The sequence below is a fragment of the Peromyscus maniculatus genome, chromosome 10 (assembly GCF_049852395.1).
Source record: "Peromyscus maniculatus bairdii isolate BWxNUB_F1_BW_parent chromosome 10, HU_Pman_BW_mat_3.1, whole genome shotgun sequence".
In the NCBI taxonomy this organism is placed as follows: domain Eukaryota; kingdom Metazoa; phylum Chordata; class Mammalia; order Rodentia; family Cricetidae; genus Peromyscus; species Peromyscus maniculatus.
The window spans coordinates 65,712,327-65,784,415 of NC_134861.1; the positions used below are offsets into that span (position 1 = coordinate 65,712,327).

At 37.1% G+C, this 72,089-nt stretch overlaps 1 pseudogene; it reads left to right on the top strand.

Moving 5' to 3' along the window:
- Positions 1-10,692: 10,692 nt before the first annotated feature.
- Positions 10,693-12,472, top strand: LOC102906719 (inosine triphosphate pyrophosphatase pseudogene; annotated as a pseudogene).
- The last annotated feature ends 59,617 nt before the right edge of the window (positions 12,473-72,089 follow it).

Consider the following 72,089-nt stretch of genomic DNA (forward strand, 5'->3'; position numbering starts at 1 on the left):
AATTGTAGCTTTCCTTTCCCACAGATTGTGGGAATGCAGAGGTTATTATTGTATCTTTGACATTTAAAATACTGGAACCTTGAGTGATATATATTGAAATAAAATATGAGTGTTATTTTGGGGCTTAGATCTAAATTTATTGTTTTAAAACCACCAAAACACACAGAATAATATATAAATATAAAACAAAAATTTGAAATCACTCCCAACATTTTGATGAATGCAGTATTGATGGTACGAAATTTGCTATAGGAGTGATTTAATTCTGGGTATGGCTAATGCATCCCACGTAGTTGTCTGGAATACATGCCCAAACTGTAAACCCAAAATATCCAGCTCCCAATTCAGGTGGTTGCAGTGTTACTTTGGTAAATTGTAATGTGACGTTTGATCTGAGAGTTGGCTCTGGAAATGAGGTTGTCCACCCTGAGCCTGATTTCAGATCAAAGCATGTTTATGTCGTGTCCCCATGCACTGAGTCAGTCTGGAAGCCTGTCTCTATAATGGGAAGAGAGGAAAACAACCCACTTCCAAGGATATTTGAACATTGTGTCATTGGAAATAGAAGATAAACTAATTCCAACAGAAGTTACTGTTGTCTATCTCATGATATAAAAAAAAAAAAAAATACCTGCAGTAGGAAAGGAAAGCCAGCCACTTAGCCATGGAGAGAAGGCTCATTTTCAAACTGCCAGTGACTGACTGAACAGCACATTTCTCATAGATTTCTTCGAGGTTCTTGTAAGTGCTGTATTTGATGATGGTTTTCTATTCTTCTCCTGCTTCTCTCTATACCCCACTCACTATTATTTTACATTGCTGCCATATATGCAATAAATCATTCACTGAAAATTTAAAAAATACATGGCTATTGTAAGATCACTCTCCAGACCATAGAGAACATCAGTGCACCTTGTTTCAGTGGGAATGAAATTCACAATTACCAAATGCATTTTAGAAATGAGCATTTAGATAATGTACCTGTAAACTGTCATTGTATCTAGTTACCTTTTAAAAAAAAACATTTCTTTCTCACACAATTGATTTTTCTAAATGATCATAGCATAGATTTTTATGCCCCCTGTACTTTGAACCAAATTTTTCATACATCATTGCTAAGGACACATAAATTACTGGCCAAAAATAATTCAATAAGGATAACTGTAATTAAATTCTGTAGGTAAATAAAATAAATTCACAAAGATCTTCTTGTTTAAAGTTTTTCTTTTTTGACAAAATAGGTTAGTGTATTAAGTACAGACCCACCTGCTATTTTAACAATTTCTACTGGGATAATGCAGTTTGGTTTCATATATTATAAGTAAATATACAAGAGTGATAGAGAAATGACATATATGAAAGGTGGTAAAATAAGTTTCACGCTACCAGGATCAAGTCCATTGGTCTCCTTGTGTTAATTTAAATCTTTAGGAGTGACCAACTTAATCTCAATATTCTCTTGCCTTTACTATACATTAGACTGGCTTCTTCATTTTCCTAAACACTTGATTTGTGTTATTTTAGAGTATTTACTTCCTAAGACATGGGTGTAATACCAAATTTTCACTGTCCTGTAGTTGGAAGCTTTTCTGTTTTTTGTCCTGCTGGCAGGTGGGACAAATCTTTCCCATTTGCATCCCCCAAGTAAACACACAGAGGCTTGTATTAATTAAAAATGTTTGGCCATTAGCTCAGACTTCCTACTGACTAGCTCTTACACTTAAATTCAGGCTAATTTTGTTCATCTAAATGTCACCACATTTTCTGTGACTTTACCTGCATACCATTACATGCTGTTCCCGGGACAATGGGCTGGCATCTCCTTATTTAGCCTTCCTCTTACCCAAATTCTCTGTCTGCTTTCCCTGCCTATACTTCCTGCTTGGCTATTGGCCAATCAGTACTTTATTAAACCAGGGTTCAAAAGCATTATCCTACAGCATTTCCCCTTTTTTGTTAAATTAAAAGGAAAGTTTTGACTTTAACATAGTAAAATTGTGTATAACAGAACAGTTATCAAGCAAGAATTACAGTTGTAATATCTAGTTTATTTATATATGGCATATTTAAAGAAAATATTTTATTTCTCCTATATTTATGAGTCCAAGGTTTCATATCTACCTTATCTCTTATCATAACCAAGGAAAACTATAATTATAACTATCTAGCCTTCAACTATATCAAAGACCTCAGAAGAATACAATATTACTTAAGTAAAGGAAATGCATTGTAAGCACCTTCCAAACATCTAAAATGACAGAGACAGCTGTCTGCCTGGACAGTCACCCAAAGTTCTTCTGCAATGCTGGGGCATCCATTTTCAGCCCATAGACCTAGAGTCTCTTAGTCATTTCTCTCTGTGTCCTGTAGAATGTCTAGCAGTTTCTTCTGCGAAGAAGGAACCTAAAGAACCATTTTGTCTTGCAAAGTTCAGTGGTCACCTTCCTATGGGTTGGGTCCTGTGTGTTCAGTTTATATTACATTTTGTCAAGCAGTTCAGGCAAGAACAGTTTTTTGCCCAAATGGCTATTTTTACCAAGAAGAAGATAAACGCCATGTAGAGTGTCTTCAATGCCCATCTTTCCTTTTGAAGTAAATGGGTGCTGCCAGGAGCAGACATATATCAATGTCCAGAAAAGTCTAAGTTTTTAAAACATCTTACACTTGATCTTAGCCAAAAGGCCAAGAAGCGATTTTTTAAAACATTTTAAATGCCATATTCTGTAGGTCTTTAAAATGTTTGAAGATTACCAACCTAATTTATTAATATCTATGTATAACTAGAAAAGTAAATATCACTATAAGTTTGACTATCATAGAAGACTCATTATTAATCTCTATTTCTTAATTGTCCATTACAATTTAAATGAGCTACACAAACATAATACCTTAAACAAGAGTAGAAATATATACACAGTATAACAAAAGTTTGTATGAATAAACTAAAATCTATACCAATGTAAAACATTTTAAACAAGTTGCTGTTTAAAAGTAGATTCAATAATCTACCATTTTATCCTATCATATCTATATCCTATATTTCTATATCACATCACCCTTTTTTCTTTTAGAAAGATATTGACTATAACTAATAACAATTTGTAACAAACAACCTTAACAAAGATATACATCCATAATCTTTTTTTTTTTTTTTTTTTTTTTTGGTAATGTGGGTGTAGTTTTCTAGGCTACGTTCTGATGATAAAGGGTGTTATATTCTTATGGCAATCCTGAGAAAATTAAGAAAAATGATCAAGTCCTGACTGAAATAGCCTGTGAGGCTGCATTGTCTGAGACAGTTGCCTGGAAGCCATTTTTTGGATGTTGGATTATCTGGGCCTTGGTGTCATCAGAGACCTTTCAGGATGTCTTGACTGGTCAAACCATATGAGCCTGGGAGCAATCCACAGGTGCTCGTCTTCTGTGGAAACAAAAGCAGAACCGCTTTTCAAAAGCAACATATCATTAGACATAAATTTTGAAATCAAGATATCTTTGTAATATACATAATGATTTAACTCAGCAGCTTTAACAATCAATTGTTTTTCTGTAGTTAAAAATAACAAAGATAACACAATCCAGATCCTCTGTGTAATATCCATCTTTACATGGCTTATTTTTATATTATTTTTACTTTCTCTTTAAATACTTTATTTTTTTAAACTTTTATTTCTTTACATACTGTCTATTCATTTTTCTCTCTTTTCAAAGCCTACATACATTTTTACACACATTGTAAACCATTTAAAGTTTTATTTTATCAGAATCTGTTTATTGTGGATCTATTGATTTAAACTGCAGCATTGTTAGGGCAAAAATATCAGCTTTGGCTACTGGCTCTGCCCACCTTAGCTTCCCAACATGGCAGACTATGTTTACAAGCCAGCTCTGGGAACCATGCTCACCACCAACTCTGGGAGGCAGTGGGTCAATGCTTCCATCAGTGTGTAGACCAGTAACCTCTTTTTTTTTTTTTTTTTTTTTTTTTTTGGTAGCAAAAGCCATATCATCATGTACCATGTTGCATGGCTTGCAGAAACCTCTGTGTAACTCAGTGGGAATGTGCCATGCCATAGCTCCAGCCCATATGCCATGAACCTGACAGAGTAGCTCAAACCTGCATGTTGCAGCGTCTCACTGCCTGCATGAGACATGAAGTAGAAACCTCATTTTGGCTCTGTTTAGAATTGCTTATTAAGTATTCTCAGGTTTCAGGTGGAAACTTGAGCTATTGGGCACCATTTATAGCTAAAAGTTTTCTTGGGTCCTGTGGAATCTCTTTCACCCATGTCCCACAGCTGCTTGGTCCCAAATAAACACACAGAGTCTTATATTAATTAAAACTGTTTGGCCATTAGCTCAGCACTGTCCCTTTAGATAACCTTCTTAAATCTTTCCTTTACAACCCACAGATGGCTTTCTCGTAGATATAGCAGACAGGTCTATGAAATCATCAAGGAAATTACCACTAGTCTCCCTAACCTCTGTTGGACAGAAGCCTAACTAGATATGCCAAGTATAAACAGGCTAGTTGGCTAAATCTTACTGAGGGAACCTCCTTTCCAGTGTCCACCAGTACTCTCCCTAAAAACTCATCTCAGCTCTTGAAACTCGTGTGTGTGTGTGTGTGTGTGTGTGTGTGTGTGTGTGTGTTATAAATTTGTCTTTTTTTTCCTTTTATTTTATTTTACAATACCATTCAGTTCTACATATCAGCCATGGATTCCCTTGTTCTCCCCGCTCCTGCCCCCCTCCCCTTCCCCCCTGCCCACTCCCCATTCCCATCTCCTCCAGGGCAAAGTCTCCCCCGAGGACTGAGATCAACCTGGTAGACTCAGTCCAGGCAGGTCCAGTCCCCTCCTCCCAGACTGAGCCAAGCGTCCCTGCATAAGCCCCAGGTTTCAAACAGCCAACTCATGCAATGAGCACAGGACCCAGTACCACTGCCTGGATGCCTCCCAAACAGATCAAGCCAATCAACTGTCTCACCCATTCAGAGGGCCTGATCCAGTTGGGGGCCCCTCAGCCTTTGGTTCATAGTTCATGTGTTTCCTTTCATTTGGCTATTTGTCCCTGTGCTTTATCCAACCTTGGTTTCAACAACTCTTGCTCATATAAACCCTCTTCTTTCATGCTAATTAGACTCCCAGAGCTCCACCTGGGGCCTAGCCGTGGATCTCTGCATCCAGATTCCTCAGTCCTTGGATGGGGTTTCTGGCACAACTATTAGGGTGTTTGGCCATCCCATCACCAGAGTAGGTCAGTTCCGGTAGTCTCTTGACCATTACCAGCAGTCTATTGTGGGGGTATCTTTGTGGATTTCTGTGGGCCTCTTTAGCACTTTGTTTCTTCCTTTTCTTGTGTGGTCTTTATTTACCACAGTCTCCTATTCCTTGTTCTACCTCTCTGTTCTTGATCCAGCTGGGATCTCCTGCTCCCACAGGCTCTCTTTCCCTCGACCCTCGACCTTTATTACTCCCACTCATGTCCAGGTTGTTCATGTAGATCTCAGCCATGTCTCTGTCATTGGGCGATCCTCGTGTCTTTCTTGGGGTCCTGTTTTCCAGGTAGCCTCTCTGGTGATGTGAGTAGCAGAGGAAACAAGGATGACTGGATGGCTACTCTTGAAACTCTTTTATTTTAACCTCTGTGGAGTTCAGTTTGCTCTCCTTCTCCTCTTGGAAAAGCATTGAGAAGAATCTTCCTTGTATTTTTAACTTGTCCAAAGTAGTATTTCTTGACCAAAGGTTACTTAATAAGAAAGAGCTATGTCAGAAACAAGAAAAAAAAATGATCTTGAGAGTATACATTTATTTTAGCTCAATAAAGCATAATTATATAGAAAAAGCGTTTCAGCCTTTGAATACAGTTATAACTTAAGGCCATTGGTTAATGAATTTCCTTACCATTAATGAACACATTCTGATGCCATTTATAGCACATTCTAGATAATATTAGTTCAGCTCTGAAAATATGTTCTCTTAAGTACTGAAAGGCTGTTTTGCTTGTATAGATCACTGTAATTTGCTATATGTCATACTCTAAGATGCAATGTTGGCAAAGTCTCAACATGTTGCTTTTATGTGGAAGCTGAAAATGGATAGTTTTAGCTAATTACTAAAATCAGGAATCTTAGTTCAGAAAAGCACATAGGCAAATGTAAATCATCTTGTGTGTAGGATACCTTAGTGTGTGAACACTTTTTGCAACTATAAGAACAGAGTAACACAGTGAAGCTGTATTTCAAAGTATCAATGTATGATCATGCAATACATGTCCATTTCTTTTTTTTTTCTTGTTTCTAATTTTTATTTTTAATACAAATTCTTACTCTATAGCCTTTACTGGAATCAAACTTGTTATCCTCCTGTCTCAGCCCCCCAAGTGTTGGGATTGCAGTTGTGTAGCACAGTCTGGTGATAACAGATTTGTTTATAGAACCCTCTAGAGGTCTTTGGAACTGGAGCCCTGTGTAAGGGGTTGACAAGCACCACATTTGGGTAGCCTAACATTTGCTACCTGAACCCAGAAGGAATTCACAATGCTGTGACCTTATCACAGTCTCAAATTATGAATGACTGCAACAGTAATGAGATAATCTGCAGGAAAACTCAGAGCAGAAAACTGGACTGTCCAATTGCATGGACCTTCCAGTAACACAGGGGAAAAAAACAGAGAGAGTCCAGATGAGAGTCAATGATCCTACCAGTCAGTTTTCCTGTCTCCACCCAGGTTTCTCTCCCTTCGTATTATGCCATCTGTATTCAACAGTCAAGGCTACCATAGCAGGCCAGCTCCTCTATAGCTAGACTTAAAAGAAATATATATATATATATATATATATATATATATATATATATATATATAAATAGATAATTTTTGAAAATAAAGTCTTTAAAGAGACAGTAAAGGTAATATAAAAAATAAGCCACATAAAGATAAATATTATACAGAGAATCTAGATTGTGTTGTCTTTGGGATTTTTCCCTAAAGAGAGATATTTGATTGTAAAGGCAGCAGAGTTAAACCAATATGTATATTTTAAAGATAACTTGACTTCAAAATTTGGATGTAAGGATATGTTGATTTAAAAAGGAGGCTCTGCTTTTGTTTCCACATAATGTCAGAGGCTATGGATTTGTTACAGATTAAGATACATCAGGTATGACCAGCCAAGACACCCCTGAAATATCTCCGATGACACCATGGCCCAGATATCCAACATCCAGAATGATTTCAAGACAACAGGTTCAGATGATACAGCCTCACAGACTACTCCACTCCTCCCAGCTCTGTTCTTCATCTATTATATTGTTCTTTCCTTTCAAACCTGCTGGCCTGATGGCATAATTAAGTTTAGGTCTTGTAACAAAAATAAGGTGTGGTATCAGAAACAAAACTGAATGGCAAAATGAGCCTGACATTTAGCAGTGTTTCAGAGTCATTTCTGGTTTTTCCACAAGTCAAAAAGAAACACTAACTCAAGCTGCAAGAGTCTCAGAAAAAAACTTAACTTCAAATAAAATATTATCTACATATTACTAGAGCAAAATGAAGAATGTGAGAATTTGTAGATGTAACCAACCATCTTATTAAAATAAAAAACACAGAACCAATGTAAAAGAGAAAGCTGAGAGGTGAGAGGTCAGAGCTCAGAGCTAAAATCTTACCTCCTGCAGTGCTCCTAGCTTCCCCGAAAGAGAGCTACTTCCTGTGTATCTGTCTTTAAATAGTCTGTCTGTTCTGCCTTCTCATTGGTTGTAAACCCAAACACATGACTGCCTCGTCACTGCCTGTAAGTACCGCCCTCCAGGTCTTAAAGGTGTGTGTCTCCAATGCTGGCTGTATCCCTGAACACACAGAGATCTATCTAGCTCTTCTACCAAGTGCTGGGATTAAAGGTGTGTGCCGCCGCTGCCGCTGCCGCTGCCGCTGCCGCTGCCGCCGCTGCCGCCGCCGCCGCCACCACCACCATGTTCTTGCTGTGGCTCTAATTGCTCTGACCCCTGGGCAACTTTATTTATTAACATACAATGAAAATCACATTTCAGTACAAATAAAATACCACCATAAGAATTGTTAGCATTTCTTTTCTCTTTCTCAATTTTCAGAATATAAATATGGACAAGCTGTGCAGCTTTTTTTTTTAATAAAACTTTCCAAATTAATCAAAATGAATATTAAGCATAGGAACAAAAGAACTTGGACATAAAGTATGGATTATTACTATAACATTTTTACATGTTTTTTGTTTGCTTGAAGGTACTTGTCCTGTTCTTGTCTAAACTGCACACATGGTCTCTTTAAACTGCATAATATGTATTTTGTTCTAAAACAGATTTTACCTGATTTTGACAAGCAATTTTTAAATTGCCTGAAGTTTAAGGAAGATATCTATATATACAAACTATAGCTCATTGAAATGACCCTACATTGACAAGCATGCAAGGTGACTGTGTGCAGAATTTGTTTAGAAAGCATTCTTAAGTTTATGGGGACTGCGATGAGGTATTGTTAATGAACTGGTGGGTTTCCTAACTTTTTCACTGTAAATCCTCAGGGCTGCTACCAGGTGAAATAGTCCCATTATAAAAATGCTGCTGTATTTATTTCTTTAAATTGTAAATTACTTTTAGAGTTCACCATGAAATGGATTACAAGTTTTCTGAAGGAAATACCTAATTTAAAAAAATTATTCTTTGGACATTTCATTTATAATTAAAAAAATTCTCGCTGGTACATGTAATTTAGTGTGCTTTATTATTTTTTTAAATTTGTTCCCAAGTGATCATGGCTTGTTGGTTGGAAAACACTCAGATGCTCTGCCATCTGATAAAATGAAAGCTGATTAACACAGAGAGAGACAGAGAGACAGAGACAGAGGCACACACAGAGACACACAGAGTTTATGTGGGTATGTATAGAACATATTATTGACATCTCTAGCTTGGAAGTTGCAAAGGTGCCACATGTTTCTAGACCTTAATCTGCACTTATATAACTATAGGTAAGCCATTTTGAAAATGGTTATTCTCCTCAGTATGGTGGGCAAGGCTTTCTTAAGAGATCTCCCACAAAAAAAAAAAAAAGAGCATTGTGTCTATGTTCACACTGTGCTTTGTCAAAGGGAAAAATTGGATGCTAGACCAACAGTGACTGATTACATTAAGGTACAGGTGCATGACCCATTGGATTCAATGTGGGTCTGAAAGCACTATTAAGTTGGTAATGCCTCCCTGTATGTATTTTTACCAGAATTGAAAAATAGACATCTTTTAAATCCAATATTATGCTATTTAAGACATTCTCCAGATGAGTAGGTAAGAGTTCTTTGCCTGTCAGGGAAGTGGATGGTGAAATAAATGAAAATTTTGCAGCAGTCAGAAGTAGATTATTATTTTCACTACATTGGACTTCATATTGACACCTAAGATAAACATGAAGCAGACCTGTGCCCACTCAGGAGAAAGAATAGAAATAGATCCAGATTCCTTCCCTCCTCTCTGAGATTTTTTTCTTTAATAACTTCTGGAATACTTGGCTGGAGTCCCAAACTGAGTGACGTGTTATGATTTTGACCTGATATTCTTTCTTTTCTCACAGAAAAGTGGTTATGGTTTCCCTTCCCCCAACTTCTCCCTGATGCTTCCCATCTTCCCTTCTATCTAAATCCTTACCCTTTCTGGTCCCCTTAGAAAACAAACAAACAAACAATCAAACAGAAGAAAATGCCAAATTAAAAAAAAAAAACTACATTGATTCAGAGACACATAAATTTCTAAGTAAAAACACAAAAACCAAGGCCATATTATATACCAAAGTACCTGTAAGAAAAACAATAGTCCTGACAAAACACTATGAAGAAAGGATTTCTCCACTATGGTGTGGGGTTCTCTTTGTGTTTGACATCTTCTGCTGGGCATGAGGTCTGCCCTGAAGTGTGGTTTGCATATCTACTGAGACTCCATTGGAGAAAACTGTTATCTTTGGCAAGCATTTCTTAGTGGAAGATAGTTTATGGGTTAGACATGGGGCTTGTATCTACTTCCTCTCTCAACACCGTGACCACATCCAGCTTAGACCTGTACAGACTCTGTATACTTCCACACACTTTGCCAATTCATATACACATCACTTCTGCTGTGTCTAAAAGGCCTTGTTTCTTTGTTGTTCTCTGTACCCACAGGCTTCTACAATTGTATTGCCTCCTCTTCAGTAGAGTTCCCTAAGTGCTAAAGGGAGCAGTTTCATAAAGACTTCCCATTTAAGACTGTTCCAAAATCTCTGACTGTCTGCACATTGTCCATTTGAAGGACTCTATATTTGTCCCATCTACTACAAGACGAAGCTTCTCTAATGGTGGCTGAACAAGACACCGATCTATAAGTATAGCAGAATGTCATTAGGAGTCATTTTATTGTGACTGTTCCTTTAGCAGAACAGTATTGTTTGGTTTTCTCCTAGGTCCCTGGGCTATCTAGTCTCAGGTTATTGGCTATCCAGGCATTGTTTAGCATGGGTTCCTCTCATGGAGTAGACCTCAATTCCAATTAGATAATGGTTGGTTATCTCCACAAGCCAAAATTGCATCTGTATATCTGCATAGAGTTTTCCATTGTATATTGAAATGCTTCTAGATGGGATGGTGCTTACCTTTCTCCTCTGGTAGCATTCAGGGTACCATCCAGTAAAATGGATATTAGTCTCCAGGTAGGCATCAGCTCCACTTCTCCATGTACAGTGAGTTATGTAGGTATTCCATTCAACAGTAGGGCCTTACTGTCAGTTGTGGAAAGCAACCAATAGATAATACAATAGCCTGTGTTGTTTGGGGATTTCCATGAGTCTCCTTTGACCAACAAATTCTTTACATGTAACCCATTCCTGGCACTTGAGGCTTTATTTGGTGGCAAGATGTATCTAGTCCGGGCTTTGTCTCACCCATTATTTGACCATTCTGCTTAGATTTCACACACACACACACACACACACACACACACACACACACACACACACACACACACACACACAAGCTTCTACTATATTAGGTTTCCATATGAGCTTTCAAATAACCTTATTTTAGCTGTCTGGCCTATATTTTCTCCCTTACTCTTCTTTTTCTTTCTCCTTCCTATCGGATCCTCCTATCCCACCCAACCCCTGTTCCAAACACATCCATCCATAAGTACCTATTCAGTTCCGGCTTTCTAGAAAGATCATTCCCTTTCCCTGAGTCCGTTATTCTATACATCACCTCTGCTAATGTACAGAGTCTTACAAAAGGCTAACAGCCAACATCTGTGTAGGGTTAGCACCATCTACAGTGGGCTGGGACATCTCACATCAATCATTAACCAATAAAATACTCTATGGGTTTTCCAATAAGCCAATATTATGGAAACATTTTTCTCAATTGGCAGCTCCTCCTCCCAAGTGACACTTATGTCAACTTGAGATAAAACTAACCAACACATGTTCAAGTGATGACTTATGTTTTCCCCATACATTCAGAAACCCTGAATTGGAAGAACATGACTGCATCTCCTCAAAGTCCTTTACCCCAGGTTATGAAATATTAAAAGAGTATGTCAGCTGATGTCAGCCGAAATGACCAAGCAAGAATTTCAAAGATTCAAGACTCTGTTGCCTTTTAAGAAATGATTTAACTACCAAAAATGATTGGAATCAATGACTTTAAAATGGAAACTGATGGGAATAGATTAATTGGAAGATTATTTATTAAAGTAGTAGATTATGGTTCTTTGGAAAGTGAGTGGTGATTTGAACCACAGACCACTGACCTCTTTCTCTTTCAGTTGTAAGTATAGAAAGAAGTCCACATCCTCCAAATAGGTGGTTGGTACCAGAGCAAATGATTATTTCCTTATCTATCACAAGGCGGGGAAGAAGATCATGTTTGTGACGGGAAGCGTAAAGAAGCTAGAGGAGGTCATTCAGATTCTAGGAGATACATTTCCAAGCGCTTTGGTGGCATGGAAAATTGACCTGCCTGAGTATCAGGAAGAGCCGGATGAAATTTCCATACAGAAGTGCCAGGAGGCCGCTCGCCAGGTGCAGGGTTCTGTACTGGTGGAGGATACCTGTCTGTGCTTTAATGTCCTCTGGCCCCTACATAAAATGTTTCCTAGAGAAGCTAAAGCCTGAAGGTCTCCACCAGCTCCTGGCCGCCTTTGAGGACAAATCAGCCTATGCACTGTGCACATTTGCTCTCAGCACCGGGGACCCAAGCCAGCCAGTCCTCCTGTTCAGGGGACAGACCTCAGGCCAGATCGTGAAGCCACGAGGCTGCTGGGACTTTGGCTGGGACCCCTGCTTTCAGCCTGATGGATATGAGCAAATGTATGCAGAGATGCCAAAGGCTGAGAAGAACACCATTTCTCATCGATTCCGGGCCTTGCTCAAGCTACAAGAGCACTTTAGTGTGACTGCTGGGGGGAGGGGTGGCCACTAGGGTTACGGGTGTGGGGAGGGTAGTGCAGAACTCCCCAGGAGACAGGCACTCCTAGCTGGTGTTTCTCTGGGTTGCGCTTTACCAGGGCATCCAGGCAACTTCAGCAGCCAGGTCTGGAAGGGCAGTTTGCTCTAGATAGGCGAACTCTGGGCCAGTTGATACTAAACTCGTGCCCTGTGGGATTCAAGACTTGCCTTTGGCCTGGCATAGTGGTGCACACCTTTAGTCCCAGAATTTGGGAGGCAGAGGTAGACAGATCTTTGTGAGTTGAAGGCCAGCCTGGTTTACATAGTGAGTTCCAGGACAGCCAGAGCTACATAGTGAGACGCTGTCTCAAAAACAAAACAAACAATAGAGTTGCTCTTGAGGCCTCTGGGATCCTGAGAGAACTTTGGGTGTCACACCTCTTAGCTTGAGGGTTGGCAAAGAAACATACAGCCTTTGATTTTAGAATGCAGCAAATGCAAATTCTTGAAGGCATGTTTCCAAAATAAATGGTATACATGTTTTCAAAAAAAAAAAAAAAATCAAGATTTTCACAATAGTATCAGAAAAATAAAACAACTTTAATGGTATTTTTGCATGACATACTAATAAAGGTTTTACTAATGCAACTGAATGTTATTACTTATAATTTTAATTATTAATTCAAAGACTAATGAAGTGGCTCTGAGTTTGAAAGATAGGCTTCAAGACAAATGTTTCTCTTGTGAATTGTGTTAAGTAAATACCATGGTGTAATTGAATGCCGTGGGAAAAAAATTATCCTTCTGCTCTACAACTCCACACAGCAGGAGACAAATTAGGAAAGGATGTCCACGCATCCCATCCTTAAGATAGAATCAAACTCAACAGAAACTGGCAAGAGTTTGACAAACATTGGAACTGTGGACTTTGAGTGACATCATCACATGGAATGTGTTAAAGCCATATCTCTTTCTCTTAGGACAAAGCAAGCCTCCAGCTTCTGGCAGCTGAAGAAACCACACTATATATCTTCCTTGCCATTTTTCTTAAGGTTTGGATCAAATTGGGCTAAATTTGAGATACTTCCTTCTATTATATGTGTCATTTTTCAATGTATTATCCCTTAAAAAATGTAGTGTCTCTCTCTTTCTGTTGCTCTGTATCTTTCTTTAAAAAAATAAGAAACTGTTGTGTTTGCTTGGGGATTCCTTTAAGCAGGTGCAACCAACATACTTTTGATTTGATACAAAATTTTATTAAACATGAATTTATAGATAGTCTATGCCACTATTTGAATTTCTATTCCCACAAGTTTCTATAAACTTACAATTTTCTATTAATTATAAAACCAAAATATGTAAAGCAAACAAACCCCAAACAGATATATGTATCAATATTTGTAGCAACAGTTTTCAAAATGTCTAAAAGTTTGACACAATCTGCATAAGGGAATATTTAAATGATTACTTCAAGAGAAGATGTGTAAAACTATGGAATTATGTAGAAGAAAGAAATGAATCAGTATTAAGTATGGTGTTGTGTAAGAGAAGGTAGATATAGTTCCCTTATACAACTCTATTTACATACATGAATATATTTAATTGAATTTGTATTGTAAAAATTTTTATGTATAAATTGAATAACATTAATATTATCACAATGTTGTGCAAACTTTTCCACTATATATTTCTGAAATCTTGAATTATCCCAAACACAAATTACCTATTTCTCCAGCAACAATTCTCCATTTTTCTGGGCTCTTCCCTTAATATCTTCTATTCTACTATGCCCATAAATTGTCTATTCGATATTCTGTATATAGAAACACACTGCACTCTTCATCAGAGCCATCTTACTTCATTAGCCATTCAATATGAATCTTGTGTTGTTTCATGTTTGTGAGATGTAAATTCACATCATCTTAAATTGAGAAGAGTACATCTTATCATGCCACCCCACTAGAGAGGTGAAATTGCAATCTATTCAGGTGTGAGGCTTTGCAGCGTTGCTGGAGGGGCAGGTTGCCAACTTCAAGTCACAAGGTCTGAAATTACACTGAAAATTACAGTGTCTCTATTCTTAACAGAAACAGCAGGAAGCCATGTTCAGTCCAGACAGTCATAGAGACCCCCTACCTATAACGGTTTAGATTGATTTTCAGAAATGTTTCCTCCTTAAAAAAAAAAAAAAATGATTGTCTACTGCTCTTTCTGTCTAGTATCTTTTCTTTCTACTTCTTCTTTTTGAAAAACTAAAGTCATTTTCTCCCCTTGTCTTTAACTATGGAATTCACTCATCTATGTTATGTTCAAGTATTAAATATGCACATCCTGATAAAGTTTAAGGCACTTCTGAAACACCATGATGAATGCCTGGTATGAGCACCAACAAAGAAGGATTAACACCCATCCTGTGTCCTTTAAGAATTTGGCTGATGCAAAGTGAGGCTCTCTTCATGTCCGGTGATGAAATATATGTTGCATTCTTTGCTGTCTAAAATTATCCGTTCACTAGAAAGAATTATATGAAGTTCAGCTTATTGCCTGTCTTCTTTAAGGTGAATTATATCAGAGCCAGGATGCATTTTGAATTAATTAACTGCACCCTCTAGAATGAACAAAAAGTGACTGAAGAATTATCCGTTGTACCTAAGTTCAGCAACATTTTAATAAGGACTGAAATAAAGGCTCCTTAGTTACTCTGTAAATAATGAGAATTTCCACAATGGTGGCTCATAATAGTTGTCATGGAGGTAACTTTCAGGACCATATTTCGAAAACTTGGTGTCACAGTTCTGTAATTTCAAGCTCCTACACATAGAACCTCTGAAATTTTTGGTCCAAACATTCAACATCGGATTACATTTAAAGCACTCTTTCATACTCTCATACCCTTAGCCAAGTTGATCTATATTTTCTTTTAAATAAATGAAGGAAAATAACTATTTTAAGGTAAAATATTCAAGAGAAACCAAATCAATATAAAATTTAGATGTGTGGTATTAGATTTTCACAGAGTTGGACTCAGAGATGTGTAATTTGTTGTCACTGTTAGATTGAACCTAGTACTTTTGAGAGTTAATCATAAAGGAGTGCAGATATTTCCTTCCTGCTTATGATTAGTATGTTGTATAAATGATATATAAACAATACTGCACTTTTCAATTATTCTATGATATGAAAATAGTAAGCAATGACATTTCTTTTTTAAGAATATTATATTGAAAAAATGACACAAGGAACCCTACAAATTTGACTTCTATTTGATAAATTATTTTGTTAAGAGGGCATAAATAACCTATACCCTCATCTGAATGCCCTTGTGATCTTCCTCAAAAAAAAACATAGTGTAAATAGAGTTATGGTTACTTCTATTCATAAGTATTCATAAGTAAAGTTCAGTGGAGCAGATTGAATTCCACATGTTGTTTTTTCCATAAAATGAAAAGAAATATGTGAATTCTGCAAAGTTGGTGCTTGGCATTATAGAAATGTACTTTCCTACTCTTGGTGAACCAGTAATTAATGACTGCAACACAAACTTGTGAAACTTAAATCCTTCTTCCATGATGATTTGTAAAGAATCTCCCAATGGTATTTATATGTTCAATTTACTTCCAAGAAAGCTTGATGGACTTTAATTTGTTAGATTCGATTTCTATAAATCTTTGTGTCTTCTACATTGGTTAATTTTACAACACATTATTTTCAACTCTTTCCTTATTTTTTTAATATCTAGATAGAGAACTAAAAAAAATGATAAAACAAATGAGTATTTCGTTTTTGTGTGAAACCAAAAGTCTATGTGAGTATACATGTGTATGTAGAGAACATATGCATACATGTTTATGGTGGCCAAAGGTCAACTTTACATGTCGTTCCTCAAGCACCTTCCAATTGGTTTTTGAAGCAGGATCTCTCATTGGCCTAAAATTTGCCAAGAAAGGTTAGGTCAGCTGGGAATCATCCCCATGGGTCACCCTATCTCCTGACAGCTGTGATTATAAGTGTAAAGCCATTGCATCTGGATGTTTCCCATGGGTCCTGCCTGTCAAAACCAACTATTCATGCTTGTTCAACAGACAAGCATTTTGCTATGTGAGGTGACTATTTTTAAATTTCTCTTAGTTGTGATTAAAACATAATTGAATAGTAAGTTGCATTTTTTAACTAACGTATATTTGGCATAGAGCTCACCAAGTAGGCCAAGCTGGCTGTCCTAAAAAAAAAAAAAAAAAAAAAAAAAAAAAAAAAAAAAGAAAAAAGCCAGGGAACTGCCTGTCTTTGGTTCCCAGTGCCTGGACTTCATCTATGTGTCACTACACTAAACTGTCAAAATATGAATTTTGGAGATTCAATGCAAGAACTCACACTTGTTTGTCTACAATTTTATTAACTGAGCTGCCCTCCAAGTCCTTGTCTTTACTTTTTAAAATAAAAAAAAAAAAAGGTCAGTTTTCTAACTTTAAGCTACATGTGTTTATAATTTCAATATATAACTATGGGTAACTTTCAGTGACACTACAGAATCCAGTATTGTAAGTAATTCTGAAACTATTGAAATTATGTGTTAAATATTTGGCTGCAACATTGTGACTTGCTTAAGGAAACAAATGGTATAAACAAGAAAAAGAGCAAGCATAAATCTGTGTATGTTAGGATGAGAACATTAGAGTATGTAGAATTTTACCTTTAATGCTGATAAAGTTTCCAAGAAATCCACATCCAACTTATTTTAGTAAAAATAGAAACTTGTTAGCCGGGCGGTGGTGGTGCATGCCTTTAATCCCAGCACTCGGGAGGCAGAGGCAGGCAGATCTCTGTGAGTTTGAGGCCAGCCTGGTCTCCAAAGCGAGTCCCAGGAAAGGCGCAAGGCTACACAGAGAAACCCTGTCTCAAAAAACCAAAAAAAAAAAGGAAAAAAAGAAAAAAAATAGAAACTTGTTAATTATTTGCAGATACTGTATGTGGACATAAAAGACACAGATTTTAAAAAAGTAGAATTAATTTTTCTAAATGTGAGTTTTTTTAATTTAATTTTGTTTTGTTTTGTTTTTTTTGTTTGTTTTTTGGTTTTTCGAGACAGGGTTTCTCTTGTGTAGCTTTGCGCCTTTCCTGGAGCTCACTTGGTAGCCCAGGTTGGCCTCGAACTCACAGAGATCCACCTGCCTCTGCCTCCCAATCATGCATCACAACCAAGTAGGATTCATCCCAGGGATGCAAGGATGGTTCAACATACGAAAATCAGTCAATGTAATATACCATATAAACAAACTGAAAGAAAAAAATCACATGATCATCTCCTTAGATGCTGAAAAAGCCTTTGACAAAATCCAACACCCCTTCATGATAAAGGTCCTAGAAAGATCAGGAAAACAAGGAACATTTCTAAACATAATAAAAGCAATTTATAGCAAGCCAACAGCAAACATCAAAATTAAATGGAGAGAAACTCAAAGCCATACCACTAAATTCAGGAACAAGACAAGGCTGTCCACTCTCCATATATTTATTCAATATAGTACTAGAAGTTCTAGCTAGAGCAATAAGACAACAAAAGGAGATCAAAGGGATACAAATTGGCAAGGAAGAAGTCAAACTTTCACTATTTGCAGATGATATGATAGTATACATAAGTGACCCCAAAAACTCTACCAGGGAACTCCTACAGCTGATAAACTCCTTCAGTAAAGTGGCAGGATACAAGATCAACTCAAAAAAAACAGTAGCCCTCCTATACACAAATGATAAAAGGGCTGAGAAAGAAGTCACAGAAACATCACCCTTTACAATAGCCACAAATAATATAAAATACCTTGGGATAACACTAACTAAACAAGTGAAGGACCTTTTTGATAAGAACTTTAAATCTCTAAAGAAAGAAATTGAAGAAGATATCAGAAAATGGAAGGATCTCCCATGCTCATGGATAGGTAGGACTAACATAGTAAAAATGGCAATCTTACCAAAAGCAATCTACAGATTCAATGCAATCCCCATCAAAATCCCAACACAATTCTTCACAGACTTGGAAAGAAAAATACTCAACTTTATATGGAAAAACAAAAGACTCAGGATAGCTAAAAGCATCCTATTCGATAAAGCAACCCTTGGAGGCATCACCATCCCTGACATCAAACTCGACTATAGAGCTATAGTAATAAAAACAGCTTGGTGTTGGTATAAAAACCGACATACGGACCAATGGAATCGAATTGAAGACCCTGACATTAGTCCATGCACATATGAACACCTGATTTTTGACAAAGGAGCCAAAACTATACAATGGAACAAAGAAAGTATCTTCAACAAATGGTGCTGGCATAACTGGATGTCAATATGTAAAAGATTACAAATAGATCCACATCTGTCACCATGCACAAAACTCAAGTCAAAGTGGATCAAAGACCTAAACATAAATCCAGTTACACTAAACTTAATAGAAAAGAAAATAGGAAGCACTCTTGAACGCATTGGCACCGGAGACCATTTCCTAAAATAAAACACCAACAGCACAGACCCTGAGCACAACCATTAATAAATGGGACCTCTCGAAACTGAGAAGCTTTTGCAGGGCAAAAGACACAGTCAATAAGACAAAAAGACAGCCAACAGATTGGGAAAAGATCTTAACCAACCCCACATCTGACAGAGGATTGACCTCCACATATATAAAGAACTCAAGAAACTAGACATCAAAGTACTGAACAGTCCAATTAAAAAATGGGCTAAAGAGCTAAACAGAGAATTCACAAAACAAGAACTACAAATGGCTGAAAAACATTTAAAGAAATGCTCAACATCCTTAATCATCAGAGAAATGCAAATTAAAACGACTCTGAGATACCAACTTACACCTGTTAGAATGGCTACGATCAAAACCACCAATGACAACCAATGTTGGAGAGGATGTGGAGCAAAGGGAACACTCCTCCACTGTTGGTGGGAATGTAAACTTGTACAACCACTGTGGAAATCAGTATGGCGGTTTCTCAGAAAATTAGGAATCGAACTACCTCAAGACCCAGCCATCCCACTCTTGGGCATATACTCAAGGAATGTTGATTCATACCATAAAGATACATGCTCAGCTATGTTCATAGCAGCACTATTTGTAATAGCCAGAACCTGCAAACAACCTAGATGCCCATCAACGGAAGAATGGATGAAAAAAATGTGGTACATATACACAATGGAGTACTACTCAGCAGAGAAAAACAATGAAAGCATGAAATTTGCAGACAAATGGATGGAACTAGAAAAAGTCATCCTGAGTGAGGTAACCCAAACCCAGAAAGACAGTTATGGTATGTACTCACTCATAGGTGGATTCTAGATATAAAATAAAGAACAATCAGACCACAACCCATAGAACCATAGAGGCTATATATATAGCATGGAGGTCCCTAGGACGACTGTGGCTTATAATAAATTTTAGTTTTACTCAATTATTGAAAAAAAATAGCCAAATGAATGGAAACACATGAACTATGAACCAAAGGCTGAGGGGCCCCCAGCTGGATCAGGCCCTCTGAATAGGTGAGACAGTTGATTGGCTTGATCAGATTGGGAGGCAACTAGGCAGTGGGACCAAGTCCTGTGCTCGTTGCATGAGTTGGCTGTTTGAAACCTGAAGCTTATACAGGGACACTTGGCTCAGTCTGGGAGGAAGGGACTGGACCTCCCTGGACTGAGTCTACCAGGTTGATCACAGTCCTCGAGGGAGGACTTGTCCTGGAGGAGGTGGGAATGGAGGGTAGGCTGGGGGTAAGGGGAGGGTGTGGGAGGGGGAGAATAGGGGAACGCATGGCTGATATGTAGAACTGAATGGTATTGTAAAATAAAATATATATATTTTTTAAAAAAAGTTTTCACTCCCACCAGCAATGGAAGTGTGTTCCTCTTGTTTCACACCCTCTCTAGCATAAGCTGTCATTTGTGTTTTTGACCTTAGCCCTTCTGACAGATGTAAGATGGAATCTCAGAGTCATTTTGATTTTCATTTCCCTGATGTCTAAGGATGATGAATATTTCCTTTTTAAAGAAGATTCATTTATTTAGTATATATACAGTGTTCTGCCTGTATATATGCCTGCTTGCCAGAAGAGGACACCATATCTCATTATAGATGGTTGTGAGTCACCATGTGCATGCAGGGAATTGAACTCAGGACCTCTGGAAGAGCAGCTGGTACTCTTAAGCTCTGAGCCACCTCTCCAGCCCTGTTTTATTATCTTTATGTTTGTTTTGGTCTTTGTTTTATATATAGAGAGAACCTAAAGTTGGGTAAGTAAAGAGGTAGGAAGGATTTGGAGTTCAGGATGGAAAGTATATGTACAAAATATATGGTATGTAAAAATTGTAAATGAATAAAATTACTGATTTTTATATGTATGCATGTTCTTCCTTCATGTGTGTCTGTGCACCATGTGTGTGTCTGGTACCAAGAGAGGCGAGAAAAATAGGTTAGATCCCCTGGTCTATAGTCACAGACAATTGTGAGCTGCCATATGTATTCTGCAGGACCCTCTGGAAGAGCAGATAGAGCTCATCACCATTCTCCTAACCAGCCCCAAATAGTACTAGCCCCACTGGTACTCTTTCAGTGAATATAGACCATAATGTTATTTTTTAAATTAATTAGAGAATAAATTGTAGAAGGCACATGACTTCTACATTTAGGATAAAATAGTAGTATTCTGGGAGGTGGAAACAAAGAGACTCTCAAGTTTCCATCCATAACCTGATTATAATCCATTGGATCCATAGAAAGAGGTAACTGATTCCCCCCCCAAAAAAAATTGTCTCTGGTCTATACACACTGCTCTCCAGCAAGCAATTTATGAATGGTCATATCTGGCTTGTGATGTGGATGCTGGGATTCTAAACCAGGGTCTCATGCTTCTCTAGCAGGTACTTTGCATACTAAGATATCTTCCTAGCCTTTCAATTTTCTTTTTATCATGGATATAGAAGGTAAGTCCCTGTTCCTGAAGATAACCTGCACTTTAGAAACAGAGCCCAGAGAGCCCTGAGCTGGAACTGAGCTAGACACCCCTCCCTGAGTACTATCTTTCATATTATAATGCACCATGCAAGCTTCTGAAGGAAGGAGGCAAACAACAGTCCTTTTCAGTTATAATACCTGTGAATCACATCAAAAACCTGTAGCTTGAGTTTTCCTGCCTTGCCCACAGTCAGGACAAATTTTTGTCACCCACCAGTCCCACAGCTGCTCATACGCAACCAAGTAAACACAGAGACTTATATTGCTTACAAACTGTATGGCCATGGCAGGCTTCTTGCTAACTGTTCTTATAGCTTAAATTAATCCATTTCCACAAATCTATACCCTGCCACACGGCTCATGACTTACTGGCATCTTTTCATGCTGCTTGTCAGGGTGGTGTCTGGCAGTGACTCCTTCTGCCTTCCTGTTCTTTCATTTCTCCTCTCTGTTAGTCCCGCCTATACTTCCTGCCTAGCCACGGCCAATCGGGTTTTATTTATTGACCAGTTAGAGCAACTTGACATACAGACCATCCCACAGCACAGCCAAGTGCAGACCATCTCAGACACCTGCACTCTGGCCCATGGTCCTAATCATCCTTTATGCAGACCTGCTGGGTAAAGCCATGAGGAACCCAAGAACGGGCTCCCACGAGATATACAGAACATCCCACAGCAAAGACCAGCATGGCACAGTCATTTAATGGTACAGCAGTGACATGCACACCTTTGTGGTAACCAGCAGCTCTCTAATTGGACTCAACAAGAAGGAGTACATGCCTGGAACAGGAAACCTACCTAACTATTTAATGTTAGTGAAATTATGCTTATTAGAGTAGAGTCTGCAACCACTAGTTTACTGAATCCAATTTGGGCTAGCCAACCATTCCTGAACATTGGACCTGCTTTCCTGGATGTGGTTAATACACTCAATGCCACTCCTTTGAAAAAAAAAATCTGATTATTCTTTTCCCAGCAGCTATCACTTGTAAATAGCTTCTTGGTTGTGACTGATATTTTGCCCCCACTTCTCCTTCATGCTAGAACTTTTATCTGACCTAAGCTTTTCAATTCTATCACTGTCTCCATGAGTTCAAGTGTATATCAGCTCTGTTCTTTCTGGAAAGTGTGATTTCTTTAAAATCATCCACTACCTGTGGCTCTTACAGTCTTTCCGTCTCTCTTCTACATATATCCCTGAGCTTTGAGAAAGACATTCTATTCAGGGATGAGCATTCCAATTTCTCTCACTAACTTCACAATATCCAGTTGTGGGTCTTTCTGTTAATCTCTGTCTTCTGCAAAAAGAAAGTTCTCTGATGACGAATGAACAAGGCACTGCTCCATGGATATGGTAATAAATCATTAGAAGTAATTATGTTTCTGTTTGTTTAGAAGAATAACAGTAGTAGATTCTCTCCTGGCCCATGTCCTATCTAGTCTCAGGTTATTGGCATCATTAGAGGTGTCATGCATGGGATCCATATAAAGGGTCTTGAATTGAATCAAAGAGTGGTTGATGGCACACATAACATTTGTGCTGCTATTGCACACGTAGGCCTATTTTTTGTAGATAAAACATTGCTCGCGCCAGGCGGTGGTGGCGCACGCCTTTAATCCCAGCACTCGGGAGGCAGAGCTTTTGGTTGTGAGCCTAGCCTTTAACGGCTGAGTAAATGTGCCGGGTGGTGGTGGCGGCGGTGGCGGCGGCGGCGGCGGCGGCGGCGGCGGCGGCGGCGGCGGCCCATGCCTTTAATCCCAGCACTCGGGAGGCAGAGGCAGGTGGATCTCTGTGAGTTCGAGGCCAGCCTGGGCTACCAAGTGAGTTCCAGGAAAGGCGCAAAGCTACACAGAGAAACCCTGTCTCGAAAAACCAAAAAAAAAAACCAAAAAACAAAAAACCATTGCTCGCATGGTTCTTAGATGGGTGTGACTGATGATTACTTTTCTCATCCAATAGCTTGGATGACATATTCTAGCAAAATGAATGAACTAATTGGTAGGAGTGAAGTTTCTAATTGAATGCTAGCTAGATTTCTTCATGTTCTATGCCATAAGTATGTAATGTTTTAAGGAATAGTGTCTTCTGGTCTAGTTCTGGAAGGTAACAAATAGCATTTGCAATAGCCTATAGTGTTTGATGGGTTTATTTGGGAGGGGGATAAAACCCATTTCTGGTATTGGGTTCTTATTTGGTGACATATGATGCCTACTTGGAGAAATTTCCCCTTGTTATATTGTGATTTCGTTCAAATGCTTTTAATATATGCATGTATTTTAGAAAGTTTCTATAGTAATATATTTTCATATACCTTTTCCAAAAGCATTTTGTGTCATTCACTATTCCTCATTTTTCCTCCTCTGCCTTGGCTTCTCTCTCTCACTACTATAAATACTCCTGTTCTAATTTCCCCTGAATTTCTTTACAACAATATTTTATCCATACCTGTACTTGGAAATGCCCTTCCTCCCTCCTAGTACCTTGCTAGCTACCAAACCACTTACATCTAAATCACATACCTAAGGTATAAAATCTAACATCAATATATGAGAAAATATGTGGTGATTTTCTTTCTGGTTCTAGGCTACATGACTTGGTTTGAAACTTAGTATCTAGCTCTAACAATTTATCTGCAAATTTTATAATTTAATAATTTAACAGCTGAATAATATTCCACTGTTTGAGTAAATTACATATTTATTATCCATTTATCAGTTAGTGGACATGTAGGCTGATTAAACTTCTGAGCATTAGTAATAGATCAGCAAGGAACGTGGATGGGCAAACATCTCTGTTGTACAGTTCTTTGCACACATGAGCAAAAGTGGTATAGCTTAATCTTGTGTTTGACCAATATTCAGACTTTTGAGGAAACCCAACACATTATTTACACACTGACTATATTAGTCTGAGCTCTCATATTTTAAATATTCTTTCTTACCCACTTGTTTCTCTTCTGAGAACTCTCTGTCCAACATATATTGAAACCTAGCATTTTATAGGCAGCATATGTATGTGGGTGTTCATATAAAAGAGTTCATTCAATTAGAGATAACCAACATAGGGAATAATGTTCCTTCTAGTGAGCTACAGGTGGTTAAATTTTAAAAAATACCTTATATGGGACAACTTCTCCCAAGTTGTTGGTCAACTATTCTATGGAGAACCATAAAACAGCACAGTGTATTAACATTGATCTTGGTTGCCAACTCAAACTTGATGGCAGAACCTTACTGCTGAAAATATCTCACACTTTGGCATAAGGCATGGAAAAATAAAGTTGATGTTAAGAATCATTCTTCCAAAGCCAACCTTCATAATGTCAGAAGGTACTATTTAGGCTGCTGGGGAAAACATCATCCACAGTCTTATCTATTGGTGAACCATGTGAACTACAATAATCACCATCATGAGGAGATTTTCTCATGGGAATAAGATTGTAATAATTGTTATAGAAAATAACTAGTTGCTCTCCAGTTGGATTTGACACCTGCCCTACAGAAGGAAAAGCAATACTGGTAGTATAACTGATGAAGTGTCTTTGTTGGGGAGATCAAAGGCACCAGAGATGAACCTACATCAACTATCCTTATAAGTGGACATAATATTAATCTGCATTCTAAATTTGTATCTCTATTCATAGATTATACATATCTCAGAATTCACCAAGAAGATTCTTTTTACAATAGACTGTGGTTAATGCAGAAACACACAACTATTCAAAATGAAGAGGACTAATGTGAGTGCTCAGCTACAAACAGCACATCTATATTAACTTTCATGCCCTCAACACTTAGGTACCATTGCAGAAGAGGGGACAGAAAAATAGTAGGAGGCAGAGGTCTGGGAGGTCCAGAAGTAAGTGGTACCTTCTGAACATGACAGCTTTCATGGAGTCATAGTAGTTATGGATTCTTACACAAGATGTACAAATCAAGCCAGTCAACACTGTATCATGGAGGAAGAGGTACTTAGAGGTCCCATCCCGAACAGAGGAGTCATTGACAATTGATGGCTTGTGAGGAAAGAAGAATCAGGTTTCTTGTAAGGGTGGGGGTCCTGGTATATTGATCATACATATGCTGATGGCACTAAACTCATGGTTATATGGGCAGCACAAACTAGATTCAGTGGGATATCAGAAATATTTTAAAAATTATTTCAAAAGGGATATGAAGTTAGAAAGCAGGCAGAGATGTGAGAAGTGGGTCTGGGAGACACTGGGAGGGATGAGAGTGAATATGGTAAGTATACATTTTATAAAATTAATAAAAATATTATATTATGAAAAACAATTAGCCTGAATTTATGTTTCCTTTCTAAGGTTTGTGCTTTTGATTACTGACTTATTAAGCAGAGATATTCACTGCTCTGCAAACATCTGTAATGTTTAAGCTGTGTCTCTAAATTCTTCCCCTCATATCATTTTTATTTTCTCTGCAAGTGCATTTCCCCACTTTATTCTTTTGTGTTTGGAGGGTATTTTTCAAGCGTGTCTGTGAATTTCTAATTAGATTTTCTATGGTGTCAGTTCCACTCTTATTATTCCCGCTGTGGTTTTTACTTTGACAATCATGATTTTCATTTTAATGAAATCTTCCTTATAACCTATTGACTCTACCAAACAATCCTTTTCTTAATTAATGGAAGAGAATAATGTCTTCTTACATGAAACAGAGATAATAAAATAGGTATCTTTGAATATCTCTATACTGTAGGGCTTTTGCATTACTATTGAAATGTATTTAGATGTATTTTAGATAAGAGTGGGGATTTGAAATGAGTGGCTTAAATTTATACCCTGCCCCATACACATGTTTCTGAGTTTATTTTTGCTCTTACTATTTTTATTATTATTTGGTATTGGTGACTTGTTCTTGGTAGTTTAATCCATAAAAGTTCATTTTGAAAATATAAAAAGACTCTTTCTAATAATATTACAAAACAAATCACTCCATGGAAAACCTTAACTGTGCTATAATATATAGTTCTACCAATCAATATTTCTATCTATATTTGTCTATATGTCATTTATTCATCTATCTATCTATCTATCTATCTATCTATCTATCTATCTATCTATCTATCTATCTATCTACCATCTATCTATAGTTGAAAGCAAACAAAGACAAAGGCATGTAAGACAAATTCCAAGACATGCCTGTAATTTACTGTTTTTGCTCTACTACACCAAACCCTCCTTGTAAAGGGTCCACATAAGTTCTTTGATGATCTATCAGCCTGTCTGATTGTTACATCATTCAGAAGCTGCATCTTTTATAGTAACCCTTTATATTAGTATTATGACTTTCATATCTGAAAGTACAGTAGAGTTATTTTTATTCTGTATAACTGGAAAGGAAATGGTAATGGATTTTGTGCATTTCTTTTAGGGACTACATATGTTTCACCATCAGTCACAGATTGAGTCCCTACTTCACAGTGTGATAATATTTGGAGGTTAGACTTGAGGAGCTAATTAAATCATGAGTGTGGCTCCTGATTGGATAGAATAGTACCCTGTTAAGATTTGTGGCTAGAGCTTTCTTTCTCTTTCATGAGGTACCAGAATAGGTAGAGATCACCAGTAGATGTCAGGTTAGTAAGCATACCATTCCTGGACATCTCTTAGTTAAAAGTGAGAAATAAACATACTATGATACTTTGTTACATTGGCACATTCCAGTAATCTTTGCAGTGCCATAGCAAATGCATGAGCTAATACATTAATAAAGAGGAAAAGCTTATTTTGACTGACAGCTTGGGAGTTTTCAGTCTGATGTCAGTTGCACTGTTTTTACACCTGAGAGGGGAGCACATCAACAGAAGGGCTATGGAAGAAAGCAAGTGAGACTATGAGGACTCAGCCGTCCAATGACAAAACATCTTCCCAATGACCCCTAAGTTTCTACTAGTTCACAGCCCCCTTTTCCTCCAACTTTTCTATTTCTATTCCTAAGTAGGTTGTGAAGACTATCAAGTACATTCTACTTAAAGTATAGCACAGAATGATATTTCTGAAACAGATGACTTTGTCATAGATCCTTGTGCTGTTATTTAACATTTCCTTCTGTGTTTGTTTATCTCTCAAATGGGAATTCTTTTCTCACATATTGGCTTTTCATGTGTTTAACACAAGATAATGTCAAAGGAATACAATAAATAATAGATGACAGGATGGTACAAATATTAGTTTTACAAAATAGAGTTCTACTAAACCCTGTTTTATCTGAGTCATAAAATGCAACATCAGCAGTGCTTGGGGGCTATGGCATGTGGAGCCATCATCTAACAGTGTAAAAAGCAAGAACAACCAAAACCCAAAGAGAGAAATATTTTCTGGACATCTGACCAGTAGCCTAAGAATGGAGGGTCAAGGGAAGCAACAAGAATACCTCACATATCAGCATAGATGTGGGATGCAAGAGTTCACAGTATGCAAACTGAATTGATTCCTAGAATAGAAACAATTCAAAGGAAATTGATAAATCCTAAATCATGGATAATACTAGACCTCACCAAGTTTCTATGTTTTTACTATTGTCAAGTTACTACTGTTAATCATTGTAATGTAAGATGAAGAGAATATAGCAAACTGGTTGATGGAGCTTTAAAAAATCTGTTCTACAGAGACATTCTAATGTTAAATCTGCATTTTTTTTCTTTGAAAAAGAGATATGTGAAAAGTTAAATAGTAGGGGCAGGACAGATGGCTCTTTGTTTAAGAGTGCTTGCTGCTTCTGAGGACCAGTGTTCAGTTCCTACATATCAGGCAGTATAACTTCTGCCCCCATGGTACCAGCTGCCCTATTCAGACTTTCTTTGGTACTAGCACACAAGTGCACATACCAAAATTCACACACACACACACACACACACACACACACACACACACACTCACTCTTACAAATAAATAATAATTTAAAACAAATAATAATCTTTTTTTTTTTTTTTTTTTTTTTTTGGTTTTTCGAGACAGGGTTTCTCTGTGTAGCTTTGCACCTTTCCTGGAACTCACTTGGTAGCCCAGGCTGGCCTCGAACTCACAAAGATCCGCCTGCCTCTGCCTCCCGAGTGCTGGGATTAAAGGCGTGTGCCACCAACGCCCGGCACAAATAATAATCTTTAATTCTTCATGGTACTGATAGAAGTATAGAACATTCAGAAGAATCCTTTATCTAAAAAGGCACTGCTGTGTAGCAATACATCTTAATTTTTAAGAAGTAGAATAGAGGTCTGATAATAGATTAAATCTACCCTAATTTTAATGAGTAGGTCACTTCAACAGGAATATACTTCATACATAAAGGAGTAAATGAAGACATAAAAACCCAGTAGTTACTCTACTATGAAAATATAATGACATTCATTACTGAAATTAGACATATGACTAAATAAAGAACTGGGGTCTTCACTTTCTAGTGTTTCCCCTCATGAGATTTCAAAACTAAGTTTTAATAAAAAGAACAGAAACAAAATATGTTACTCCTAGTGCTGTTTATATTTAAAAGAATTTAAAAAAGAATTACAGAAGAAAAGAAAAACAACTTAAATATTTAGGATGCTGAGAGAAGGACAAATAGGAGTAATAAGGATCAAAGTAGGGATGCAGACTTCTAGCATTACATGTATGTGACTTCAGAGCCCTACACAGGTTGCTTTATTCTCTCAGAGATTGTGCTTTTCATCAAGGCAACCTAAAAGCATGTAAGCAAGATAACGGAAATCTTGGCAAAATACCATTTACTTAAATTAAATGAACATAGACAATTCTTTCAAATGAATCACTATAATTCTTAAGGTTATCCAGAAACATAAAAATTAAGTTCATGAGAATCAGCAGAAATAGATTGGAACTTGGCAAAGAAGTCAATGAACAATTAAAACATACAGAAGCATCAATAAGCCATGTACTTAATATGACAGAAATTGTGAACAATATTTAGTTCAAACATTTCAGCTTCTGCAGTCTATCATTAACCTATTGTACTAAATTTTAAAAGATTATATTATCAGTTATTTTCGTCCATTCCTATATTTTCAGCATTTGGGGACAGAAGCAAGAAAATTGAGAGCTAAAAGCCATGAAACTAAAGCTTCATAGTGAGCATTAGCCTCTTCTTCTGTCTTTCAAATGTCTCCAAAAAAAAAAAAGGAAGACATATCTATTATCTAATGTGGTGGTATTGTGTTCCCCAAAATATTGTGTACCTTAATAAACTTATCTGGGGTCAGAGAACAGAAAAGCCACTAGTTAGGCAGTGATAGCACATGCCTTTAAACCTAGCATTCCAGAGGCAGAAATCCATCTGGGATCTCTGAGTTCAAGGCCACATTGGAAACAGCCAGGCATGGTGACTCACGCCTTTAATCCCAGGAAGCAAGCCTTTAATCCTAGGGAGTGATGGTAGAAAGCAGAAAGGTATATAAGGCGTGAGGACCAGAAACTAGAAGCATTTGGCTGGTTAAGCATTTGGCTGGTTAAGCATTCAGGCTTCTAGCAGCAGTTCAGCTGAGCCATTGGGATGAGGACACAGAAGCTTCCAGTCTGAGGAAACAGGACCAGCTGAGGAATTGGCAAGGTGAGATAGCTGTGACTTGTTCTGTCTCTCTGATCTACCAGCATTGACCCCAATAACTGGCCTCGGGTTTGATTTTATTAATAAGAACTTTGAAGATTCATGCAACAATCTAACATCAAAATGCAAGGTATGCTAAACATGTAAAAAAGAAAGTGAATATGAACAGCGGCCAGAGGTCAAATTAGAATACAGGTGTCATTTTGCCCACACTGTACACACACATTCATAATGTTGCATGATCAATAATATAGAATATAATAATAAATACAGGTGCACTGTACATCCATGACAGGCATCGATTAATAAATATATAAGTACATAGACAGTATATAAACATTTTATACAGAAGATTGGTGTCATTAATGTTTTGTTTCCTTTTGGAAGGTCATTTTTTTTGAGACAGGACCAGACCATGTAGACTGGTTTTCATGAAGCTCACTACATAGAAAAGGATTGCCTCTAATGGATGGAATTAGAAAAAAATTCATTCTGAGTGAGGTAACCCAAACCCAGAAAGATGTTATGTACTCACCCATGAGTGGATATTAGATGAAAAGCAAAGGATAAGCAAGTTATAATCCACAGCCCCAGAGAAGCTAGGTAACTGGGAAGATGCTAAAAGAGATCACCCTAGGAAGGGGAAAGAGATGAGATTCCCAGGTAAACTGTGGGTAGAAGAGGAAGGGATAGAGGAGAGGGGATTAGGAGATGAGAACATGAGGGAATGTGATGAGTGACTTGGGGGAGGGAAGGAGAGGGAGAGCAACAAAAGAGATGTCTTGATAGAGGGACCATTATGCAGTTAGGGAGAAACCCACCCGGTTCTAGGGAAAATCCCAGGAATCTGCAAGGATGACAGCAGCTAAGACTTTCAGCAATAGTGGAGAGGGTACCTGAACTGGCCTTCTCCTGCAATCAGATTGGTGACTACCCTAATTATCATCACAGAACCTCCATTCAGTAACTGATGGAAGCAGATGCAGAGATCCAAAACCAAGCACTGGGCCTGTAACATGAATTTTGAAATGGTATTATTATTATTATTATTATTATTATTATTATTATTATTATTAATAACCTCAGTGCCAGCTATTGGAGTAAAAATTCTGATAGATCAGAGTAAAACAATCCACAGCTAACCTCACCTTGCCAACTTCTCAGCTGATCCTGCTTCCTCAAATTGGAATCCTATGTATCCTCATCCAAATGGATCTCAGCTGAACTGCTGCTAAAAGCCTAAAAGCTTAAAAGCTTCTAGTTCCTGGTCCTCATACCTTATGTACCTTTCTGCTCCCTGCCATCACTTCCTGGGATTAAAGACTTGTGTCTTTCCCAAGCAAGACATGAGATCTCAAGTGCTGTGATTAAAGGTGTTTGTCACCAAGCCTGGTTGTTTCCAGTGTGGCCTTGAACTCACAGAGATCTCTGCTTCCAGAATGCTGGGATTAAAGGCATGTGTTACCAACGCCTGACCTCTATGTTTAACATAGTGACTGTTCTGTTCTCTGACCCCTAAATAAGTTTATTGGGGTGTACAATATATCAACCAATTGGGCCAAGCTCCAGGAGCCAGTGGAAGAAAAGGAGAAGGGACTACTTGAGCAAGGGTGGTCAAGATCATGATGGAGAAACCCATAGAGACAGCTGACCCAAGCAAGTTGGAGCTCACTGACTCTACACTGACAGGTGGGGAACCTTCATGGAACTGAAATAGCCCTCTGCATGTAGGTGACAGCTGCATGACTTGGGCAGTTTGTGGGGCCTCTGGCAGTGGGACCAGGATTTATTTATCCCTAGTGCATGAACTGGCTCTTTGAAACTCATTCCCTGTGGAGAGATGCCTTGCTCAGCCTTGATGCAGGGGGGAGGGGCATGATCCTACCTCAACTTGATGTTTCAGGCTTTGCTGACTCCCTGTGGGAGATCTTATCCTTTCTGGGGAGTGAGTGGGGGGTAGGCTGGGGGTGGGGAACTGGGAGGAGTGGAGAACTGTGGTTGGTATATAAAATGAATAAAAAATTTAAAATAAAAAAAGAAAAGGGTTGCCTCAAACTCAGAGATCTGCTCTCTCTGCCTCCTCAGTGCTGTGATTAATGGCATTCACCAACCGCCAGCCTATTAATGCTTTATTTCCTTTATGTCATAATTAAGATTATAAAATAGTTAAGTTCTTATAGATTGATTTATATTTTCCTATGTATACAAATATTTTGCCTACATATAAATATGTATAACATGTGCATGCATGGTGGCCACAGGAGTCAGAATAGGACTTCATTGCTCCTGGATCTGGAATTAAACATGATTTTGAGCCATGATGTGGGTGCTGGGGACCAAACCTAGTCCTCATTTTCAAAAAGCAACCAGTACTCTTAACAGCTGAGCTTTCTCTCCAGTCCAAGATTAAAAGAAATCTTAAGTGACGTGTCCATTCATAAACTGAAATAGGATGTATAATTTCTTCAAAATATCTATATTTTTATGCTTTGAGTTCAAAAATTTATAGAGCAAACAGTAAAATTTTTCTCATGGCAAAATATGTATGTCATCAAGGTTTTTTAGTAGTCCTTATTTGGATATACATAATGTTACAAGGAATTTTTTTCTAGGAGAGGGAAGAAAAATGGGAAAGAGATAAGAGAAACAAAGAAAGGAGGGAGTTAGGGACATACACATACACACATGTGTGCACACACACATACATGCACACACATACACATGCACACACACATGCACACACACACATGCACCACACACATGCACACACACATGCACACACACACATGCACACACACACATACACACACTTGGGAGAAGGAGAGCGAGACAAGAAATGTGGAAGTCTATATTCTACAAAAAATAGGGCATCATTTACTGCAGACAACAAAAAGAAACATCTCAGCCAGGCGGTGGTAGCACACGCCTTTAATCCCAGCGCTGGGGTAGGCAGAGTCAGAAGGATCTCTGTGAGTTTGAGGCCAGCCTGGACTACAGAGGAAGTTCCAGGAAAGGTGCAAAGCTACACAGAAAAACCTTCTCTCAAAAAAAAAAAAAGAAGCATCTCTGTTATCACCTTAGTTTTAACTCAGCATATCTTTTTAAATACTTTACCTCCAAAATTTTAACAAAATAAGTTTGTGTCATATTGGTGGAATTATTAAGGCTACTCCACGTAGTTAAAAGGAAGATTTATTTAGTGAGTAACTTACAAATGAAGGGATAGGTTGGTCGCGGGGTCTGGGGAAGGTGTATTGCAGCCCAGCAGTGTTCTCTGGAGCTCTGCTCAGTCAACCTCCACTGTCTAGGGTCCAGGAACAGAGAGAGAGTTGGCCCATACAGATCTCGGGTCTCCAGGGTCTTCCCTTGGCCCTGCCTTGTAAGCATGAGAGTTGCTGAAGCCTCAATGGGGGTTGGAACTTCCAGATCAAAGCTGGAATGTGGAATGGCTACCCACTACATCGTCATCTTTAACATAAAGAGCATTGAAGACCTAGTTTATGGCAGAATGTTACCCTCCCATAAGATAAATAAATGCATATATAAAATTATATATATATATGTATATAAAGCCACAAAAAATTAATAGAAGCAGTCATTGCCAACACAGTATTCAGTGTTTTATAGTATCCCACAGCAATATCTCTGTCTTGATAATGTGGGTTATTTTAGATGATATATCATAGAATCATTATAAATATGTTGGTTGCATGTTGCTTTGCAGAATTTCCTCATAGTTCATCTAACTGTATAACAGCTGACAAATGTCTCTAACACAAAGAGCTACATTCCACTATAACATCTATCTCCTCTTTGTACTGATGTTTAATTTTTCATGAATATTTGACAACCCACTATTCATTCATGCAGAAGATCTCAGATAAAGCTAAAAATTGTTAATTTCATGTCACAGAGTATTACTGAAAGAAATGTAAAAACAAACAAACACTGACTTGGTAAAGAAAAATATTTCTGTCTGGTCAGCACAGCTTACTCCATACTAAGATATTAAAAATAGGACTCAGTAAATTGAAAATATATGACTTAAAGTTGTCTGACAATCAAGTCCACTTAGACAAACTCACATGATACATCTGTATCATTTCTGGTGTCACTTTTCAAGTTTTATTTTATTCACACATAAAAGAGCACCATGCTCTTACAATTACTGCCATGTCTTTAATTACAACCATTTTTAACATGAATGATGCTGTTTTTCTTACTAATTATTAAATACTAAAAGACATAACCAGTATAGTTTCTCTTGAATTAGGTGTAAGGCATTTATAAAAGCTGGGCATTAAACTAAATGTTATAATATTACAAATTCCACTTAATAATTTTGAGGCTACATTTTTTCATAAATGATCAATGGACTGGAAATTATATCTTTTTCTGCTACAATGCATATTCATCATAAAGATTAAATTTATAGTTATTATAAATGCATTGTTGTTTAAGTCATTTCTGAGTACACAAACTGACAGCACTTTTTGTTATATGTTTTTTTTTTGAGGGGGTGTTTGTTTTCAAGACAGGATTTCTCTGCATTCTTTAAATGGTTATAATTTTCAAGAAAATGAATTTAAACTGAATGGAAGTTGGACCTAGCCCTGTCTCTGAATTTCTTGGGGTCTTCTGGGAATATCTATAGAAAATCTCTGTCATGTACCTATGCAATTGATGGCTATATCATAGAAAAATGTCTATTTATTTCATTGCATATAAATAATTAAAACCACATAAATGAGAAAGAAGATGATGAGAGCCTGCATGCATGTCCTTGGGTAAATGCATACTTGAGAATTCCCCAGGGAATGGTTTGGGAATTAAATCACAGACTTCAATCTTATTTTTTGAGCAGTTCTCTGGGAACTCCTAAAATAAACATTTTAATATTGTGCACTTTGTATGAACATGGCCTATGTATTGTAGGCAATATAAGTAAATGCTCCAGAGCTGGGATATGAATCTTTCATAATTCCATAGCAACATTCATCATTTCACTTTTTTGCATGTTAACACCTAGAATTTTTTTTAAAAAGCATTATAGCTCATACTTATGTCTGTCAGATTATGTTTCCATTTTGCTGGAAGAGGCAAACACCAGATATATAGTACTCTCAATGAGAAATGCAGCCTTTTGAGGAGTCTCTGACTGTAGCAGAAAACATCAGTTCTAATTTCTTTCATCATATTTTTCATAAAACAAGTGCCTAGAGTCTTCTGGTGCTCTTGGGTAAACTTGAAATATTTTATGCCTATAATATTTAACTGTCACTAGGAAGAAAATAATAAATCCTAATTTAAATCTATCTTTTCATTTCAAATTATATCTATTTTTTGGCATCAGTAGATATTCTTGTTCATTACCATCTTAACCAGAGTAGCTGCAACTAATCGCAAGACACTTCTCAGAACCAAATCCAAGCTTGCTGACTTTCTCTCATATAAAGATGGTTTAGGGAGTGTCATCAGACTTTCATGTGAGACCTTAGCCACTCTTTACACATTTCTTGCCTGTAAACTTAATTCTACAAGTTTCCTGTGGATTCGTGACATCCAGAGGTAAGAGAGCTTACAGACTATGGGATACCCAATGTGATTTCTCTCGATGCAAAAACAGAAAGATTGCCATCCATGCTGGGGCAGGTAGTATTTCTGGTAGTGTGACTGGTTCAGGTTCACCCACACTACTGTAATTTACCATAGTACTGTAAGATCAATAAACTCATTGATTCACCTAATCGGGCTTTGGTGGGATGATAATTTGGTCTGTCTTTAGAGTCCTCTAAGGAGTAAGCAATCATTTGTTTGAATATCCCCGGAAGACTTTCACATCCTTTCTAGTGCAACAAAACATTGTAACACTGCTGTATTTACCCAGTATTTTCTTTAAAACAAACAAACAAACAAAACTATAATCCAGTTCTAAACTGTAATGTTAATACTAAAATGATTTGGTTTTCTGTGTTGTAAAACTTCTTAACCATTATTTACTATTAAACACTTTAGTATCAGACCTCTATACTTCAGCTTATTATCCAGTAGTAATGAATGACTTCTGTTTAAAATATTGAAAATATTTACAGTCTCAAATTTATTTTAAATACTCTAGGGCAAATCACACTATTTTGTGATTTGGCAATTCTTTAAAAATAAGATTCTCAATTTGCTCCTCTCAAAGATCAGCAAAACCTTCAGAAGAGAAAGCAGAAATATTGTAAGAGCCAGAGGGGATAGAGAATATGAAGGAAACTATGCCTCTAAATACCAATGTCCATATGAACTCACAGAGACTGTAGCAGCATGGGCAAGGCCTATAAATATCTGGGCCTGATGGGGTCCCAGAACTGGGAAGGGAAGTGGATAAGGGCCCTCATCCCTAACCCAGAAGTTATCACCAATTGGTAGCCGTTCACAAATGAAAAATGTGTTTTCTCTTCAATGGTGTTTCACTTGGTATACAAACCACTCTTAAGGCTCAAAGATAGCCAAGAAAATATGAGCTCAGTGGCATCTTTGCAGGTTGTCTCAGAATTCTTTGTCAGTTTTTTCCCCCTTGCAGGTCCTTTGCTATATATTATAATGCTTTCTAGTTTGTTATTTTAGGGGATTTCTTTGTGTGCCAATGTGTGTGTGTCTGCATCTATATGTTTCCTGAGCTTTTAATTTGGCTCTTTCTTCTGTTTGATTGTTTTATCCTATTCTGGCTTATTTATTTTATTGAATTTTATTTTATAGTTCCTGTTAGTTTTAGAAGCTTGTTTGTATCCTAATAAGAAAGAAGAGAGTGTAGAGACACTTCTATTGCTGTGAAGAGACTCTATGACCAAGACAATTCTTATAAAAGAAAGCATTTAAGTGGGTCCTGGTGTACTGCTTCAGAAGCTTAGTCCATTATTGTCATAGTAGGGATCATGGCAGCAGGGATGGCAGGGATGACAGGTAGGCTACTGGAGAAGTAGTTGAGAGCTACATCCTGATCCTGATGCACAAGTAGAGAAAGCAAGCCTGTGCCTGGCAGGGATGTTGGCATCTTCAAAGCCCACCCACAGTGACGGCACTTCCTCAAACCAGGACACAAATTCTCCAACAATACCACACCTCCTAATCTTTCTCATACTTCAAATAGTGCCACTCCCCGATGGTGACTAAGCATTCAAATATATGAATGAGCATGTGGGGGTCACTTTTTCTTTTGGGTGGTGTTTTTTGGAGATAGGGTTTCTCTGTGTAAGAACCTTAGCAGTCCTGAAACTTTCTTTGTAAGTCAGGTTGGCCTTGAATTCACAGAGATTTACATGCCTCTGCCTCCCAAATGCTAGGATTACCACCACAAGGGGAAACCAAAATTAGAATATATTGAATTTTTTAAAATCTATTTTCAATTTTAAAAAGAAGAAACATGAGAAACAATTTTTTTTTTTCCGAGACAGGGTTTCTACATGTAGTTTTGGTTCCTGTCCTGGATCTCACTCTGTAGACCAGGCTGGCCTCGAACTCACAGAGATTTTCCTGGCTCTGACTTTACATTGCTGGGATTATAGGTGTGCACCACCACCGCCTGGCCTGAGAAACAATTTTGAAAATGATGATTCTCTGAGCTCCAGAAAATTTATTACAACTTGTTACAAATATTTTTTTCAACTATTTGAAATTGCTCAGGCTTTCAGTCTGAACTATATTAAGTAAGTTCTTCCACATATTTTACTCAAATACATACTCTCATAGAATTCTAAAGTAAATCATCTCTGATAGATACTTAATTTAGTCTACCATGGTATTTTCTGCAAAGAAATAATTAGTTTTTGAGAAATCTCTGATGTTTTATGTGTCAGAGATTCTAGTCAAGAATTGCTAATTCCTGGACCAACAGAGCAGACTCAGAATGAACAACACTTATGCTCAGCCAGAGTCACTTTAATCAAGCAAAGGTTTTGATTTTTTTTTTTTTTTGAGAAAAATCCTGGCATCCCAAAGGGTATTTCACCACACTGGCATCATACCTACAGGAAATTAATCAGCAAAGATTAATTATAGCTGAAGAGACTGCTTTCTGTTATTATGTGACCATCTGCATTTACTCAGGAGGGAAAACAGATGTTTTACTAGACATTTTGACTTTTATGAGCCCTACAAGGTGTCTTCCTAGTGATCATGCCTCGTCCCTTCCAAGGGCCGTATCCACAATTTTAAGTAAGACATGGTTATAGGACTATATAAACTTATCCTAAATCTTTATCACTTGCCTTATAGACAATTGCAAATTTATAATCATCACATTAGTCATCAACATACCTCAAATATCAACATTTCTTTAACATGAATCATGGCCTTTGATTTTTCTCCTTTCTGATGTTTATAACTTTGCTTTCTCCCAAAACACAAGACACCTTGCTGCTAGTGGGCAGTAGGTTCTGGTCTTGAAGCTGCTTTTTCTTGCTGTTGCGCAGTTAGATTACAATTGCCCTTCCTTTTTAAGTTATCATTTATTTCATACAATATATGTTGGTCATATCCTTTCTTCTCCCCCAGCTCCTCCCAAATCTTTCTCATCCCCCTATCCATCCAACCGCATGTTCTTTCTGTATCTCAAAAACAAAACAAAACAATTAAATCAAACCAAAATCACAATATGTCAAGGAAAAAAATCCAATCAAGCAAACACACCTAAGAAGAAGAAGAAGAAGAAGAAGAAGAAGAAGAAGAAGAAGAAGAAGAAGAAGAAGAAGAAGAAGAAGAAGAAGAAGAAGAAGAAACCAAGAACAACACCAAAAATGGAAACAAGAAAGCATGAAGTTCATTTTGTGATGACCAACTATTCCTGGGCATGAGACCTGCCTTGAAATGTGGTTTATATCCTGAGTTCCACTCCACTGGAAAAAAAATTTTTTTTCACTTCCTGAACTAGTATCAGTTACAAGTTGCTTCTTCCTTAGTGGTAGGATGTCATGCCTGCTTCTGCTACGCAGTACTGGTTTGTCTGATTGGAACCTGTGCATAGGCCTTGTGCATGTTGCCATAGTCTTTGTGAGTTCATATGGATATCACTCCTATTGTGTCGGCTAGATGCTTTTCCATGGAGTTATTCATGACTTATGTCTTTTTACCTCCTCTTCTGCATAGATTCCTTAACTTTGAGGTGGGGTGTGTGATAAAGATGTTCTATGTAGTAACGACCTCTCTGTTCAGTGACCAGTTAGTTGTCAGTCTTTGTTCTAATTAGCAACCAGTGCAAGTGGAAGATGCACTAATTAATGTTAAGTGAGGCACTAACAAATACATGATCAGGAGTAATTTTATTTCTGCTTTCCTTTAGAAAAATGATAGCAGTCCGTTTTCCCCCAATGGTTACAGTTTGTCTAGTCTCAGGTTCTTGACCACATTGTCAGTGTCAGCTAAGGGTTCCAACTCAATTCAATTTTTAGAAAAGTGTTTGATTAGTCTCATAATATTTGTGCCACTATGCACTAGTATATCTTAAGTATTGTGAGGAATTTTCTTTCTGGTCCAGTCTGTTTGGTGTTTTTATACTTATTGTACCTTGATATACCTATGATATACCTTGCTAGGCCTCAGTCTTTAGACTGGGGAACTTTTCTTCTGTAGTTTTGTTAAAAATACTATTTGAGTTTTTGACCTGGGTTTAATCTCCTTCCTCTATTCTTATTATTTGTATGTTTGGTCTTTTTGCAGTGTCCAAGATTCTGTGGATTTTTGTTCCTGTGTCATTTTTAGATTTAACATTTTCCTTGACTGAGATATTCATTTTTCTACCTTGTCTCTAACACCCAAGATTTTATCTTCTGTGTCTTGTAATCTGTTGGTGAGGCTTAACTCTAAATATTTTGTTTAACATCTTAATTTCTTATTTCCACCTTTATTGTAGTTTCAGAGGAATTTTTTTTTTGGGGGGGGGGCATCCTGTTTCTTGGTTAAATTCTTCTTTCATGTATTGAATTATTTTCCTTATTTTATTCAACTATATTTTCCTGGACTTCATTAATGTATTTTATTTAAATAATCTTTAACTTGAACGTATTCATAATTAGCGTCTTGAAGTCCACGTCTATGCTCCAGCCATATTGTGTTTTGCAGAGCCTACTTCAATACAATTACAGGCTTCTGGCAGAAGCTATTATCTCAGCTGTTTATGCTGTGGTTTTGCACTGGGATCTAAGCATCCGGACAGAGTTTGAGGAGTTTGAGGTGTTCATTTGTGTCAACATCAGCTCTTCTATTTGTTGGGTGATATTCCATTCTTTGGTTGTTGCTGCCCTTTCTGGATCCTATGCAAGTGTAGTGGCTGTGGAATTTCTTGAGGAGATTTTCTGCAGCTTGGTGAGTACCGGAAAAAAAAAATGGAGATGGGCTAGGAAGAAGGACTAAGAGGGCTCCTGGGGAAAATCTAGGGAGTTCTTGGTACAAACCAAAAGGCAAATCCCTAGGGAGTGGAGGTAATTTGGAAGGAAATTTTCCTGAAAGCAAGCTGCTGCTGGGCAGAGATCACTCCTCCTGTGGTTACATTTAAAAGACCTCCAGAAGACCAAGATGACCCGAATTCCCACATATAAAGGAGTGGTGCTCTCCAGGTGTTGACAGCTGATAGCTTCTGGGAAAGAGAGAATCCTTTTTGTTTGAAGGTACAACCACTGGTGGGTCCAGTGGGTTGCCACAAATCCATGTACATTGGACCTAGTAGTTTATCAAAAAATGAATTTGAAACAACATAGTTAGACATAGAAGTATGAGGGGATACATAGGGATTTGGGGAAAACTGAGGTATATGCTGTGGGATGTTCTGTATGTTAAATGTGTTGCTCTGATTGGTTAATAAATAAAACACTGATTGGCCAGTAGCCAGGCAGGAAGTATAGGCAGGACAAGGAGACAGGAGAATTCTGGGAAGTGGAAGGCTGAGGCAGAGAGATGCTGCCAGCCACTGCCATGAAAAGCAAAATGTAAGCCGTGAGCCACATGGCAACTTATAGACTAACAGAAATGGGTTAATTTAAGATATAAGAACTAGATAACAAGAAGCCTGCTACAGCCATACAGTTTGTAAGCAATATATGTCTCTGTGTGTTTACTTGGTTGGGTCTCAGTGGCTGCGGGACTGGTGAGTGAAAGAGATTTGTCCTGACTGTGGGCCAGGCAGGACTGGAGAAAACTCTAGCTACAGGTATATGTTATTATATTTAATTGTATAAATGTGTGAAATTCCAAAAGAATTAAAAAATTATAAAAGAAGAAAGGAATGTAATGAATGCTAAATATTCTTTTTATATTTTGTTATTTAATGACTTGGGCAGTTGTATCTACGCCAGAGTGCAAAACAATGCCATTTTCTGCCATCACAAGAACTTCTAGTTTAGAAAAATATTATAATAAATATTTGTGCACTTTTTCCACATCTTCATAGAAACATGGGGCATTTCAAGTGTGGCAAGTGCCTTGCCATCTCCATATGCATCAAGGCCTCTATCCTTAGTTAACATTATCCCAGGTGTGTTCATAAGGACAGATGTGCAAAATTCAGAGAATTAATCACAATAGGCTGTGTTAGTCACTGCAAGACCACCATCTGGTCAATGATTACATAAGATGAAAGAAAGAAATCTGCTTATTGTAAAAGTATTAAAACAAAATTATCTTCCTTGACATTATAGACCATTGAGGAAAGAAAATTTTCTTTTCACCCTTAGTGTCCACGACTTCTTCATGGTATCAAGACTTACCTATTACCATAGGATATATATTGTAAACAAATAACATTGGTGAGCTTTATATATAGTTAAAAATTATGCTCAAATCTAATATTTGAATGTTGACAAAATTGGTAGGATTAAAATAATCACTTATAAAAATTTCAAAAAGGCTTGAAAAAATGTTTTTTCCATTTTTAAAAAGTGTAAGAAATGTTCTTTAACATAAGTCCTATTGATTTTACTATTGAATGATGTATGTCAGGTTACAGTATCTGAACTTGTTTTGTGCCTTAATATGTTTTCATCATAATTTCTCCTCCAAAATGTAAGAAAATCGTTGAAGCATTAGATATATGTATATTTTTTTCTTGAACTATCCTTATTCTGATGTTCTACATGGAATATATGATCCAATTACTACTTGGTATTGTTTAAAGAATTTTTTCTTATTATTGTGAAAAAATAGAAATAGTCAAGAAACGACACATATTTTACATAAGTCTCTGATATCTTTTTATTAGAATTTTACATACTTAAAATACTGAAAAGATATTTCAACATGTTGAAATGATGGCTCAGTAGTTAAGAGCTCTTCCTGCTCTTCCAGAGGATTCAGGTTTGGGTCCCAGGTTTAATGCACATCAGGCAGTTCAGCTCACAAATGCCTGCAACTCCAGTTCTGTTGTATACATCATCCTCTGCGGCCTCCACTGACACCTGTATACATATGGTCATAAACCAATGAAGGTACATACATACACACAGAGAGAGAGTATACACACACACACACACACACACACACACACACACTAGTATCTTAGTATATATATTTTAAAAAAATTTAATTGTATTTAAAGTGGAAAGTCTTTCCCAATAAAGTATCAGTCAGAACTGATCACAAGAATCAGTTATCTCCAAAACAGAGATAAAGGCTATTTCATGTTCTGAAAAAAATGCAGTGTACTTGTACATATAGCTATTTTTTACTATGAAGGCATTACTAGAATTATTGTGATTAATCTGCTTAAATGCTGTGCAAAGTAAATTCATGTTCACATGTTTACAGATGGAAAACACTGATAATGATAGATCATTAGACAGCTAAGAAATTTTCTTAGGGATAAAAATTATATTCTTTAATAACATGAAGGTTCTCATAGAGGTAACTTACCCCATAGTCCATCAAGACTTCCTGTTTTTATAGCCCACTTTTTTTTTTTAGGTTATCTTGACAATCTTTTGTTTATGCCACTAGCACTACCATCTCTCCCTCCATCCCATCCTTTCATGTTGTCATCTGTCCACTTAGTTTTGTAGGAGTGTAATTTGGTTGCATCTATGTTAGGTGCTTTTGTGACCTTATAACAGTGCAAACACACGCTTCACTGTTCTCCCATTCTAAGCCTATATACATGGGAAGCTAGATACTGTCACAAGAAAACAGTCACATGCTTTTATAATATTTAATTCATGTTTAACCAACATAGGCTCTAATTGAGGCCAGGTTTTCTAGTTGGTATGTGCTGATCTATTGTCTTTTACACATTCCTAGAAATAAGTTTCTTATTTGTTACTCCTATTGAGCCTCCAAATCTTATCCCTATTATCATTTTCCACTGACCAGTTTCTTTACATTTGACTGAAAAAATAGGTGCAAATAGAAGTGAATTTTCAAAAGTACCATGGAAACAACAATACACTATTCAAGTATCTGAGGTTTTTCTTGGATGCACTGACTCCACTTCTGTTCCCAAGGATAAACTTTGTTGGCTCTTCTCAGCCCTCCTCTACTCAGGCCTCTGGGATATCTTTCTCTTCCTACTGAAGGCTGTTTGTCTAGAAATACACCTACTGGGGTTGGGGATTTAGCTCAGTGGTAGAGCATTTGCCTAGCAAGCACAAGGCCCTGGGTTCAGTCCTCAGCTTTAAAAAAAAAAAAAGAAAAAAAGAAAGAAAGAAAGAAAGAAATATACCTACTACTATACCATACCACTCATTTGTTGCTACCTACTAAAACTTATCCAAAACCTTCCAACCTTCACTTAATTTTGTCTCAAAACTCATTTTCTACTTTGTTGAATAATCTCAGTATATCTGCAGTGGTTTACATGAAATGCTCTCCATAGCACTGGACATTTGATTATTTGGTCCCCAGTTGGCAGTAATGTGTGGAGAGGCTTAAGAGATGGAGATATGGTTTGTTGAAGGTAACATGTCACTGAGAGGGAGGTTTGAAGTTTCCAATCCTCACACCATGCTGAGAGTGCTCTCTGTTTTATGCTGGAATCTGAGGAGGATGTGAGCCCTTAGTTTTATGCTCCATCCACCATACCTACTTAACTCCATGCCTTCCCACAATGATGGTGATAGACTCCTACCCATCTGGAACCTTTTTTAAATTAAATTTATATATATATATATAATTTTTATATTTTACATACCAACCACAGACCCCCTCTCATCTCTCCTCCCACTCCATCTGGAATCTTAAGCCCAAATAAACCCTTCCTTCTAAGAGTTGCCTTGATCTTGTTTAATCACAGCATTTGCAAAATAACGAATATACTATCCATCCATATTTTTTCAGATTCCTCAAAAAGAGTCATTATACTCTATAATATCAATTACTCGCTTGGCAATCTTCATCAGGGTTATTTTAATTAGCACCATTACAATTTTGATATTATTTTGAAAAATTCCCCAACAGCCTCCACAGAGCTGAGCATTCTATCTTTACTGTGGATGACAGAGGAACTAGGGGATCATTTGTTCCTCTTTGATGGATTGGACTCTCCATGAAGCTTCAGGTCATTTCACTGCCCTCATTCATGCAGCCAGTCACCTCAGCTGGTATTAGGCCTCCAAGGTTAAGTAATTGGATGTGTTCACTTAACCATCCACATGATAATTAAAGTAAGGGCTGAACCAGTGGCCTTGGAATTTTTATTATCACTTGAGAACTGTTACTTGACCTCCAAACTGTTATAGTTAACTACTTTAAAGGAAATTTAGATGTCTAACAGATATTATAAAGTCAACATATCCCCAGAACAATTTTCATTTCTTGAAAACTGTATCTCAATCCACACTTTCTCATTTTAATTCTGGAGAACTCTGTAATTTACTTTACGGGGTCGAAATGATAACTCACTCTGTAATACATTTTTCTCACTCTCAAATTCATTTAAACAGCAACCTATTTGCTCTACTTTTGCAATGAATTCATAGTTCTACGTCCCAACAAGTCCACCTGCAAACTTGAGCCAACCCTCTGTAGGCTTCCCCTTGACTTACATCACTGTTTGCATTCATCTTCCAAATTCCTGCATTTATTTCTGTCCTTGGATTTGCATTTTAAGTAAAGAAGCTAGAAGGAAGTTTTCAAACTGTACTTCACACCATTACTCTCAAACCCCAGCCGTTCAGGATCAACCATTGTAGAAGCATAAGACAGTTATATGCAGCCTATCTTTCACAGTTGCAGATTTGTTCAACTTTTTGCCTCCACTGACTTCCACACTATACCATACAAGACACTGAACTACTTGCTTTTCAGAGCACTTGAACTTACTTCCTCTGCTTACGGTGTTTTTCATTCTTTATCCTGATATCCATTTGGGCATGTACTTGTCCCTATGGCATTTTTACTATGCACTTGTGTGTACTAATTATTTACCCAACCATTCTCCCAGAGATAAAACTTCTACTAAAGAAGAAGATTTTAATAGTAAGTGATGTTCAGAAAATATCAAAACTTGCATATTAGACAGTTTTCCATTTTCTGCTATTGTTCAAACTACCTAACATAATCAACTATTAAAAAGAAAATGGTCACAAATAATGCAGATACCTATACCTGTGTAGGTAAAGGTATACCTGTACACCTATCATGCAACAGTTATTATACTCAAAGTACTTAACAACTGGCATGCTGTTGTAAAGAGAGTAAAGATCATAGGGGCAAAATAAAGGCTCACAAAGCATGGCACTGTTTTGGCTATCCAGAATGTAGCAGCTAACATAACAGATATCTAGGGAGCCATGACTTAGTAATAAATGTGACTAGTTGTATAACCAGTCCTATCAAGATGTCATTTTTGTGTGATTTGGGATAGTAATATCCTTGGGACCAAAGATGTTCTTCTTTGCTGAGTGATTGAAATATGTTGAATCTATCTGTGCGTGGCAATATGTATCTCCTTTAATTTACCTACCTCATGTGTTTTCTGTTCCTGGACTCAGAGTTTGGACCCATCACATTAACACAGGGCAAACAGAGCAAATACTTTGAGTGCTTAACATAGCCTAGAGTGGAACCTTCTAATCTTACAGGTTTTAAATTACATTGGTGTGGAAGAAAATGTTCCTTTATAAGCATTTTGCATAATGGAGAGGGGGATTCAGTGGACAATAAAATAATTTACCATTTACCTGTAAGTATGTCCAAAACAGCTTACTCGGGTAAAATATTAGCCGGAAATGGACTTTGATCATGAATGCCTTCATAAACAAATTACTACTGGACAGTTACTAAAATGGGCCATTTGTCCTTAGGCAATTGGAATGTTTTACTTTCAGTTATGACTCCATTTGGATCCACAGACAAGATTAAAATGTTACTCAGATAATTGAATTTTCTAATGCTAAAAACACAAATATAAGATAAATGAATATATAGAACACTATATTCTTATCAATTACTGGCTTGAAAATATTTTTTCCATTCTAAGAAATCATATTATTTCACTGAACTTTTATATTCTGGAAGAAAGTTTGTGTTTTTATCCAAAACTGTGCACTGGGACTGAGATGAATAACCTTAATGGAAAATGAGCTATTTTGGGGATTGTAGCTATTCATTTTCGGGGAAATTAGTGCTTTCAGCTAATTTCCTTTGTTTTTCTAATACAGAAGAGAGCCAGATGTTTTCCATTTTTTAGAAATAATTTTCATATCTGTTTCAAAGCTGCAGTTGCTAAATTATTTTTAATTATTTTTAAAATATTCATTCTAAAATTTAACAAAGTTTGCACTTATTTACTTGAACACAGAGTTTCTATTCTTTTCTCTTTTAATATTTTTCCCACTTACTTCTGCATATTGGACACAGAAATCTCCTTATAGTAATTTCATCATTTCAGACTTTTATATATGGACCATTCTTTTGCTTTATTGTTGATAATAGAGTTTGTATAAGAATGAGTAAATGAGATGCACATTAAGTGAATTACTTGCTCTTTTCATTTGAAAGGTGTGATGACACCGTATAATTAAAAGTTTTATCAGGGACTGGAGAGATGGCTCAATGGTTAAGAGCACTCACTACTCTTCTAGAGGACCCAGGTTCAATACCCAACACCCACATTGGCACTCGCAACTGTCTGTAACTCCAGTTCCAGGACTTTTGACACCTTCACAGAGACATGCATTCAGGCAAAACACCAATGAACATAAAATAAAATAAATTGCATATATTTTAAAAGTAATAGCAGAGGGTATTTTCTCTGAAGATATAACTTAGGTTAAAAAAAAATCTGCCTACCATACAAGAGGAGTAGAAAATGCAATGTAAAATGGCCAGTGTTTTAGTGATGTGTGCTGTGGTTTGGATATGGGATATCTCCTACTCACAAGGACCATGTGTTAAAGGTCTGGTGCCTATTTCAGCATGGTTCAGATTTGAGACTTGTGAGAGGTGATTGGGTCACAAGAGCTCTGCCTTCCTTAATGGTCTAGTCTTTAAGTTCATCATTAAGTGACATTATTGAATAGTAATAAAAGCTTTGCAAACACCTTCAGCAACATAGCAGGATACAAAATCAACTCAAAAAAATCAGTAGCCCTCCTATATACAATGGACAAAGAAGCTGAGAAGGCAATTAGAGATACATCACCCTTTACAATAGCCAAAAATGACATAAAATACCTTGGGGTAACACTAACCAAGCAAGTGAAGGACCTATATGACAAGAACTTTAAGTCCCTGAAAAAAGAAATTGAAGAAGATCTCAGAAAATGGAAAGATCTTCCATGCTCATGGATAGGCAGGGTTAACATAGTAAAAATGGCAATCTTACCAAAAGCAATTTACAGATTCAATGCAATCCCCATCAAAATACCAACACAATTCTTCACAGATCTGGAAAGAACAATACTCAACTTCATATGGAAAAACAAAAAACCCAGGATAGCTAAAAGAAACCTGTACAATAAAACAACTTCTGGAGGCATCACAATCCCCGACTTCAAGCTCTACTATAGAGCTACAGTAATAAAAACAGCCTGGTATTGGCATAAAAACCGACATGTGGACCAATGGAATCGAATTGAAGACCCTGACATTAACCCACACACCTATGGACATATAATTTTTGACAAAGAAGCCAAAAGTGTACAATGGAAAAAAGAAAGCATCTTCAACAAATGGTGCTGGCATAACTGGATATCAGCGTGTAGAAGGCTGCAAATAGATCCATATCTGTCACCGTGCACAAAACTTAAGTCCAAGTGGATCAAAGACCTCAACATAAATCCAGCTACTCTGAACCTGCTAGAAGAAAAAGTAGGAAATAGTCTTGAACGCCTTGGCATAGGAGATCACTTCCTAAATATAACACCAGTAGCACAGACACTGAGACAAACAATCAATCAATGGGACCTCTTGAAACTGAGAAGCTTTTGTAGAGCAAAGGATACGGTCAACAAGGCAAAGCGACAGCCTACAGAATGGGAAAAGATCTTCACCAACCCCACATCTGACAGAGGACTGATATCCAGAATATATAAGGAACTCAAGAAATTAGACATCAAAAGGACCAACAGTCCAATTGAGAAATGGGCTTTAGAACTAAACAGAGAATTCTCAACAGAGGAATCCCAAATGGCTGAAAGACATTTAAGGAATTGCTCAACTTCCCTAATCATCAGGGAAATGCAAATCAAGACAACTCTGAGATACCACCTTACGCCTGTCAGAGTGGCTAAGATCAAAAACACTGAAGACACTTTATGCTGGAGAGGATGTGGAACTAGGGGAACTCTCCTCCACTGCTGGTGGGAATGCAAGCTTGTACAACCACTTTGGAAATCAATATGGCGCTTTCTTAGAAAATTGGGAATCAATCTCCCCCAAGATCCAGCTATACCACTCCTGGGCATATACCCAAGGAATGCTCAATCATACCACAAGAGCACTTGCTCAGCTATGTTCATATCAGCATTGTTTGTAATAGCCAAAACCTGGAAACAACCTAGATGCCCTTCAACTGAAGAATGGATAAATAAATTGTGGCACATATACACAATGGAATACTACTCAGCAGAGAAAAACAACGACATCACACGGTTTGCAGGCAAATGGATGGATCTAGAAAAAATCATCCTGAGTGAGGTAACCCAGACTCAGAAAGACAAATATGGTATGTACTCACTCATAGGAAGATGCTAGATGTGGAACAAGGATGACTAGACTGCTACTCACATCACCAGTGAGGCTACCTGGAAAACGGGACCCCAAAAAAAGACACGGAGAAATGGACAAGATCTACATGAATAGCCTGGTCATGAGTGGGAACAATGAAGGGCGACAGTCGAGGGAAAGAGTGGGAGATCCTAGCTGGATCAAGAAAAGAGAGGGAGAACAAGGAATAGGAGACCATGGTAAATGAAGACCACATGAGAAGGTGAGAAGGGGAGGAAGCAGAGAGCTAGGGAGGCCCACGGAGATCCACAAAGATACCCCCCTCAAAAGACTGCTGGCAATGGTCGCGAGACGGCAGGAACTGACCTACTCTGGTGATGGGATGGCCAGACACCCAAATAGTGGTGCCATAAACCCCATCCAAGGACTGAGGAATCTGAAGGCAGACATCCACGGCTGGGCCCCTGGTGGAGCACTGGGAGTCTAATTAGTGAGTAAGAAGAGGATTTATATGAGCGAGAATTGTTGAAGCCAAGGTTGGATAAAGCACCGGGACAAATAACCAAATGAATGGAAGCACAGGATCTATGAACCAAAGGCTGAGGGGCCCCCAACTGGATCAGGCCACCTGAACGGGTGAGACAGTCAGTTGGCTTGATCTGTTTGGGAGGCAGCTGTGCATTGGTGCCAGGTCCTGGGCTCGTTGCATGAGTTGGCTGTTTGAATCCTGGGACGTATGCAGGGACACTTGGCTCGGTCTGGGAGGGGGGAATGGACCTGCCTGGACTGAGTCTACCAGGTCAACCCCGGTCCTCGGGGGAGACCTTGATCTGGAGGAGGTGGGAATGGGGGGTGGGCTGGGGGGAGGGGTGGGCGAGAGGGGGAGAACAGGGGATTCTGTGGCTATTATGTGGAACTGAATGGTGTTGTAAAATAATAATAATAATAATAATAATAATAAAAAAAAAAGAATTATAAAAAATAAAAAAAAAAAAAAAAAAAAAAGCTTTGCAATAAGAAGAGTAGTTGAAGACAGAATATCTTTGGAAGCTAATTCTTATCCCAGGTTCCTCTTTCAAGCTGGCTCCCTGCTTCCTGGCTGCAATAAGGTGAGTAACTCATCTCGGCTGCATCTTTGATCCTTGATGTATCTTCCTCCGTGGTGAACTGAAACATCTGAAATACTGAGCCAAAGTCATTCTTCTTTACATTTTGTCTGTAAGGTATTTAATACAGGAATGAAAATGAACACAGTATGACAAGATGATATATTCATTCTAAACCCATTTTATTAAGTCTGTAATATTGAAATGGCCTCACTTTTTCATTAATGTTACAAATTACTCAAATCATCACAAAATTTTATAAATACATTTAAATGACCCTAGAAAGAAAATTTAAGTGATTATGGAGGGAATATCAAATTCCAGTGAATGAAATCACATTTAGAATAATATCTGTCCCTGTTTTAATGCTTTTGTTTTATCAGAACTTTTACTGTTACTATCATAGTATGTTAGTGATAACTACAATGTGTATAATTATTGAAAATACATTCTAAGATATCTATATTGTTATGAAATATTAGTTTCATTAAGAGTCTATATTGTTATAACCACAGATCTGTCAAGTATTTAATTGTCATAAAGCTAATATCTCAATCTAATTAATTTACATTCCAATTTTATCCCATTCCTATTTAACTTAAACTAAAACAAATATATTAATATATGATACAGCACAAACAAACATTTAAAGTAAAATGACTTTTAAATAATTAAACCTTTTGTGAATGAAGTTTATTATTTGGTGTCATGTAATGAATAATGATCATTATTCTTTATTATACAGGTAAACTGGGATGATATTTTGTGTATGCTGTAACAAATAAAGCTTGCCTGATGATCAGAGGGGCAAAGCCAGCCACTAGTTAGCCATAGAGGCCAGGCAGTATTGGCACACACATTTAATCCCAGCGCTGGAGATATTCCTTTTCTCCTAGTACTTGGTAGGCACACAAACCTTTAATACCAGCACTAGGAAAGTTGAGACAGGAGGTGGTATGACTGGGCAAAGAAAGGAATATAAGGTGGGAAGAGTCAGGAGCTCAGCCCTTTTGGCTGAACAGTTCATACAAGATGAGAGGTGGCTGTGGCTAGCTCCTTTGTCTCTCTGAACTTTACCCCGATATCTAGCTTCAGGTTTTTATTAAGACCAATTAGGATTTGAGCTATAGTAACCAATATATCTAATTATCATACTTTAAATAGTTTTGTTTTATTGAACCCTTTGTGTTAAAATTTGGAACAAGTAACACAGAAAGTTTAAATATCTGAAACATAATTATTTATACTAATAAAATCTGACACATTCCTCTCATTAGCCAGGAAATTTCATTATCTTGCTAAAATTTACAATTTACTTCAGGGTAATTTCCACAAGTCTTGTAGCAATATATGAATTTTGATAAATTTCAGGTATATTATTTGAAGTAGAAATGATCTTCTGAAATATGTGTATGGCAATAGAAGACTATGCCTTTTTTTTTTTTTTTCTTTTTTGGTTTTTTGAGACAGAGTTTCTCTGTGTAGCTTTGCGCCTTTCCAGGAACTTGATTTGTAGACCAGGCTGGCCTCGAACTCACAGAGATCTGCCTGCCTCTGCCTCCTGAGTGCTGGGATTAAAGGCGTGTGCCACCACCGCCTGGCTGACTATGCCCATTTAACAAAGCAACAGAAGCTTCATCCAGGGGTCCATGACCTTTTGCACAATGGAATTTCTATCAGCCTTACAGAATCAGGTATTGATTTCTCCCTGTGGGAAGAGCCTCAAAGCCAACTAAAGAGTAGCTGATTACTTCCACAACCATCATGCTACAATATGGTAAAGTTGGTACATCTTGGCTGAAGACTGGAAGACTAGATCAGAGGGATCATAACTTGGTAAGATTATTAATCTTATAGTGGCTTTAATAGGAATGGCCCCATAGGCTCATGTATTTGAACACTTGGTCAATAGGAAGTGACACTACTTAGCAGGGATTAGGAGGTGTAACCTTATTGGAGCAGTTGTGACCTTGCTGGAGGAGTTATGCCACTGGGGGTAGGCTTTGAGTTTCAAAAGCTCAAGCCATGCCTAGTGTCTCACTCTACCTGCTGCCTGAAGATCCAGATGTAAAGCTCTCAATTTTTACAGCACCATTTCTGCCTGTGTGTTACCATGATTTCTACCAAGACAACAATGGGCAGTCCTCTGAAAAATCAACTGGAGGATAAACTGAAGAGTTTCAGATTAATGACTTTGACAGAGAATATTTCAAGATAGCCTAATATTGACTGTCCATTGTTGTTATTAGTCATCACTCTTATGCAAATCTATAAAGAAAAGAAGAAAACTGAGCAAGGAAATATACAAAATGTAAAATTTGGGGAGAAAAGGAGAACCAGGGAGTGTAATGGACCTAAGTCCAGTACTCAAGGTGATAAAAGAAAGAAAATCTTGATGGTACATGGAATAAAGGGTATTCTGACTTAAGGGCAAGACCATACCCAGCTAAGCTTCCAATTTATAAAAAGGAATTAAATGAAAGCTTAAGCAGGGAAGAAAATTATTGAAAACTGAAAGTTCTTTAAAATGTGATTGAATAATGGGGGCAAGTTCTAGCAGCAGAAAGCAGAAGAACTTGGCAGCCTTGGTCACATGGTTCTGGTTTTAGAGTCAAGGATATAAGAAATGGGTTGTAGAATCTCCCTCTGCAGCTAAAGAAAGCCACTGATCCAGTCACGTGTCAGGGGTTTCCCTACATGGAGGCCATTGCATGAAGCTGTGAAGGTGAAACCTGGACTGCCTTAGAAATCTCAAAATGTTGGAGATGCCAGAGACTCGGACACCAGCTGAGGAGAGCTGCTAATAGAGAGTGGAACCAGCCCAAGAGAGAGGAATGTGTTGCAATTAACAAGCCTGAAAGGAGTTGGAAATCTGAAGAGCACTTTGACATGTAGATGCAGAGTTTGAAGTTTTCCTTGCTGGATTTTGGTCTTGCTTTGGTCCTCTATTTCCTTGCTATGCTCCCTTTCCTCCATTTGGCAGAGAAATACATATTCTGTGCCACTGTGTTTTGGAATATGTGATTTGCTTCATGATTTTGATTTTACAGGGGGTTACAGTTAAGAGATTGCCACTCAAAAAAAAAAGATTTTGGATTTTATACTTTTAAATAGTGTTGAGATTGTTACAGACTATGATGACTTTTGAAGTCGGGCTGAATGCATTTTTGTGTTATGATATTGCTACAAGCCAAGGTGGTGGTTTGAACAGGGAGGGCCCCTATAGGCCCACATATTTGAACGCTTGGTCATTAGGGAGTGGAACCACTTGCCAATGATTAGGAGGTATGGCCTTGTTAGAGTAGGTGTTGCCTTGTTTGAGGAAGTGTGTCACTAAGGATTGGCTTTTGGGGTTTCAAAAACTCAAGCTGCACCTATTGTCTCACTTGTCCTTACTGCCTTAGGATCTAGATGTAGATGTCTAATATCTCCAGCACCATGTCTGCCTGTATGTAACTATGCTCCTCACCATGACAACAATGGGCAAAACTCCGAAATTGTAAACAATTAAATTCTATCCTTTTTAAGAGTTTCAGTGATCATGGTGTCTCTTCACAACAATAGAAACCCTGACTAAGATGATGCATTTTTTTTCTTCCAAAAGCCTAGAAAGCATTTTCCTATGGTATTAAAACTAGTGAACAAGGGTTAAGTTTTCAGCTCACTCCAGTTGGATTTCTGTATATAATCTAATGAAAGTATTTAGTATATTCAGCACTAGGGTCTTATCAGCTAGTTTTATTAGGCAACAAAGAAGAGTGGAAAAAGCCTGGAATATTTTAGAGAGAGACTTATAGGTGTTCCTAACTTAAAAATCATAAGCAGTTGTACTACATCTGGCATGGGAGTTTGACTTAAAAACCTCACTGATTGATAGGAGTAGGTTTTACTATCTGTTCAAAGTGTCTCCCTTCCAATATTTATAGGAATGAGTCATGTTTTCTAATTTGTTTATACGATAATTAATATGTTGCTTTTCTTTTCAAATTCACCTCACTTCATTGAATTCTCCTGCCTCTGTCTTTTCTCACCTATATTCCCATGCTTTCCCTGCTTAATCCTATCTGCTTTCAGTATTTCCTACCCAGTGACATTTTGCTTTGAATGAAGTCTAATTCTTTCCAGTGAGTATAAAAAAATGTGCATTTAAATCATCTGTTTCCCATCACTTATTGCATTCATCTTCTAATTTTCTTTACTAATGCTCTTGATTCCGGGTATTTTAAATAAGAAGGGAAAATAATTTTGCTATCATGCAAATCATAGCATAGCATGGTTAGACAAACATCACTACCACAACAAAGTTGCTAAGTTAACTTCAGATAATGTATATTATATGAATGAGTAGGGTATTAAAAGATGCTTGAACTGGTGACATTTGAGATAAGCATAAAAAATAATAAAGGAGTTATGAAAGTCATTCTTGAAATGAAAGTCAGTGGAAGAACCATAAACTGTTTGAGGAAAGAGTTTGTTCTAGTTTACACTCTCAGGTCACTGTCACAGAGGGAAGTCAGAGCAGAAACTCAAAGCAGGGAACTGGAGGGAGGTACTGTAGCAGATGCCATGGACAGACACTCACTACTGTCTTGCTCCCTCATGGCTTGCTCAATCTGCTTTTTTTTAATACCATCCAGGACCAAAGTGCCAGGGATAAGATTGCCCACAGTACACTGTATACTGGTCCTTCCAACATTCTTCATTAATCCCACACCTTCTCTACAGACTTTAATGCAAGCCATCAATATAGACATATCCTCAATTGAGGTTTATTTTCCAAGCAACTTAAACTTGTGTCAAGTTGACACAAAAATATTCTAGACAGTTACCCCCATCATGTTTGTGTCACTATTACATCAGTGGTTATGTCTTGCCAGCCAGTCATTATTATAATAACTCATAAAATTCCCAAATGGGTATGACTGATGATAATTTCTGTCCTCTGTGAGCTTGCATAGCACCTCACAGCACTATAAAAGCTAGCCAAGAGGGGATGAAGCTTCCAGATCCATAGCAGATTGATTTTCTCATATTTCATGACTCAAACAGTGATAGCTGATTTTATTATCCTTTCAAAATGCTAGGACAATATTCCAAGAATGCAGATCTCTCATAGAGACTTCAAATCTTTATTTTTTTAAATAATTTTAATAACATATACATACATCATATTTATCACTAATACCTCTCACCTCGCCACCATTTCTGTCATGCTCACACTTCCCCAGATCCCCAACTTTGTTTCTGTCTCTTGTTCATGGTGTAACTTTCTTTTGTGACCTAGTGAGTTAAACTGTTTGATGGTGGTTCTGGAGCTATTCAACGGACCATAGTCAGCTCAGCAGTGGTTACATAATTGAAGAAGGTGACTCTTCTCCCCAGTACCCATCAATAGACAGTAGTTCATCAGTAAAGAGTAGAGCCCACAAACTTTGCTCCACTCAATGAATGACTACTGACTAAGCCAGTCTTGTCTGGGCCCAGTGCAGGTAAAAATAATTGCTGTAAGTTAATGATGACAATTGTTTTATTTAGTCTATAGAGGGTCTTTTTTCAGACTTTCAATCAGTCTTCCAGCTCGTACACACATCCTGTCCCAACTTTCACAGTGTTCTGAAAGTTTGAGGGGGTAGTATAAATGTCTTGTTTAAGCTTGAGCCCACAATGGTCTTTTATTCTTAGCATCTTGGGCAACCATCATTCTCTGTATTCATCATTGGCCTTTTAAAGAGATTTCTCTCATAAAGACTGGGGGAAACTTTTGTGAGTGAATATAAGCATAGAGGTAAATCAAAGTTTGACATGGACACATTATGGTTTAACATCTGTTCCTGATTATTCACAATCCTCTTCTCATCATAAATTTCAAACAATATTTTAAAAATAACGATCTTGCTAAAAGTTTGCTAAATTATTTTATGCCAGCTTGAGTAAATAAGAATTTATTTCTGCTGCATGCAGGGGGTGAATTCTTAATTAAAATGTCCTGTGTGATAGAATGAAATGTTGTGTGAAATGATACACAAATGCTTCAGTTCAGAAAACATCATCTTTATTTATAAATACATTTATACTAATCTATTTGGAAATAAATAATTTCATCAGAAACTTTTCGCATGTATAATTCTTACAACTTGCATAACTTCAGCCCAAAGTCTGCATCTAACAATTTATTGGTCTTTCCTCATTTGCCAACTGTTATAGGGTATATATTTTTTTCACATCATTGACAAAAACACCATTCCCTTTAGAGTTAGTTAGAAATTTATGTTACACTTCATATTTTAAAGAAATCAGATTTTTTTTTTTGCCAGATTTAGCAAAAAGTGGAAAACTACCTGGGGCAGATGTGTTGTGGGTAGCCTGTGATGTGGTTCATTACAAGTGATGGCTGCACAAGTCTGATGACCTGAGTTCAATCCCTGGAACCCATGAAAAGGTAGAAGGAAAAGACTGGTCCCACAGAGTGTCCTCTGACCTCTGTACACAAGCAGAGGAACATGTGCCCACACACAAATAATCTATCAACTTTATGTGAAAGAAGTGCCATAGACTCCCATGTGGCCACTCAGCTCTTATTAAATGAATCAGGTGTTTTAAACAGACAAAATAACACAGCTTTTCAGAGCTTAACAAATGCAACAAAAAAGAATGGAACACATCTTTACATCATTAAACAAATTCCACATCATAAATGAATGTAACACATCTTAAACTAATATTCTATAACAAGGAGTAAGGTTAAAATTAGGAAAACCAAGGTGGTTGAATTACAGACCAGTTGTAGCTATTTTTGTAGCATATCAATGTTTTCATTGACAGCATTAATTCAAAAAAGGCATAGTTTAAGCCCCCAACTATGCTCTGATATAAGAAATATGCTTATATCTCTCCCAGTCATTCTAGAGTAACAAACATCTAACATGTTATAACAATAGCTTATAGTAATATAATAGCACCAAATTTTATTACTTATTATGTTATGCTAAAGAACTACAGTATATTAAATTCTCACACAAAGTCAATATGCCAAACACATTTGTTATCCCTATTATAAATGCATGCATCTTGGGAAAAGGGGAATGTATGTAGCTTGTTAAAAGTTAAACAGATTCAGGGGCCACATAGGTCCTCTCTCTCTCTCTCTCTCTCTCTCTCTCTCTCTCTCTCTCTCTCTCTCTCTCTCTCTCACACACACACACACACACACACACACACACACACACACACACAAACACATAAACACACACACATTGAAGTCTAAACAGTTTATTAAGGAAAACAATACCATTTTAAATTACCTGAGCCTATAGCATTAATGTAAAAGTCTAGTACCTCATATTTATGGCATTATTGTAAAAGGCTAGTACCTCATATTTCTCCTGCATATACCATACTCCACTATACTCTTCCAGAGGCTCTGAAAACTTCTGGGTGATATGAACTGAAAACTCTACTGGAAAGTTATCTTAATATGGAGAAACATTGCTCAAAGTAGGACTAAGAAGATTAACAGATAAATGATCTCATTTGTTCCCCATGTTATGTTTTAAAGAATCTCAAAGAGTCTTGTATTCAACCATTTTCTTCTAAGTTGAGGCCTGTTCTGCATCATGGTTCCTTCTGTCTTCTTTGCTCTCTGACATCTCTATTTCCTTCACTAACCACTCACACTCCCTTGAGATTTCTGTTGTATGATAATTTGTTTGTGTTCTGACAAATAAAGCTTGCCTGGAGGTCAGAGAGTGAAGCTAGCCACTAGTTAACCATAGAGGCCAGGCAGTGGTGGCACACACCTTTAATCTCAGCACTTGGTAGGAGGAATTAGGAAGATCAGGAGTTCAAGGCCACCCTAGACTACATGAGATTGAACCAGTCTAATCTTTGATCCCAGTACTAGGGAGAATCATATTTTTGATCCTAGTACATGGAGGCTCACATTATCAATCCCAGCACTAGGGCGGTGGAGACAGGAATATATGGCAGGTGGAGATGGGATCCAGGCACCAATTCAGTCTGAGGATTCATAGAGACAGAATCATCCCTATTCAGTCTGAAATTTTATAGAGGTGAGAAGTCTCTTGTGGCTGGCTGTTCTGCTGCTCTGATTCCTCATCTTTCACCCTCAATATCTGACTCCGAGTTTTTATTGTTAAAACTAATTAGGATCGAGCTTAGATTTCAATTTTCAGTAAGCTGTAAGTGCCTTATTTTCTGCCTCAGATCCCATCATCTTAAGAGAATTTGGTATAAATTTGTGCTTTATCACTCTACCTTTCTCCTATAATACTGTAACAGAATTTAACACCATTATTTGACTTCTGAAATTCAGATTATTTATATACATATAATGCACAATATATCAGTGAAACAAATACTTATTGAGCAAAAGATTATCTATAAACATATTATCACACAAGATATAAAACAAAAACTGGAACATTATAATAATGAATAAAGTAAAATTAATTTAGTGGGTATATTACAAATACCTGAAAACATGACAAATTTTTCCTGTAATGTTTTTAATCTCTCCAATAAGTTAGAAGAATTATAGATATCACTGTGGCCAATTTGTATTTTTAAAACATATTCAGAGAAATTGTCTAATACTAGACAATGTCTTATTCTCATAACCATTTGGTCACCAATGGAATGAGTTTTGATGCTACTTCCACGTGCCTTATCTTTCTTCTTTCTACCTTAAGTGGAAACTTAATTACTTACAAAGATATGTGTTCTCAGTTGGGAAAATTCTACAAGTGATATCACACTAACTCACAAGTAAGAAACATTCTCCCACACTAGGTAGCCCAGATGGTTGATCCTGTTAATAAGACCCTCACAATAGAACAATTTCATTGCTTTCCTAATGGCACACTATTAGTGTCAGGTTCTCTTTCTTTACACAGGTTGTCATGTAAACATTTAGTTTTTATTTTGAAGACTGTATTTGACCTTTTAAAGACATTTAGGACTCTAACAGCTCTATTTGCTTGCCGGTTCAGTTGTCATTTCAGTGTTCAGAAATTGATTTTGCAGATTCAAGTTCCCTCAAGTATCCTTTTCCCTCTGTTTGAAGGACTCTTCTTGTGTTCCTAAAAGTAAACAGTTGAGCCAATGGCAAATTCTGGCAGCTTTTGTAAATCTGAAAACGTCTCCCCTCCTTTTTCAGAGAGAGGCTTTTTTGGGAGGAGACACAACACAGATGTCTTCTCACCCCAGATAGGGAACAAATGACAGCCCAAAGTACAGATGATATCAATGTCAAATTTGGTGAAACAGTGAGCTTCATTGGCATTCCTTGCAGGAACATGGGTGAGTGGTTACAGGCACAAAAATGACTCAAAGACAGCTGCCTCACAAAAGCCCACCCCAGCGTGGGTGACAGCTCACAAAACTGGGAACCTGAAGTGCAGGGCACAGCCTGCCTGCAGTCCAAAGGTTCCTCAGTTAGTCTGAGCCTCTACAGGACTCAGCTGGTCTTTGTTCCTTCTAAGCAGCTGGGCTTGTCTGAGAGTGACTCTCACATTCCTTATTATTATTTATATTTTTAAGGAGGGAGCCTCCTATTATATCTCATCATTTTCAGGGACTTCTTGGAGCTACTTTGAATTCTGTTCTTTCCCAATCTTAATGAGCTTTCCTGCCATATTTCATCTCCCCTTAGGATATCCTACAGTTTCCTTTTACTATAAACACACTGTCTTAAGAAGTTTCCAAGATAGAAGGTGTTAGAGAAAACTGTGATATGACACTTTGAGCTAAATTTCATTAGAATTTTGACTCTAGTTTGATAAAATCCTTCATTCCATATTTAAAGATGTCCTTGGTTGTTTTGTTTGTTTACTTTCATTGTTTCTAAAAAAAAATTCTTGCTAATATTTGGATTTTTCTGCTGAGAAGTTATACTATATATATAACATGGGCCTTAGAAGTTCTTCTTGTATTTCTTGAGTTTGGCAGTTACTGAGCTTATTTCTGTAGATTATATTTTTATCATTTATAAGTCTATGTGAGATATTGGTTTTATGATTTGAGAATATCTCAGTCTTCGACATAGGGTCTATGGGTCTGTTATATCTAGAAGCAAATCCCCTATTAAATAAAGTGTTTTTAATAGGTAAAGGAAATCATTACCTTTTTGGAAATAATTAGTAAGTATAATGACCAGTTTCAGATTTAATGCCTTATTTATGAGACTTTCCACTTAGCAATTAAAAGCACATGCCCATGTGTACATGTGTATTCACAAATGTTGTTTCTCCATCTGGTCCCAAATTAAGTTTAAATCCTTAACTTATGATATCTATGAACCAAACCTATACTCATATGTGTGCAATGGGCAGCATTCTTTACAATTTTTATGTCTTCACATATTACATTATATTTAAGAAAGGTTACATCCAGCCAAGGGCAATCCCAAAGCTCAAAGATCTGTATCACAAGTCTGTTCATGATCTATAAGAATTTTAATATATTCTGAATACGTTTTTGAGAGTCTAAGAGAACATTTAAAGTTTAAAGTTAGCCAGCTTGAACACTAAGAAGTTCAGGCAGAACTTAGGCTTGTTATAGTTCATGGTAGTTAATGTTCTGTCAATAGCTGCCTAAAGGGACTACATACCTAGATTTAATACATCAATCTAAACCATCACTACTGATCTTCGAGAAGGATGGATATTGCATTATAAAACAAAGGTCTGCTAAGATTTCACCCTTTCTAAGTCTCCTTTGATACATTAACAATAAATATACCCTATTTTATTTGGTTATTAAATCAAGTTACGTAAGACTTCCACAGAAAATATTATATTAGTCTAGCTTCACTTGCTACAACCATCACAAAATAATCAGGTTGAAAGTCCATAAAATTCTTACTATTCTTGTTTTAATTCTTTCTGACAGGACATATAAATGAGAATTTGGTATATGACAATCCAGACTTTCTAGTAAGCAGGGAGACATAAAATGATTTAACAGTATTTGTATACTCTTTGGGGAAAATAAATCAGGTTGTACATTTTATTGTTTGAAATTAGAGTGACATTATTATTCATCTTGTCTTAGAGTCTGTGAAATTTGTTCTGCCATGAAAAAAAAGGCTTTTAAAATAATTTAAAACAAATTTGCTATCAGTTGTCTTTGTAGCAGTAACTTATATAAATGGATTTTATGGAAATTGCAGCTATTTCTTTACACAATATAAGTAACCTTTGCTTGTCATTGTTGGAGAGCACATGTTATTGTTGCTTCCAGTTCCTTTTCCGGCTTGGGTGATGATATATATGTAATAGTTAAGAGAAATATCTATGTAAGTGTTGTGCAGAGTTGATAGATCTTAAACTCCATCCTTTTTTTGACCTGAGGTTATGACAGTGCTATATTCAAGAAAAGAATTTAGAAAATAGTAGTATACCTTACTATCAGCTGAATGTCTTTCTATCTGCTCGAAATATACAGTTACAATTCATAGTGTTTAAATATAATTAGTGGTTGAATTGTTTGGAGCACTACTTAATGGCATATTAATATTATTAATAAATTCATCTAGCAGAAAAATGTAGTTTCAAAATAGAAATTTTTGTATGATGCTCAGGTGCAGGCCACACCAGTCAGAAGAACAAATGAATGACCCACCTGGTAGCTCAACTGCCACGCTCCCAAGATTTTGTTTATAAAGACCTATTTCAGTTCTCAAACCCTCCCACCTCATTATCCTCCCCATAGCCAGCCCTTCCTCCCAACTCCAGCTGAATTTACCTGCTCATGTGCAGGCCACAGCAGTCAGAAGAAAAGGTACAGGCCACAGCAGTCAGAAGAATAAAGACACTCTGCTACAACAAAGGCCAAGCCGACCATCAGAAGGCCAATTTCCACCTTGGAAAGAGACTCCTTACTAGATCAGAGGTCATGAAGGCTGCTAGAAATCCAGGCCATACAGACTAGAAGACCAAAAGAATCAGAAACCAAGGAACAAAACACCCATCCAATAAAGACAAACTCAATACCAGAACCTATACCTAACCATCCCAAACTCAGATGACTTAACATAAGTATAAGAATACAATCAACAATAGCCAGGGAAATATGGCACCACCAGAGCCCAACTATCTCACAACAGCAAGACTTGGAATTTTTAAGTAGAGCTGAAGTACAGGAAAGTGATCTTAAATCCAATTTTATGAAAAATGATGCATGTCCTTAAAAAGGAAATGAAAAACTCCTTTGAAGAAATCAAGGAAAAAGAAAAAAACAATCAAAGGAAAAAAATGGAGAAAATCAATAAATCCATTCAAGAATGTCAAGAAAGCCAAGAAAAAAAAGGTGAAGGAAGTCATGCAAGACCAGAAATTAAAATAGAAGCAGAAACACACACACACACACACACACACACACACACACACACACACACACACACACACACTGAGGGATTTCAGGAACTGTAAAATATAGGTAAGTGAACAGGAACTACAGCCGTGTCACCAACAGAATACAAGAGATGGAAGAGAGATTCTCAGGCATTGAAGATAAGATAGTAGAAATAGATTCATTAGTCAAAGAAAATGTTACATCTAAAAACTCCTATCATGCTGGTCAGTGGTGGCGCATGCCTTTAGTCCCAGCACTCGGGAGGCAGAGGCAGGCGGATCTCTGTGAGTTCCAGGCCAGCCTGGGCTACCAAGTGAGTTCAAGGAAAGGCACAAAGCTACACAGGGAAACCCTGTCTCGGAAAAAAAAAAAAAAAAAAAAAAAAAAACTCCTATCATAAATAATTCAGGAAATTGGGGACACTATGAAAGGGCTAAACCTAAGAATAATAGGCATAGAAGAAGGAAAAGAATCCTAGCTCAAAACCTAGAAAATATATTTAACAAAATCATAGAAAATTTTCCTAACCTAAAGAAGCATGTGCTTGTAAAGGTACAAGAAGCTTATAGAACACCAAAATAGATCAAATCAGAAAAGAAAATCTCCCCATCACATAATAATAAAAACACTAAACATGTAGAACAAAGAAAGAATATTAAAAAGCTACAAAAGAAAAAGGTCAAGTAACATATAACCGCAGACCTATTAGAATTACATCTAACTTCTCAGTGGTGACTTTAAAAGCCAGAAGGGCTTGGACGGATGTCTTTCAGACTCTAAGAGACCATGGATGCCAGCCCAGGCTACTATAATCAATACTTTCAATCACCATAGATGGAGGTGACAATATATTCCATGAAAAAGTCGAATTTAAACACTATCTACCCACAAATCCAGCCCTACAGAGGTACTAGAAGGAAAACTCCAATCCAAGGAAGTTAACTACACCAAAGAAAACACAGGCAATAGATGATCTCATACCAGCAAAATCCAAAGAAAGGAAAATTAACAATCACTGGTTGCCAGGGCCATCCTTGACAATGCTAAGGTCCCAGAGAGGCGGTAAGGAGTTAGCAAGGGAGGGCGGCCCCTGGCCATTGGTGGTTGTGAAAATCTCACAGCCTGACTGATTAGCAGTAAGAGTGCTTCTCTATTTATACAGAAGTCAGTAAGTAGGAATCAATTCATATTGTTCCAAAACATAGATCATACCATTTTTGTTTCCAGACATGTGTTCAACTTTTTCTCTTGCACATCTAGGGTCATAAGTTTAGTCATCATTGATGAACTGTGACAACACAGTTACTTTTTACAAGTATTTTCTCTGAAGTTTAGTCATCATTGATAAACAGGGTTATCTTTTACATTTTTACTCATTAACCCCATAACCCAATTTTTAAGACTCTGGAAGGATATAACTGCCTATTCTCAGGCTGGCAGCTCTTGTGATTTCAAGGTCGCTAGACAGAAAGAAAATCTCCAAGCCAGCCTAGACAGATTGCCATGTTCTGAGCAGTGTATTATTAACTCTTAATGTTTAGAATGCCCAAGGAAAATCCTCAGGACAAAGCTGCTGTAATTATTACTTTATTTCATGTACAATATAATTTTTTATATTTTATATCTTTATAGAATTTGATTATATGTTTAATCCTAGCATTCTTTTGTTCATTGGTTATATGATACCACAGTGGCTATGCACAAGTTAACTTTTATAAGAGAGGGAGGTCGCAATACCTCATTCTATTATCATCTTTCTACACCATTCTTTGTCCACACATATATGTCCCTGTGTAGGGCAGAGGTAGCTTCATCTAATCTAGCTTTGTTGCTCTATATGCCTGAGTGTATGGTGAGAAGAGGCTTGTAATCTGATACAGTCAACTATTCTAGCACACTGAAAATTAAAATAGCTCCCTTAGCCATTTCAGACCAACATGGATTAAGGCTGGATTTCAACAACAGAAAGCTTACAAACCCATTGAAACTGAACAACTCTCTACAGAATCACCACTGTGCCAATGAAGAAATAACGAAAGAAATCAAAGACTTCCTACATTTCAATGAAACTGAATTTACAACATACCCAAACTAATGGAAAACAATGAACACAGTGCTAAGAGGAAAGTTCATAGCACCAATGCCTTCATATAGAATTTGGAAAGATCTCATAATAGTGACTTAATAGCACATCTGAAAGCTCTAGAACAAAAAGAAGAAGCAAACATCCAAAAGGAGTAGACCACAGGTAATAATCTAACCAAGGTCTTAAATCAGTAAAAGAGAAGCAAAGAACAAAACAACAAATCAATGAAACAAAGGGTTGGTTCTTTAAGAAAATCAACAAAATAGACAAACTCCTCTCCCAACTAACTAAAAGGCAAAGAGAATATCCAAATTAACAAATAAGAAACAGACACTAGGGGAGTCCCAAGAATCATTAGGTTAAACTTCAAAAACCTATTCTCTACAAAATAGGAAAATCTATAAGAAATGGACAGTTTTCTCAATGGATACTATTTATCGAAGTTGAACCAAGATAAGATAAACAATTTAAATAGGCCAATTTAAATAGGCCTATAACACCTAAGGAAATATTATGACTCATCAAAGTTAAAACAAGATGAGATAAATGATTTAAATAGACCTATAGTCCCTAGTGAAATAGAAGTAGTCATTAAAAGTTTCCCAGTGGAAAAAAGACCAGGACCAGACAGTTTTAGAACAGAATTCAGGCAGACTTTCAAAAAAGAGTTGACACCAATACTACTAAAATTATTCCACAAAATAGAAACAGAGAAACATTGCCAAATTTATTTTATGAGGCTACAGTTACCCTGAAACTCAAACCACATAAAAACTCAAAAAAAGACAAGTACAGAAAATTTTCCCCTATGAACATACATGCAAACATATTCAATAACATACTTGCTAACTAAACCTAAGAACACATCAAAAACATCATGGACAATGATCAAGTAGGCTTCATCACAGAGATGTAGGGAAGGGTCTACATATGAAACTTTGTCAATATTATCCACCATATAAACAAACTGAAAGAAAAAAATAATACAGCACAGGATCATCTCAAGTGCTGAAAAAGCCTTTGACAAAATGCAACACCACTTCATGGTAAAAGTCTTGGAGAGATCAGGGATGCAATAATACATAATAAAGGCAATATACAGCATGTAGATAGCAAACATTAAATTAAAGTTGTAGAAACTTAAAGCAATTCCAACAAAATCTGAAACAATACAAGGCTGTTCACTTTCTCCTTATGTATTCAATATAGTACTTGAAGTTTTAGCTAGAACAATAAGACAACCAAAGGAGATCAATGGGATATGAATTGGAAAGGAAGAAATCAAAGTATAGCTATTTGCAGATGATGTGATAGTATACATAAGCAACCCCAAAAATTCTAACAGGGACCTACAGCTGAAAAATACCTTCATTGAAGTGACCGGATACAAAATTAAGTCAAAAAATTTGGTAGCCCTCCTATATATACAGGAAAAAAAGGGGGAGCTGAGAAAGAAATCAGGGAAACAACATCCTTCACAATAGCCACAAGTAATATAAAATATCTTGTGGTAATTCTTACAAAGCAAGTAAAAGAAAGACCCGTATGACAAGAATTTCAAGTAATGAAGAACGAAATTGGAGAAGATATCAGAAGATTGACAGATCTCTCATGCTCATGGACTGGTAGAATTAACATAATAAAAATAGACATCTTGCCAAAGGAATCTGTAGATTCAAGGTAATCCCCATTAAAATCCCAACACAATTCATTACAGACTTTGAAATAATAGTGCTCAACTTCATATGGAAAAACAAAAATCCCAGGATAGCTAAAACAATCCTATACAATATAAGAACAACTGGAGATTTCACCACCACTGATTTCAAGCTCTACTACAAAGTTATAGTAATAGTAATAATATAGTAATAAAAATCACATGGTATTTGTATAACCGATTAATGGAATTGAATCAAAGACCCAGATGTAAATATACATACCTATGAACACTTGATATTTGATAATGAAGTCAAAAATATACAACTGAAAAAAGAAAGCATCTCCAACAAATAGTACTGGTCTAACTAGATGTCTGCATGTAGAAGAATGCCAAAAATCAACTTCTATCACCCTGAACAAAACTCAAGTACAAGTAGATCAAAAACCTCAACATAAAACCAAATACACTGAACTTCATACAAGAGAGTGGGGAATAGCCTTGTATACATTGACACAGAAGACAATTGCCTGAACAGCACTACTATTGACAATTAATAAATGGTACCTCATGAAAGTGAAAATTTTCTGTAATTCAAAGAACACTATAAAAAGGATAAAAAGGCAGCCTACAGAATGGGAAAAGATCTTAACTCCATATCTGATAGAGAGCTAATATCCAAAATATATAAAGAATTCAAGAAACTAAACATCAACAAACTACATAATCCAATTGAAAATAGAATTGGGATCTAAAAAGATTTTTCTCAAGGGAATCTCAAATGACTAAGAATCACTTAAATATTCAACATCCTTAGCCCTCAGGGAAATGGAAATCAAAAGGACTCAGAATTCATCTTACACCTGTCAGAATGGCTAAGGTCAAAAACACAAGTGACACCTGGCGTGGAGAAAGGTGAACACTTCCATTACTGGTACATCCACTTTGGAATCAATACTGCAGTTTCTCAGAAAACTGGGAATCAATCTACCTCAAGACCCAGCTATACCACTCCTGGGCATATACCCAAAGGACACTCACCACACCACAAGGACATTTTCTAAACTGTGTTCATGGCAGCTTTATTCATAATAGTCAGAAATTGGAAACAATCTAGATGCGCCACTACACCAAAAAATGGATAAAGAAAATGTGGTACATATACACAATGAAGTATTACTCACCTGTTAATAACAGTATCATGAAATTTGATGACAAATAGATGAAACTAGAAAATATCATCCTGAGTGAAGTAACCCAGACCCAGAAAGACAAACATGGCCCTTATACCTACTTGTAAGTGGTTATTGCCTATAAAGTAAAGGATTACCACACTACAATCTACAGACGTAGAGACCCTAAGTCACAAGAAAGTGTCTAAGGGGAAAAGGGGATACAGAAATCAAACTGTGAAGGGGAAATGGAATAAATATTGTGATAGATAGGGAAGAGTTATCATTGTGGGGTTGGGTATGGAAACAGGAGATACCAGGTGTGGGGAAGATGGAGGGAGATAATATTGGGAGAGACAACTGGAATGGGGTCATCTCCAGGAAGAGCTAGAAACCTAGTGCATGAAAACTCTCAGGAATCTATGAGGGTGACCCCAGCTAAGACTCCTAGCTAGGGCCTATACAGAGACTGAACCAGTCATCTCCTGTAACCAGATAAGACTTCCAGTGGAGAGACTGGGACACCAACTCAGTCACAAAACCTTCAACCTACAATGTGCCCTTCCCACAAGATGTTATTTGATGGCATGAGATTGTCTTGTTCTTAAGCTGTTACTGTGTTCTATGGATGGCATGATTAAACCAACAAAAAATTTATAATTCTTTAAGAATTCTGAAGAATATGAGCAAGAGAGTCTATATGATAGAACACCAATTTCAGGTCCTCAATGTCCAGCAAGGCTGTCATCTCCACACCATCTCACATTTTCCTCCCTAATGTGGTAACTTTTATTTAGTCAGAATTATCATAGACATGGAAAATATCTTTAAATATAGCATAGAAAATATGATAAATTTAAAAAGTAGGAAGACATTCCTATTCTTTTCTTCTCTCCACATTTGATTAGAATAAGTGTCAATGCAATTGGTCTCCATGGAGACAGATTTTGAAAAATTTTGGTCAGTTGGTGAAGTTGGAGTATTATAGTGTGAACATCAACAGAGAGAACCCAACAAATTTTTAAGAATTTAAACAATGGGGCATGGATAGACTTTTCTAACTCATGTATATATTCATGGTCACCTATGCTAAGTATATGAGCACTGGATAACCAATTCCATATAATAATTATATGGAATGTGCAGATTGTAGTTATATGTTCTGAAATGTGTGTGTGTGTGTGTGTGTGTGTGAGTGTGTGTGTGTGTGTGTGTGTGTGTGTGTGTGTGTGTGTGTGTGTGTGTAAAACAAAAATTAAAGGGATTAAAGGAAAAGAGGATAGAGGAACTGAATTAGAGAGATAAGATGTAGCTTGAATTTTTCGCCTTGCCCACAGTCAGGATAAATCTCTGTCACCCGCCAGTCCCACAGCCGCTCAGACCCAACCAAGTAAACACAGACACTTATATTGCTTTCAAACCGCATGGCCGTGGCAGGCTTCCTGCTAACTGTCCTTATCTTGCTAACTATGCTTTTATCTTAAATTGATCCATTTCCATACATCTATACCTTGCCATGTGGCTGGTGGCTTACTGGCGTCTTCACATGCTGCTGGTCATGGCAGCGGCTGCAGCCTCTCTGGTCATTGCGGGGGCTGCAGCCTCTCTGGTCATTGCGGCGGCTGCAGCGTCTCCTTCTGCCTTTCTGTCCTTTTATCCTGCCTAGCCACGGCCGATCAGGTTTTATTTATTAACCAATCAGAGCAACTTGACATACAGACCATCCCCCAGCACAGCCAAGTGCAGACCATCTCAAACACCTGCACTCAGGCCCATGGTCCTAATCATCCTCTATACGGACCTGCTGGGTAACGCCACAAAGAACCTGAGAATGGGCTCCCACAGGACCTACAGAACATCCCACAGCAATAAGAGATCAATGGAGATACATGGAAGGGATTTGAGGAAGAAAAGGGAAAGTTGATTTAATTACATTTAAATTACAAAAAAATATTTTGAAATAAAAAAATAAGTAATTCACAAATCAAGATAACCATGTAAAACAAGAAAATTCATTGCATTGTTGAACATTTATTTTGTAGAAATAAGGAACTATTACATTCAGCAAATGTCTGAAATACTAATGTCTTAGCCTAATGAGTGATAAAATTTTTACTATAAAAAGAATATTAGTATTCTCCAGGACAATGATAGAGTTTTAGGTATTACCTATTTTTTAATTTTCTTTTTTATATGGATATAAAAATTTTTATGTATTTTTGTATATTTTTAAATTTAATTTTTTTATATCTTTATATATTTTTAAATTCTCTTTTACTATGTACCTCTATCTAGTCCAGAACTTGACACATAGACCTTGAACTCACAGAGATCCACCTTCTTCTACCTCACTAATGCTGGAATTAAAGGCATGCTCAATGATACCATTATTATTTTTAAAATTGTGTTTATATATAGGGTGGCTTTAAAGCAGAATTTTATTTGCTCACACTTCTGGTAAAATGCAGAGTTCAGCTTCTGTTTTTTCTTAACCAGCTATTATTACTGTATCCTCATTTAGCAAAGAGATTCGGCCATACGGAGTATGCTTTTTATTTTACAATTCAATAGGAAAGGGGCTTTATCCAGTTGAGACTTTGAGTCATCTTCTAAGAGGCTCTTTCAAAACTGTCCAATGGAGAACACAGCTAAATTGATGGTAAACCTATATTTTTATGTGTGGATAACATTAGCATGCCTATAACATATGTAAAAACACACTGTAACAAGTACTGCTCATGTACATTTATTACTAAGCCTTTACCTTCTAGCATGGTACAACTTTTAGAAATATTATTAGACATCTACCTGAATAGGTTATTGTTACACCTGAGCCCCTCACAATCAGTTGATCTCTGTATTGTGTCAATTATAAATTTTCATGATAGTCTCTACTGGCTTCTTTAAGGAAAGGCTTCTTTGATGTAGGATGATAGCTGCACTTATCTGTGGGAAGAAGGATACAATTTAGAACGTGGAAAGGTAATACGCTGGTCTAGCAAAGTGCCTGCAGTAGACTCTTTCACAAGGTCCATGACCTCGCTGGCCTGTGAAGCTGGCTAAGTGTCCGGAAACAGGCACGACTCCTCTACTGTTGAGTGGGCCGTTGGTCAGTCCACTAAGACAGTGGATTTCCACTGGCATGTGAGCGCACCTTGTTTCACCATTATGCATATGTTGCCATGCTGGTAACTGTGGTTTACAGAGGTTGCAACTGAGTAGGACTATTAATTATTTAACTCCCTTGGCAGCTGGCATAGAATTCTTACAAATGTCAATGGACACACTAGACAGAAGGGGATCATTTTTCAGGGCCCTGCCCTAGACAAAGAACTACAGGCAAGTAATCATTGCTGGGAGGAGATGTAGCCTCTGGCAGTGATGGGTACCCTTGTTGGTTGTCTATTGCAGAGTGGTCAGCCCTGAATTCAAATATGCACAAACAACAAAAATTAACTTGCTAAATTGTTTTTATATATTTGTGTGTATGTGTGTATATTTATGTATATATATAATATGCATGTATATATGTATATACACATATTTGTGTGTGTTATATACATATGTATATATTATACATGCACACATATACATATATGTGCATGTATATATATATATATATATATATATATATATATATACACACACACACATATATAATTCTAAGAGGAAATGAGGGTATCAACTTAAAAGTCAGGGAATATGTGAGGAGCTGAGAGGAAAGTACCTAGGAAGGGCTGAAGGGAGGACATGGAGAGAGTAAAGTGACATAATTTTACTGAAATTAAAATCATATTTAAGAACAATTTGGAGCTTCAGCTTAAACAAAACATTCAGTTTATGATGAGCAACACTAAAGAGTAACTATGAAAATTTCAAGACATTTCAAATCAATTGAGCAATTTTTGTTTCCTTTTGTTGTGTTTGCTTATGTGTCCCAGGTATCTTCAAGCCACTGAAATAGTGGAGCAGTAATTCTTTTTAAATAGCTTGAAGTCAAGCAGAATTAACATGTACAAACCATGTTAAAAGTCAAACCATTTCATTTATCTTCCCTAGTAAGAAATAACACAGGCTTTGTGACGTCACATAGAAAGGTGCTGCACAAATCTGGATCAGGATTACCAGTCATGGCACAGAAAATAACCAAGAAAATGCCAACTCTTATGACAGTGGTTGTGTGGAAGATGGAGTAAGGACCAGGTAAGTACAGCAGCTGTGTGGAGTGTGTACTGTAGACAGCATACCTTGCAAGAACTGACAGGTAGCTACAGAGTCATACAACTGCAAAGCTGTTAGAGTCTATCTTTCCTGTTATAACATAGAAAGATTAACTTTTTATGTTATTTTTATTTTAGTTTTAGTTTCATGAACCTTATTGCCTATTTTTTTTTTGCTGTAGTTGGTTGTTTAATGTTTTTTCAATCGTTTGCTCATTTCTACCCATTCTCCAAGTCAGATGCCTCATTCCATGCCTCATTCTCAATGTTTCAGTCTTGAAACATTCATAAAATACAATCCAATCATAATTTTAGTGA